At 42.8% G+C, this 60,948-nt stretch overlaps 15 non-coding genes across 15 annotated transcripts; all 15 read left to right on the top strand.

Annotated features, from left to right (window-relative positions):
• The first annotated feature begins 638 nt into the window (after positions 1–638).
• On the top strand, positions 639–720 carry TRNAL-UAG (transfer RNA leucine (anticodon UAG)). The gene has a single exon. It is a non-coding gene; the product is annotated as a tRNA-Leu (tRNA).
• A 4,120-nt stretch (positions 721–4,840) lies between these two features.
• TRNAL-UAG (transfer RNA leucine (anticodon UAG)) lies at positions 4,841–4,922 on the top strand. Its single transcript has one exon. It is a non-coding gene; the product is annotated as a tRNA-Leu (tRNA).
• Positions 4,923–9,044: 4,122 nt separating this feature from the next.
• TRNAL-UAG (transfer RNA leucine (anticodon UAG)) lies at positions 9,045–9,126 on the top strand. Its single transcript has one exon. It is a non-coding gene; the product is annotated as a tRNA-Leu (tRNA).
• Positions 9,127–13,246: 4,120 nt separating this feature from the next.
• Positions 13,247–13,328, top strand: TRNAL-UAG (transfer RNA leucine (anticodon UAG)). The gene has a single exon. It is a non-coding gene; the product is annotated as a tRNA-Leu (tRNA).
• A 4,122-nt stretch (positions 13,329–17,450) lies between these two features.
• TRNAL-UAG (transfer RNA leucine (anticodon UAG)) lies at positions 17,451–17,532 on the top strand. Its single transcript has one exon. It is a non-coding gene; the product is annotated as a tRNA-Leu (tRNA).
• A 4,120-nt stretch (positions 17,533–21,652) lies between these two features.
• TRNAL-UAG (transfer RNA leucine (anticodon UAG)) lies at positions 21,653–21,734 on the top strand. Its single transcript has one exon. It is a non-coding gene; the product is annotated as a tRNA-Leu (tRNA).
• Positions 21,735–25,856: 4,122 nt separating this feature from the next.
• Positions 25,857–25,938, top strand: TRNAL-UAG (transfer RNA leucine (anticodon UAG)). Its single transcript has one exon. It is a non-coding gene; the product is annotated as a tRNA-Leu (tRNA).
• Positions 25,939–30,059: 4,121 nt separating this feature from the next.
• Positions 30,060–30,141, top strand: TRNAL-UAG (transfer RNA leucine (anticodon UAG)). The gene has a single exon. It is a non-coding gene; the product is annotated as a tRNA-Leu (tRNA).
• A 4,121-nt stretch (positions 30,142–34,262) lies between these two features.
• On the top strand, positions 34,263–34,344 carry TRNAL-UAG (transfer RNA leucine (anticodon UAG)). The gene has a single exon. It is a non-coding gene; the product is annotated as a tRNA-Leu (tRNA).
• A 4,122-nt stretch (positions 34,345–38,466) lies between these two features.
• TRNAL-UAG (transfer RNA leucine (anticodon UAG)) lies at positions 38,467–38,548 on the top strand. Its single transcript has one exon. It is a non-coding gene; the product is annotated as a tRNA-Leu (tRNA).
• A 4,121-nt stretch (positions 38,549–42,669) lies between these two features.
• Positions 42,670–42,751, top strand: TRNAL-UAG (transfer RNA leucine (anticodon UAG)). The gene has a single exon. It is a non-coding gene; the product is annotated as a tRNA-Leu (tRNA).
• Positions 42,752–46,873: 4,122 nt separating this feature from the next.
• TRNAL-UAG (transfer RNA leucine (anticodon UAG)) lies at positions 46,874–46,955 on the top strand. Its single transcript has one exon. It is a non-coding gene; the product is annotated as a tRNA-Leu (tRNA).
• Positions 46,956–51,077: 4,122 nt separating this feature from the next.
• Positions 51,078–51,159, top strand: TRNAL-UAG (transfer RNA leucine (anticodon UAG)). The gene has a single exon. It is a non-coding gene; the product is annotated as a tRNA-Leu (tRNA).
• A 4,122-nt stretch (positions 51,160–55,281) lies between these two features.
• Positions 55,282–55,363, top strand: TRNAL-UAG (transfer RNA leucine (anticodon UAG)). The gene has a single exon. It is a non-coding gene; the product is annotated as a tRNA-Leu (tRNA).
• Positions 55,364–59,484: 4,121 nt separating this feature from the next.
• On the top strand, positions 59,485–59,566 carry TRNAL-UAG (transfer RNA leucine (anticodon UAG)). Its single transcript has one exon. It is a non-coding gene; the product is annotated as a tRNA-Leu (tRNA).
• The last annotated feature ends 1,382 nt before the right edge of the window (positions 59,567–60,948 follow it).

Below are 60,948 nucleotides of genomic sequence, written 5' to 3'. Positions count from 1 at the left end.
AAAGGCAGTCAGAGCATCCAGGTGGGCCCCATGTCACCTGGGGCACCGCCCACCAGTGCTGGAGTTTTAAACAGCACCCGGTTGCATTTTGGGACTTGTGCCTTTTCAATGTGAGCTCAAAGACCGGGAAGTGTGGAATTCTGTTGGCTAAAAAATATTAACAGCGGAATGTGAATAGGCCACACAAGACATGACGTCACTGGAAAGCTAAACAGTATGTTGGGGAGACTGGGTGCGGCAATAGCGCTGATGTCATGAATACGTGCAACTCCTCGGTTATTTTTGAATGAACTGCTCATTCATTAGATCCCACCCTAAGAAATGAGCCCACCAGTATGAACACTTGTTTCATTAGAAAATGATGGAGTCACATTGCCTATGTAGAGCAGGTGCTTATACCTTGGTTGGAAGTCATTGCTCGGAGAGTGTTGTCTTTTAAGGTGATTGCACTAGGTCCGAGCAGGTGGGAGAAGACTTGTGCAGTGACTGAGTAAGAGAGATAACCTTCAATTACCACATCACCCTCCCGACATTGTAATCATGTCCTTTAAACGGTTTATCGACTCGACTTTCCACACTGAGTGCCAAGACGCAGGGTTTCGGTGCTCATGAAGTGCACAGACACACAGAAAGCTGAAGGTAGCGTGGCCGAGCGGTCTAAGGCGCTGGATTTAGGCTCCAGTCTCTTTGGAGGCGTGGGTTCGAATCCCACCGCTGCCAGAGATGGATTTTAACAGATCTTAATGACGCATCTCCCTCCTGCCCCTTCAATTTGCATGCACAGTGACTCTACCAATAGGTCCCTAATTTTAAAACTCTTTTACAGTCTCCTTCTAAGTAAACTCCTAAACCGTGGACTCCCAAGAAATCGGCTGATGGGCGCTGCTGTTGTTTTCCTTCATTCTGCTTAGATCACCTTCAAATGGAAGGTTTAACAAATAATTTGTTCTCCCCACGCGGTCACCCCGCTCTTCTCTCTGCAAAATAAAATCGAACCTCTGTTAAATAAAGATTTAAAGCAAATTATCTATCTTCCCAAATAAAGTTGGTAAATGTGTTCTTCACAGTTATTTTAAATATCAGGTTTAAAATAAACAAGTGACGTACTCGGCAGGATTCGAACCTGCGCAAGGAACCCCCAATGAATTTCAAGCTCATCACCTTAGCCACTCGGCCATAACTACGAACTCTCAATAACCCATACCGAAACTTTATATCACAACAGAATTGTGCACAATGGCCGTGCACACCTATATATAACTCCATGTAGTTGTATCTCTAACTGTGTGCAAAGGGCACATTGCTATGTTTCTGTCTAAGCTTTGCTTTAGGTCTGAGGTCTTAAGAACCAAAGCAGGCTCCACGAATACTTGTCTGCACAAAAAAACAAGCATTTGCAATGCGAAAGGTCTCACATTTGGGAGAGTTAGAGCTATTGGCGTTGCAAATGACAATGTCTTTTACATAGGTTTTGGTTTTCCTTGGGAAAATTGTATGTGTCCACGTTGTGTTTTGGGGCACTTCCTGTCGCAGGCGCTAGGCCTACCCACACAAGTGCGGTACCATTTTTATCGGGAGACTTGAGGAAACATAGAATAGCAAAACAAGTGATACTGCCCCTTGTCTTTATCTACATTTTTTCCTTCCAAATATAAGACAGTGTGTAAAAAAGACGTCTACATGAGAAATGCCCTTTAATTCGCATGCTAGTGTGGGCACCCCAGAATTCAGAGATGTGCAAATAACCACTGCTCCTCAACACCTTATCTTGTGCCCATTTTGGAAATAGAAAGGTTTTCTTGATACCTATTTTTCACTCTTTATACTTCGGCAAATTAATTGCTGTATACCCGGTATAGAAAGAAAACCCACTGCAAGGTGCAGCTCATTTATTTTCTCTGGATACCTAGGGTTCTTGATGAACCTACAAGCCCAATATATCCCCGCAACCAGAAGAGTCCAGCAGACGTAACGGTATATTGCTTTCAAAATTCTGACATTGCAGAAAAAAGTTACAGAGTAAAACGTAGAGAAAAATGGCTGTTTTTTTCACCTCAATTTCAATATTTTTTTTTAGTTCAGTTGTTATTTTCTGTAGGAAACCGTTGTAAGATCTACACAAGTTACCCATTGCTGAATTCAGAATGTTGTCTTCTTTTCACAAATGTTTAGGTTACTGGGATCCAGCATTGGTTTCACACCCATTTCTGTCACTGACTGGAAGGAGGCTAAAAGCACACAAAATCGTAAAAATGGGGTATGTCCCAGTAAAATGCCAAAATTGAGTTGAAAAATTGGGTTTTCTGATTCAAGTCTGCCTGTCCCTGAAAGCTGGGATGCTGGTGATTTTAGCACTGCAAACCCTTTGTGGATGCCAATTTCAGGGACAAAAACCACAAGCCTTCTTCTCCAGCCCTTTTTTCCATTTATTTTTTTAAAAATACATTTTTACTGTATTTTGGCTAATTTCTTGGTCTCCTTCAGGGGAACCCACAAAGTCTGGGTACCTCTAGAATCCCTAGGATGTTGCAAAAAAAGGACACAAATTTGGCGTGGGTAGCTTATGTGGACAAAAATGTATGATGGCCTAAGCGCGTCCTGCCCCAAATAGCCAAAAAAATGCCTGGCACCTGAGGGGGAAAAGGCCTGGCAGCGAAGGGGTTAAAATGCACTATTTTATTCCAATTTCTTCACTTAGCTTCAGATTAACTATTGTTCCCTCCCACCCCCTCCTTTCAAAGTGCACCAGCCACCATTGCCTGGGGTGGGACAGATTGTTTTCGATTGCAGTATGGCAGATTGTTTTGGATTGCAGTGTGGTAGTTTGTTTTGGATTGGAGTGCAGAAGATTGCAGTGGGGTAGATTGTTTTGAATTGGAGTAGGGGAGATTGTTTTGAAGTGGAGTCGGGCAGATTGGAGTGGGTCAGATTGTTTTGGATCGGAGTAGGACAGATTGTTTTGGAGTGGTGCAGATTGTTTTTTATTAGAGTGGGGCAAATTGGAGTGAGACAGATTTGATAGGGGTGGCTGGAGAGGGTTGGAGTGGGATGAGTTAGAGTGGATTGGATTCGGGTGAGTGATTTGGACTGGAGTGAGGTGGATTAGTGTGGGTGAAGTGGTCTGGATGGGGGTGGATTGTAGTGGGGCAGATTGGAGTGGGGTGGATTGAAGTATTCCGCAGGATTATGTGTCAAAGCATAATTTCAGAATTTACACATAATAAAGAAACACTGTTGTTTTGCAATATCTTAAACAAGCTAATCGTCATCTTTTGAGAAGAGCGCCCACGAACAAAAACAAAAGAAAACATGCGTGGAACGTGGGAAAAGACGATTTGGCAAAATAAAAGAAAGTTCGATTTAAATTTAAAACTTATCAGTTTTGGTTGACCTGCTGGTCATGTTTTTGCCAGTCACAAGCCTTCTGTTTGCAGGGCACTAGAAGGTAAAAGGAAAAAATAGTACCTTGATCAGGTGGGGAGCAGCGGTCAGGCACTGATTAAGCTGAATCAATCAACGCTTGGTCGCTGCTCTACAGAGAGGAACGGAAATGATGCAAGACATGCCTTGATGAATTAAGAAACTGTAAAGAAGAGTGCCACATAAATAAAAAAATGGTGAGAGACATGCGGGCTCCAAGCACTTTACTGAATACTACAGAGTCTATCAAGCGAGACCCTAAAAAGGTCAGTAAGTTAAAATAAACAAACATTGTTACTTCTAAATATCAATATTCCAAGGACGCCTACATGGTCGTCAAGCAAAAAGTTCCTAGTGCATGGAGGGCCTTATGGTAGTTCTGAAGAGAGGCAAAGGACTTGGTCAGAGGGTGGCCTTGTTGGTGTGGTAGGGAGGTAATACCTCAAACGTTATTACTGGGGTAGGGGAGCTTCCAATTCGGAGTAATGAAAATTATCACAAAGCAATCAAGTAATTCCACATCAAAATAACAAGCGTGCGGGCTGACAACCATGCTCTCAGCATCAACGAGCGCAGAGTGAAGTGAATTTTACCATCCTCTGTGCATTTTTATTGCGAGGCTCATTTACATTTGACTTGGCGCGCAGAACGAGTGAGAACCCGGTCAATAGAAACAAAAATCATCTATTTAAAAAGTTTAGTTTCACGTGGGCCTGTTGTGCTTACTTCTTTCAGAATAGCTTTTGAACCTCTGTCCTGTGTGTGTCTGTGACTGTCACGTGAAAGGCAGTCAGAGCATCCAGGTGGGCCCCATGTCACCTGGGGCACCGCCCACCAGTGCTGGAGTTTTAAACAGCACCCGGTTGCATTTTGGGACTTGTGCCTTTTCAATGTGAGCTCAAAGACCGGGAAGTGTGGAATTCTGTTGGCTAAAAAATATTAACAGCGGAATGTGAATAGGCCACACAAGACATGACGTCACTGGAAAGCTAAACAGTATGTTGGGGATACTGGGTGCGGCAATAGGGCTAATGTCATGAATACGTGCAACTCCTCGGTTATTTTTGAATGAACTGCTCATTCATTAGATCCCACCCAAAGAAATGACCCCACCAGTATAAACACTTGTTTCATTAGAAAATGATGGAGTCACATTGCCTATGTAGAGCAGGTGCTTATACCTTGGTTGGAAGTCATTGCTCGGAGAGTGTTGTCTTTTAAGGTGATTGCACTAGGTCCGAGCAGGTGGGAGAAGACTTGTGCAGTGACTGAGTAAGAGAGATAACCTTCAATTACCACATCACCCTCCCGACATTGTAATCATGTCCTTTAAACGGTTTATCGACTCGACTTTCCACACTGAGTGCCAAGACGCAGGGTTTCGGTGCTCATGAAGTGCACAGACACACAGAAAGCTGAAGGTAGCGTGGCCGAGCGGTCTAAGGCGCTGGATTTAGGCTCCAGTCTCTTTGGAGGCGTGGGTTCGAATCCCACCGCTGCCAGAGATGGATTTTAACAGATCTTAATGACGCATCTCCCTCCTGCCCCTTCAATTTGCATGCACAGTGACTCTACCAATAGGTCCCTAATTTTAAAACTCTTTTACAGTCTCCTTCTAAGTAAACTCCTAAACCGTGGACTCCCAAGAAATCGGCTGATGGGCGCTGCTGTTGTTTTCCTTCATTCTGCTTAGATCACCTTCAAATGGAAGGTTTAACAAATAATTTGTTCTCCCCACGCGGTCACCCCGCTCTTCTCTCTGCAAAATAAAATCGAACCTCTGTTAAATAAAGATTTAAAGCAAATTATCTATCTTCCCAAATAAAGTTGGTAAATGTGTTCTTCACAGTTATTTTAAATATCAGGTTTAAAATAAACAAGTGACGTACTCGGCAGGATTCGAACCTGCGCAAGGAACCCCCAATGAATTTCAAGCTCATCACCTTAGCCACTCGGCCATAACTACGAACTCTCAATAACCCATACCGAAACTTTATATCACAACAGAATTGTGCACAATGGCCGTGCACACCTCTATATAACTCCATGTAGTTGTATCTCTAACTGTGTGCAAAGGGCACATTGCTATGTTTCTGTCTAAGCTTTGCTTTAGGTCTGAGGTCTTAAGAACCAAAGCAGGCTCCACGAATACTTGTCTGCACAAAAAAACAAGCATTTGCAATGCGAAAGGTCTCACATTTGGGAGAGTTAGAGCTATTGGCGTTGCAAATGACAATGTCTTTTACATAGGTTTTGGTTTTCCTTGGGAAAATTGTATGTGTCCACGTTGTGTTTTGGGGCACTTCCTGTCGCAGGCGCTAGGCCTACCCACACAAGTGCGGTACCATTTTTATCGGGAGACTTGAGGAAACATAGAATAGCAAAACAAGTGATACTGCCCCTTGTCTTTATCTACATTTTTTCCTTCCAAATATAAGACAGTGTGTAAAAAAGACGTCTACATGAGAAATGCCCTTTAATTCGCATGCTAGTGTGGGCACCCCAGAATTCAGAGATGTGCAAATAACCACTGCTCCTCAACACCTTATCTTGTGCCCATTTTGGAAATAGAAAGGTTTTCTTGATACCTATTTTTCACTCTTTATACTTCGGCAAATTAATTGCTGTATACCCGGTATAGAAAGAAAACCCACTGCAAGGTGCAGCTCATTTATTTTCTCTGGATACCTAGGGTTCTTGATGAACCTACAAGCCCAATATATCCCCGCAACCAGAAGAGTCCAGCAGACGTAACAGTATATTGCTTTCAAAATTCTGACATTGCAGAAAAAAGTTACAGAGTAAAACGTAGAGAAAAATGGCTGTTTTTTTCACCTCAATTTCAATATTTTTTTTTAGTTCAGTTGTTATTTTCTGTAGGAAACCCTTGTAAGATCTACACAAGTTACCCATTGCTGAATTCAGAATGTTGTCTTCTTTTCACAAATGTTTAGGTTACTGGGATCCAGCATTGGTTTCACACCCATTTCTGTCACTGACTGGAAGGAGGCTAAAAGCACACAAAATCGTAAAAATGGGGTATGTCCCAGTAAAATGCCAAAATTGAGTTGAAAAATTGGGTTTTCTGATTCAAGTCTGCCTGTCCCTGAAAGCTGGGAAGCTGGTGATTTTAGCACTGCAAACCCTTTGTGGATGCCAATTTCAGGGACAAAAACCACAAGCCTTCTTCTCCAGCCCTTTTTTCCATTTATTTTTAAAAAAATAAATTTTTACTGTATTTTGGCTAATTTCTTGGTCTCCTTCAGGGGAACCCACAAAGTCTGGGTACCTCTAGAATCCCTAGGATGTTGCAAAAAAAAGGACACAAATTTGGCGTGGGTAGCTTATGTGGACAAAAATGTATGATGGCCTAAGCGCGTCCTGCCCCAAATAGCCAACAAAAATGCCTGGCACCTGAGGGGGAAAAGGCCTGGCAGCGAAGGGGTTAAAATGCACTATTTTATTCCAATTTCTTCACTTAGCTTCAGATGAACTATTGTTCCCTCCCACCCCCTCCTTTCAAAGTGCACCAGCCACCACTGCCTGGGGTGTGACAGATTGTTTTCGATTGCAGTATGGCAGATTTTTTTACATTGCAGTGTGGTAGTTTGTTTTGGATTGGAGTGCAGAAGATTGCAGTGGGGTAGATTGTTTTGAATTGGAGTAGGGGAGATTGTTTTGAAGTGGAGTCGGGCAGATTGGAGTGGGTCAGATTGTTTTGGATCGGAGTAGGACAGATTGTTTTGGAGTGGTGCAGATTGTTTTTTATTAGAGTGGGGCAAATTGGAGTGAGACAGATTTGATAGGGGTGGCTGGAGAGGGTTGGAGTGGGATGAGTTAGAGTGGATTGGATTCGGGTGAGTGATTTGGACTGGAGTGAGGTGGATTAGTGTGGGTGAAGTGGTCTGGATGGGGGTGGATTGTAGTGGGGCAGATTGGAGTGGGGTGGATTGAAGTGTACCGCAGGATTATGTGTCAAAGCATAATTTCAGAATTTACACATAATAAAGAAACACTGTTGTTTTGCAATATTTTAAACAAGCTAATCGTCATCTTTTGAGAAGAGCGCCCACGAACAAAAACAAAAGAAAACATGCGTGGAACGTGGGAAAAGACGATTTGGCAAAATAAAAGAAAGTTCGATTTAAATTTAAAACTTAACAGTTTTGGTTGACCTGCTGGTCATGTTTTTGCCAGTCACAAGCCTTCTGTTTGCAGGGCACTAGAAGGTAAAAGGAAAAAATAGTACCTTGATCAGGTGGGGAGCAGCGGTCAGGCACTGATTAAGCTGAATCAATCAACGCTTGGTCGCTGCTCTACAGAGAGGAACGGAAATTATGCAAGACATGCCTTGATGAATTAGGAAACTGTAAAGAAGAGTGCCACATAAATAAAAAAATGGTGAGAGACATGCGGGCTCCAAGCCCTTTACTGAATACTACAGAGTCTATCAAGCGAGACCCTAAAAAGGTCAGTTAGTTAAAATAAACAAACATTGTTACTTCTAAATATCAATATTCCAAGGACGCTTACATGGTCGTCAAGCAAAAAGTTCCTAGTGCATGGAGGGCCTTATGGTAGTTCTGAAGAGAGGCAAAGGACTTGGTCAGAGGGTGGCCTTGTTGGTGTGGTAGGGAGGAAATACCTCAAACGTTATTACTGGGGTAGGGGAGCTTCCAATTCGGAGTAATGAAAATTATCACAAAGCAATCAAGTAATTCCACATCAAAATAACAAGCGTGCGGGCTGACAACCATGCTCTCAGCATCAACGAGCGCAGAGTGAAGTGAATTTTACCATCCTCTGTGCATTTTTATTGCGAGGCTCATTTACATTTGACTTGGCGCGCAGAACGAGTGAGAACCCGGTCAATAGAAACAAAAATCATCTATTTAAAAAGTTTAGTTTCACGTGGGCCTGTTGTCCTTACTTCTTTCAGAATAGCTTTTGAACCTCTGTCCTGTGTGTGTCTGTGACTGTCACGTGAAAGGCAGTCAGAGCATCCAGGTGGGCCCCATGTCACCTGGGGCACCGCCCACCAGTGCTGGAGTTTTAAACAGCACCCGGTTGCATTTTGGGACTTGTGCCTTTTCAATGTGAGCTCAAAGACCGGGAAGTGTGGAATTCTGTTGGCTAAAAAATATTAACAGCGGAATGTGAATAGGCCACACAAGACATGACGTCACTGGAAAGCTAAACAGTATGTTGGGGAGACTGGGTGCGGCAATAGCGCTGATGTCATGAATACGTGCAACTCCTCGGTTATTTTTGAATGAACTGCTCATTCATTAGATCCCACCCTAAGAAATGAGCCCACCAGTATGAACACTTGTTTCATTAGAAAATGATGGAGTCACATTGCCTATGTAGAGCAGGTGCTTATACCTTGGTTGGAAGTCATTGCTCGGAGAGTGTTGTCTTTTAAGGTGATTGCACTAGGTCCGAGCAGGTGGGAGAAGACTTGTGCAGTGACTGAGTAAGAGAGATAACCTTCAATTACCACATCACCCTCCCGACATTGTAATCATGTCCTTTAAACGGTTTATCGACTCGACTTTCCACACTGAGTGCCAAGACGCAGGGTTTCGGTGCTCATGAAGTGCACAGACACACAGAAAGCTGAAGGTAGCGTGGCCGAGCGGTCTAAGGCGCTGGATTTAGGCTCCAGTCTCTTTGGAGGCGTGGGTTCGAATCCCACCGCTGCCAGAGATGGATTTTAACAGATCTTAATGACGCATCTCCCTCCTGCCCCTTCAATTTGCATGCACAGTGACTCTACCAATAGGTCCCTAATTTTAAAACTCATTTACAGTCTCCTTCTAAGTAAACTCCTAAACCGTGGACTCCCAAGAAATCGGCTGATGGGCGCTGCTGTTGTTTTCCTTCATTCTGCTTAGATCACCTTCAAATGGAAGGTTTAACAAATAATTTGTTCTCCCCACGCGGTCACCCCGCTCTTCTCTCTGCAAAATAAAATCGAACCTCTGTTAAATAAAGATTTAAAGCAAATTATCTATCTTCCCAAATAAAGTTGGTAAATGTGTTCTTCACAGTTATTTTAAATATCAGGTTTAAAATAAACAAGTGACGTACTCGGCAGGATTCGAACCTGCGCAAGGAACCCCCAATGAATTTCAAGCTCATCACCTTAGCCACTCGGCCATAACTACGAACTCTCAATAACCCATACCGAAACTTTATATCACAACAGAATTGTGCACAATGGCCGTGCACACCTATATATAACTCCATGTAGTTGTATCTCTAACTGTGTGCAAAGGGCACATTGCTATGTTTCTGTCTAAGCTTTGCTTTAGGTCTGAGGTCTTAAGAACCAAAGCAGGCTCCACGAATACTTGTCTGCACAAAAAAACAAGCATTTGCAATGCGAAAGGTCTCACATTTGGGAGAGTTAGAGCTATTGGCGTTGCAAATGACAATGTCTTTTACATAGGTTTTGGTTTTCCTTGGGAAAATTGTATGTGTCCACGTTGTGTTTTGGGGCACTTCCTGTCGCAGGCGCTAGGCCTACCCACACAAGTGCGGTACCATTTTTATCGGGAGACTTGAGGAAACATAGAATAGCAAAACAAGTGATACTGCCCCTTGTCTTTATCTACATTTTTTCCTTCCAAATATAAGACAGTGTGTAAAAAAGACGTCTACATGAGAAATGCCCTTTAATTCGCATGCTAGTGTGGGCACCCCAGAATTCAGAGATGTGCAAATAACCACTGCTCCTCAACACCTTATCTTGTGCCCATTTTGGAAATAGAAAGGTTTTCTTGATACCTATTTTTCACTCTTTATACTTCGGCAAATTAATTGCTGTATACCCGGTATAGAAAGAAAACCCACTGCAAGGTGCAGCTCATTTATTTTCTCTGGATACCTAGGGTTCTTGATGAACCTACAAGCCCAATATATCCCCGCAACCAGAAGAGTCCAGCAGACGTAACGGTATATTGCTTTCAAAATTCTGACATTGCAGAAAAAAGTTACAGAGTAAAACGTAGAGAAAAATGGCTGTTTTTTTCACCTCAATTTCAATATTTTTTTTTAGTTCAGTTGTTATTTTCTGTAGGAAACCGTTGTAAGATCTACACAAGTTACCCATTGCTGAATTCAGAATGTTGTCTTCTTTTCACAAATGTTTAGGTTACTGGGATCCAGCATTGGTTTCACACCCATTTCTGTCACTGACTGGAAGGAGGCTAAAAGCACACAAAATCGTAAAAATGGGGTATGTCCCAGTAAAATGCCAAAATTGAGTTGAAAAATTGGGTTTTCTGATTCAAGTCTGCCTGTCCCTGAAAGCTGGGATGCTGGTGATTTTAGCACTGCAAACCCTTTGTGGATGCCAATTTCAGGGACAAAAACCACAAGCCTTCTTCTCCAGCCCTTTTTTCCATTTATTTTTTTAAAAATACATTTTTACTGTATTTTGGCTAATTTCTTGGTCTCCTTCAGGGGAACCCACAAAGTCTGGGTACCTCTAGAATCCCTAGGATGTTGCAAAAAAAGGACACAAATTTGGCGTGGGTAGCTTATGTGGACAAAAATGTATGATGGCCTAAGCGCGTCCTGCCCCAAATAGCCAAAAAAATGCCTGGCACCTGAGGGGGAAAAGGCCTGGCAGCGAAGGGGTTAAAATGCACTATTTTATTCCAATTTCTTCACTTAGCTTCAGATTAACTATTGTTCCCTCCCACCCCCTCCTTTCAAAGTGCACCAGCCACCATTGCCTGGGGTGGGACAGATTGTTTTCGATTGCAGTATGGCAGATTGTTTTGGATTGCAGTGTGGTAGTTTGTTTTGGATTGGAGTGCAGAAGATTGCAGTGGGGTAGATTGTTTTGAATTGGAGTAGGGGAGATTGTTTTGAAGTGGAGTCGGGCAGATTGGAGTGGGTCAGATTGTTTTGGATCGGAGTAGGACAGATTGTTTTGGAGTGGTGCAGATTGTTTTTTATTAGAGTGGGGCAAATTGGAGTGAGACAGATTTGATAGGGGTGGCTGGAGAGGGTTGGAGTGGGATGAGTTAGAGTGGATTGGATTCGGGTGAGTGATTTGGACTGGAGTGAGGTGGATTAGTGTGGGTGAAGTGGTCTGGATGGGGGTGGATTGTAGTGGGGCAGATTGGAGTGGGGTGGATTGAAGTATTCCGCAGGATTATGTGTCAAAGCATAATTTCAGAATTTACACATAATAAAGAAACACTGTTGTTTTGCAATATCTTAAACAAGCTAATCGTCATCTTTTGAGAAGAGCGCCCACGAACAAAAACAAAAGAAAACATGCGTGGAACGTGGGAAAAGACGATTTGGCAAAATAAAAGAAAGTTCGATTTAAATTTAAAACTTAACAGTTTTGGTTGACCTGCTGGTCATGTTTTTGCCAGTCACAAGCCTTCTGTTTGCAGGGCACTAGAAGGTAAAAGGAAAAAATAGTACCTTGATCAGGTGGGGAGCAGCGGTCAGGCACTGATTAAGCTGAATCAATCAACGCTTGGTCGCTGCTCTACAGAGAGGAACGGAAATGATGCAAGACATGCCTTGATGAATTAAGAAACTGTAAAGAAGAGTGCCACATAAATAAAAAAATGGTGAGAGACATGCGGGCTCCAAGCACTTTACTGAATACTACAGAGTCTATCAAGCGAGACCCTAAAAAGGTCAGTAAGTTAAAATAAACAAACATTGTTACTTCTAAATATCAATATTCCAAGGACGCCTACATGGTCGTCAAGCAAAAAGTTCCTAGTGCATGGAGGGCCTTATGGTAGTTCTGAAGAGAGGCAAAGGACTTGGTCAGAGGGTGGCCTTGTTGGTGTGGTAGGGAGGTAATACCTCAAACGTTATTACTGGGGTAGGGGAGCTTCCAATTCGGAGTAATGAAAATTATCACAAAGCAATCAAGTAATTCCACATCAAAATAACAAGCGTGCGGGCTGACAACCATGCTCTCAGCATCAACGAGCGCAGAGTGAAGTGAATTTTACCATCCTCTGTGCATTTTTATTGCGAGGCTCATTTACATTTGACTTGGCGCGCAGAACGAGTGAGAACCCGGTCAATAGAAACAAAAATCATCTATTTAAAAAGTTTAGTTTCACGTGGGCCTGTTGTGCTTACTTCTTTCAGAATAGCTTTTGAACCTCTGTCCTGTGTGTGTCTGTGACTGTCACGTGAAAGGCAGTCAGAGCATCCAGGTGGGCCCCATGTCACCTGGGGCACCGCCCACCAGTGCTGGAGTTTTAAACAGCACCCGGTTGCATTTTGGGACTTGTGCCTTTTCAATGTGAGCTCAAAGACCGGGAAGTGTGGAATTCTGTTGGCTAAAAAATATTAACAGCGGAATGTGAATAGGCCACACAAGACATGACGTCACTGGAAAGCTAAACAGTATGTTGGGGATACTGGGTGCGGCAATAGGGCTAATGTCATGAATACGTGCAACTCCTCGGTTATTTTTGAATGAACTGCTCATTCATTAGATCCCACCCAAAGAAATGACCCCACCAGTATAAACACTTGTTTCATTAGAAAATGATGGAGTCACATTGCCTATGTAGAGCAGGTGCTTATACCTTGGTTGGAAGTCATTGCTCGGAGAGTGTTGTCTTTTAAGGTGATTGCACTAGGTCCGAGCAGGTGGGAGAAGACTTGTGCAGTGACTGAGTAAGAGAGATAACCTTCAATTACCACATCACCCTCCCGACATTGTAATCATGTCCTTTAAACGGTTTATCGACTCGACTTTCCACACTGAGTGCCAAGACGCAGGGTTTCGGTGCTCATGAAGTGCACAGACACACAGAAAGCTGAAGGTAGCGTGGCCGAGCGGTCTAAGGCGCTGGATTTAGGCTCCAGTCTCTTTGGAGGCGTGGGTTCGAATCCCACCGCTGCCAGAGATGGATTTTAACAGATCTTAATGACGCATCTCCCTCCTGCCCCTTCAATTTGCATGCACAGTGACTCTACCAATAGGTCCCTAATTTTAAAACTCTTTTACAGTCTCCTTCTAAGTAAACTCCTAAACCGTGGACTCCCAAGAAATCGGCTGATGGGCGCTGCTGTTGTTTTCCTTCATTCTGCTTAGATCACCTTCAAATGGAAGGTTTAACAAATAATTTGTTCTCCCCACGCGGTCACCCCGCTCTTCTCTCTGCAAAATAAAATCGAACCTCTGTTAAATAAAGATTTAAAGCAAATTATCTATCTTCCCAAATAAAGTTGGTAAATGTGTTCTTCACAGTTATTTTAAATATCAGGTTTAAAATAAACAAGTGACGTACTCGGCAGGATTCGAACCTGCGCAAGGAACCCCCAATGAATTTCAAGCTCATCACCGTAGCCACTCGGCCATAACTACGAACTCTCAATAACCCATACCGAAACTTTATATCACAACAGAATTGTGCACAATGGCCGTGCACACCTATATATAACTCCATGTAGTTGTATCTCTAACTGTGTGCAAAGGGCACATTGCTATGTTTCTGTCTAAGCTTTGCTTTAGGTCTGAGGTCTTAAGAACCAAAGCAGGCTCCACGAATACTTGTCTGCACAAAAAAACAAGCATTTGCAATGCGAAAGGTCTCACATTTGGGAGAGTTAGAGCTATTGGCGTTGCAAATGACAATGTCTTTTACATAGGTTTTGGTTTTCCTTGGGAAAATTGTATGTGTCCACGTTGTGTTTTGGGGCACTTCCTGTCGCAGGCGCTAGGCCTACCCACACAAGTGCGGTACCATTTTTATCGGGAGACTTGAGGAAACATAGAATAGCAAAACAAGTGATACTGCCCCTTGTCTTTATCTACATTTTTTCCTTCCAAATATAAGACAGTGTGTAAAAAAGACGTCTACATGAGAAATGCCCTTTAATTCGCATGCTAGTGTGGGCACCCCAGAATTCAGAGATGTGCAAATAACCACTGCTCCTCAACACCTTATCTTGTGCCCATTTTGGAAATAGAAAGGTTTTCTTGATACCTATTTTTCACTCTTTATACTTCGGCAAATTAATTGCTGTATACCCGGTATAGAAAGAAAACCCACTGCAAGGTGCAGCTCATTTATTTTCTCTGGATACCTAGGGTTCTTGATGAACCTACAAGCCCAATATATCCCCGCAACCAGAAGAGTCCAGCAGACGTAACAGTATATTGCTTTCAAAATTCTGACATTGCAGAAAAAAGTTACAGAGTAAAACGTAGAGAAAAATGGCTGTTTTTTTCACCTCAATTTCAATATTTTTTTTTAGTTCAGTTGTTATTTTCTGTAGGAAACACTTGTAAGATCTACACAAGTTACCCATTGCTGAATTCAGAATGTTGTCTTCTTTTCACAAATGTTTAGGTTACTGGGATCCAGCATTGGTTTCACACCCATTTCTGTCACTGACTGGAAGGAGGCTAAAAGCACACAAAATCGTAAAAATGGGGTATGTCCCAGTAAAATGCCAAAATTGAGTTGAAAAATTGGGTTTTCTGATTCAAGTCTGCCTGTCCCTGAAAGCTGGGAAGCTGGTGATTTTAGCACTGCAAACCCTTTGTGGATGCCAATTTCAGGGACAAAAACCACAAGCCTTCTTCTCCAGCCCTTTTTTCCATTTATTTTTAAAAAAATAAATTTTTACTGTATTTTGGCTAATTTCTTGGTCTCCTTCAGGGGAACCCACAAAGTCTGGGTACCTCTAGAATCCCTAGGATGTTGCAAAAAAAAGGACACAAATTTGGCGTGGGTAGCTTATGTGGACAAAAATGTATGATGGCCTAAGCGCGTCCTGCCCCAAATAGCCAACAAAAATGCCTGGCACCTGAGGGGGAAAAGGCCTGGCAGCGAAGGGGTTAAAATGCACTATTTTATTCCAATTTCTTCACTTAGCTTCAGATGAACTATTGTTCCCTCCCACCCCCTCCTTTCAAAGTGCACCAGCCACCACTGCCTGGGGTGTGACAGATTGTTTTCGATTGCAGTATGGCAGATTTTTTTACATTGCAGTGTGGTAGTTTGTTTTGGATTGGAGTGCAGAAGATTGCAGTGGGGTAGATTGTTTTGAATTGGAGTAGGGGAGATTGTTTTGAAGTGGAGTCGGGCAGATTGGAGTGGGTCAGATTGTTTTGGATCGGAGTAGGACAGATTGTTTTGGAGTGGTGCAGATTGTTTTTTATTAGAGTGGGGCAAATTGGAGTGAGACAGATTTGATAGGGGTGGCTGGAGAGGGTTGGAGTGGGATGAGTTAGAGTGGATTGGATTCGGGTGAGTGATTTGGACTGGAGTGAGGTGGATTAGTGTGGGTGAAGTGGTCTGGATGGGGGTGGATTGTAGTGGGGCAGATTGGAGTGGGGTGGATTGAAGTGTACCGCAGGATTATGTGTCAAAGCATAATTTCAGAATTTACACATAATAAAGAAACACTGTTGTTTTGCAATATTTTAAACAAGCTAATCGTCATCTTTTGAGAAGAGCGCCCACGAACAAAAACAAAAGAAAACATGCGTGGAACGTGGGAAAAGACGATTTGGCAAAATAAAAGAAAGTTCGATTTAAATTTAAAACTTAACAGTTTTGGTTGACCTGCTGGTCATGTTTTTGCCAGTCACAAGCCTTCTGTTTGCAGGGCACTAGAAGGTAAAAGGAAAAAATAGTACCTTGATCAGGTGGGGAGCAGCGGTCAGGCACTGATTAAGCTGAATCAATCAACGCTTGGTCGCTGCTCTACAGAGAGGAACGGAAATTATGCAAGACATGCCTTGATGAATTAGGAAACTGTAAAGAAGAGTGCCACATAAATAAAAAAATGGTGAGAGACATGCGGGCTCCAAGCCCTTTACTGAATACTACAGAGTCTATCAAGCGAGACCCTAAAAAGGTCAGTTAGTTAAAATAAACAAACATTGTTACTTCTAAATATCAATATTCCAAGGACGCTTACATGGTCGTCAAGCAAAAAGTTCCTAGTGCATGGAGGGCCTTATGGTAGTTCTGAAGAGAGGCAAAGGACTTGGTCAGAGGGTGGCCTTGTTGGTGTGGTAGGGAGGCAATACCTCAAACGTTATTACTGGGGTAGGGGAGCTTCCAATTCGGAGTAATGAAAATTATCACAAAGCAATCAAGTAATTCCACATCAAAATAACAAGCGTGCGGGCTGACAACCATGCTCTCAGCATCAACGAGCGCAGAGTGAAGTGAATTTTACCATCCTCTGTGCATTTTTATTGCGAGGCTCATTTACATTTGACTTGGCGCGCAGAACGAGTGAGAACCCGGTCAATAGAAACAAAAATCATCTATTTAAAAAGTTTAGTTTCACGTGGGCCTGTTGTCCTTACTTCTTTCAGAATAGCTTTTGAACCTCTGTCCTGTGTGTGTCTGTGACTGTCACGTGAAAGGCAGTCAGAGCATCCAGGTGGGCCCCATGTCACCTGGGGCACCGCCCACCAGTGCTGGAGTTTTAAACAGCACCCGGTTGCATTTTGGGACTTGTGCCTTTTCAATGTGAGCTCAAAGACCGGGAAGTGTGGAATTCTGTTGGCTAAAAAATATTAACAGCGGAATGTGAATAGGCCACACAAGACATGACGTCACTGGAAAGCTAAACAGTATGTTGGGGAGACTGGGTGCGGCAATAGCGCTGATGTCATGAATACGTGCAACTCCTCGGTTATTTTTGAATGAACTGCTCATTCATTAGATCCCACCCTAAGAAATGAGCCCACCAGTATGAACACTTGTTTCATTAGAAAATGATGGAGTCACATTGCCTATGTAGAGCAGGTGCTTATACCTTGGTTGGAAGTCATTGCTCGGAGAGTGTTGTCTTTTAAGGTGATTGCACTAGGTCCGAGCAGGTGGGAGAAGACTTGTGCAGTGACTGAGTAAGAGAGATAACCTTCAATTACCACATCACCCTCCCGACATTGTAATCATGTCCTTTAAACGGTTTATCGACTCGACTTTCCACACTGAGTGCCACGACGCAGGGTTTCGGTGCTCATGAAGTGCACAGACACACAGAAAGCTGAAGGTAGCGTGGCCGAGCGGTCTAAGGCGCTGGATTTAGGCTCCAGTCTCTTTGGAGGCGTGGGTTCGAATCCCACCGCTGCCAGAGATGGATTTTAACAGATGTTAATGACGCATCTCCCTCCTGCCCCTTCAATTTGCATGCACAGTGACTCTACCAATAGGTCCCTAATTTTAAAACTCTTTTACAGTCTCCTTCTAAGTAAACTCCTAAACCGTGGACTCCCAAGAAATCGGCTGATGGGCGCTGCTGTTGTTTTCCTTCATTCTGCTTAGATCACCTTCAAATGGAAGGTTTAACAAATAATTTGTTCTCCCCACGCGGTCACCCCGCTCTTCTCTCTGCAAAATAAAATCGAACCTCTGTTAAATAAAGATTTAAAGCAAATTATCTATCTTCCCAAATAAAGTTGGTAAATGTGTTCTTCACAGTTATTTTAAATATCAGGTTTAAAATAAACAAGTGACGTACTCGGCAGGATTCGAACCTGCGCAAGGAACCCCCAATGAATTTCAAGCTCATCACCTTAGCCACTCGGCCATAACTACGAACTCTCAATAACCCATACCGAAACTTTATATCACAACAGAATTGTGCACAATGGCCGTGCACACCTATATATAACTCCATGTAGTTGTATCTCTAACTGTGTGCAAAGGGCACATTGCTATGTTTCTGTCTAAGCTTTGCTTTAGGTCTGAGGTCTTAAGAACCAAAGCAGGCTCCACGAATACTTGTCTGCACAAAAAAACAAGCATTTGCAATGCGAAAGGTCTCACATTTGGGAGAGTTAGAGCTATTGGCGTTGCAAATGACAATGTCTTTTACATAGGTTTTGGTTTTCCTTGGGAAAGTTGTATGTGTCCACGTTGTGTTTTGGGGCACTTCCTGTCGCAGGCGCTAGGCCTACCCACACAAGTGCGGTACCATTTTTATCGGGAGACTTGAGGAAACATAGAATAGCAAAACAAGTGATACTGCCCCTTGTCTTTATCTACATTTTTTCCTTCCAAATATAAGACAGTGTGTAAAAAAGACGTCTACATGAGAAATGCCCTTTAATTCGCATGCTAGTGTGGGCACCCCAGAATTCAGAGATGTGCAAATAACCACTGCTCCTCAACACCTTATCTTGTGCCCATTTTGGAAATAGAAAGGTTTTCTTGATACCTATTTTTCACTCTTTATACTTCGGCAAATTAATTGCTGTATACCCGGTATAGAAAGAAAACCCACTGCAAGGTGCAGCTCATTTATTTTCTCTGGATACCTAGGGTTCTTGATGAACCTACAAGCCCAATATATCCCCGCAACCAGAAGAGTCCAGCAGACGTAACGGTATATTGCTTTCAAAATTCTGACATTGCAGAAAAAAGTTACAGAGTAAAACGTAGAGAAAAATGGCTGTTTTTTTCACCTCAATTTCAATATTTTTTTTTAGTTCAGTTGTTATTTTCTGTAGGAAACCGTTGTAAGATCTACACAAGTTACCCATTGCTGAATTCAGAATGTTGTCTTCTTTTCACAAATGTTTAGGTTACTGGGATCCAGCATTGGTTTCACACCCATTTCTGTCACTGACTGGAAGGAGGCTAAAAGCACACAAAATCGTAAAAATGGGGTATGTCCCAGTAAAATGCCAAAATTGAGTTGAAAAATTGGGTTTTCTGATTCAAGTCTGCCTGTCCCTGAAAGCTGGGATGCTGGTGATTTTAGCACTGCAAACCCTTTGTGGATGCCAATTTCAGGGACAAAAACCACAAGCCTTCTTCTCCAGCCCTTTTTTCCATTTATTTTTTTAAAAATACATTTTTACTGTATTTTGGCTAATTTCTTGGTCTCCTTCAGGGGAACCCACAAAGTCTGGGTACCTCTAGAATCCCTAGGATGTTGCAAAAAAAGGACACAAATTTGGCGTGGGTAGCTTATGTGGACAAAAATGTATGATGGCCTAAGCGCGTCCTGCCCCAAATAGCCAAAAAAATGCCTGGCACCTGAGGGGGAAAAGGCCTGGCAGCGAAGGGGTTAAAATGCACTATTTTATTCCAATTTCTTCACTTAGCTTCAGATTAACTATTGTTCCCTCCCACCCCCTCCTTTCAAAGTGCACCAGCCACCATTGCCTGGGGTGGGACAGATTGTTTTCGATTGCAGTATGGCAGATTGTTTTGGATTGCAGTGTGGTAGTTTGTTTTGGATTGGAGTGCAGAAGATTGCAGTGGGGTAGATTGTTTTGAATTGGAGTAGGGGAGATTGTTTTGAAGTGGAGTCGGGCAGATTGGAGTGGGTCAGATTGTTTTGGATCGGAGTAGGACAGATTGTTTTGGAGTGGTGCAGATTGTTTTTTATTAGAGTGGGGCAAATTGGAGTGAGACAGATTTGATAGGGGTGGCTGGAGAGGGTTGGAGTGGGATGAGTTAGAGTGGATTGGATTCGGGTGAGTGATTTGGACTGGAGTGAGGTGGATTAGTGTGGGTGAAGTGGTCTGGATGGGGGTGGATTGTAGTGGGGCAGATTGGAGTGGGGTGGATTGAAGTATTCCGCAGGATTATGTGTCAAAGCATAATTTCAGAATTTACACATAATAAAGAAACACTGTTGTTTTGCAATATCTTAAACAAGCTAATCGTCATCTTTTGAGAAGAGCGCCCACGAACAAAAACAAAAGAAAACATGCGTGGAACGTGGGAAAAGACGATTTGGCAAAATAAAAGAAAGTTCGATTTAAATTTAAAACTTAACAGTTTTGGTTGACCTGCTGGTCATGTTTTTGCCAGTCACAAGCCTTCTGTTTGCAGGGCACTAGAAGGTAAAAGGAAAAAATAGTACCTTGATCAGGTGGGGAGCAGCGGTCAGGCACTGATTAAGCTGAATCAATCAACGCTTGGTCGCTGCTCTACAGAGAGGAACGGAAATGATGCAAGACATGCCTTGATGAATTAAGAAACTGTAAAGAAGAGTGCCACATAAATAAAAAAATGGTGAGAGACATGCGGGCTCCAAGCACTTTACTGAATACTACAGAGTCTATCAAGCGAGACCCTAAAAAGGTCAGTAAGTTAAAATAAACAAACATTGTTACTTCTAAATATCAATATTCCAAGGACGCCTACATGGTCGTCAAGCAAAAAGTTCCTAGTGCATGGAGGGCCTTATGGTAGTTCTGAAGAGAGGCAAAGGACTTGGTCAGAGGGTGGCCTTGTTGGTGTGGTAGGGAGGTAATACCTCAAACGTTATTACTGGGGTAGGGGAGCTTCCAATTCGGAGTAATGAAAATTATCACAAAGCAATCAAGTAATTCCACATCAAAATAACAAGCGTGCGGGCTGACAACCATGCTCTCAGCATCAACGAGCGCAGAGTGAAGTGAATTTTACCATCCTCTGTGCATTTTTATTGCGAGGCTCATTTACATTTGACTTGGCGCGCAGAACGAGTGAGAACCCGGTCAATAGAAACAAAAATCATCTATTTAAAAAGTTTAGTTTCACGTGGGCCTGTTGTGCTTACTTCTTTCAGAATAGCTTTTGAACCTCTGTCCTGTGTGTGTCTGTGACTGTCACGTGAAAGGCAGTCAGAGCATCCAGGTGGGCCCCATGTCACCTGGGGCACCGCCCACCAGTGCTGGAGTTTTAAACAGCACCCGGTTGCATTTTGGGACTTGTGCCTTTTCAATGTGAGCTCAAAGACCGGGAAGTGTGGAATTCTGTTGGCTAAAAAATATTAACAGCGGAATGTGAATAGGCCACACAAGACATGACGTCACTGGAAAGCTAAACAGTATGTTGGGGATACTGGGTGCGGCAATAGGGCTAATGTCATGAATACGTGCAACTCCTCGGTTATTTTTGAATGAACTGCTCATTCATTAGATCCCACCCAAAGAAATGACCCCACCAGTATAAACACTTGTTTCATTAGAAAATGATGGAGTCACATTGCCTATGTAGAGCAGGTGCTTATACCTTGGTTGGAAGTCATTGCTCGGAGAGTGTTGTCTTTTAAGGTGATTGCACTAGGTCCGAGCAGGTGGGAGAAGACTTGTGCAGTGACTGAGTAAGAGAGATAACCTTCAATTACCACATCACCCTCCCGACATTGTAATCATGTCCTTTAAACGGTTTATCGACTCGACTTTCCACACTGAGTGCCAAGACGCAGGGTTTCGGTGCTCATGAAGTGCACAGACACACAGAAAACTGAAGGTAGCGTGGCCGAGCGGTCTAAGGCGCTGGATTTAGGCTCCAGTCTCTTTGGAGGCGTGGGTTCGAATCCCATCGCTGCCAGAGATGGATTTTAACAGATCTTAATGACGCATCTCCCTCCTGCCCCTTCAATTTGCATGCACAGTGACTCTACCAATAGGTCCCTAATTTTAAAACTCTTTTACAGTCTCCTTCTAAGTAAACTCCTAAACCGTGGACTCCCAAGAAATCGGCTGATGGGCGCTGCTGTTGTTTTCCTTCATTCTGCTTAGATCACCTTCAAATGGAAGGTTTAACAAATAATTTGTTCTCCCCACGCGGTCACCCCGCTCTTCTCTCTGCAAAATAAAATCGAACCTCTGTTAAATAAAGATTTAAAGCAAATTATCTATCTTCCCAAATAAAGTTGGTAAATGTGTTCTTCACAGTTATTTTAAATATCAGGTTTAAAATAAACAAGTGACGTACTCGGCAGGATTCGAACCTGCGCAAGGAACCCCCAATGAATTTCAAGCTCATCACCGTAGCCACTCGGCCATAACTACGAACTCTCAATAACCCATACCGAAACTTTATATCACAACAGAATTGTGCACAATGGCCGTGCACACCTATATATAACTCCATGTAGTTGTATCTCTAACTGTGTGCAAAGGGCACATTGCTATGTTTCTGTCTAAGCTTTGCTTTAGGTCTGAGGTCTTAAGAACCAAAGCAGGCTCCACGAATACTTGTCTGCACAAAAAAACAAGCATTTGCAATGCGAAAGGTCTCACATTTGGGAGAGTTAGAGCTATTGGCGTTGCAAATGACAATGTCTTTTACATAGGTTTTGGTTTTCCTTGGGAAAATTGTATGTGTCCACGTTGTGTTTTGGGGCACTTCCTGTCGCAGGCGCTAGGCCTACCCACACAAGTGCGGTACCATTTTTATCGGGAGACTTGAGGAAACATAGAATAGCAAAACAAGTGATACTGCCCCTTGTCTTTATCTACATTTTTTCCTTCCAAATATAAGACAGTGTGTAAAAAAGACGTCTACATGAGAAATGCCCTTTAATTCGCATGCTAGTGTGGGCACCCCAGAATTCAGAGATGTGCAAATAACCACTGCTCCTCAACACCTTATCTTGTGCCCATTTTGGAAATAGAAAGGTTTTCTTGATACCTATTTTTCACTCTTTATACTTCGGCAAATTAATTGCTGTATACCCGGTATAGAAAGAAAACCCACTGCAAGGTGCAGCTCATTTATTTTCTCTGGATACCTAGGGTTCTTGATGAACCTACAAGCCCAATATATCCCCGCAACCAGAAGAGTCCAGCAGACGTAACAGTATATTGCTTTCAAAATTCTGACATTGCAGAAAAAAGTTTCAGAGTAAAACGTAGAGAAAAATGGCTGTTTTTTTCACCTCAATTTCAATATTTTTTTTTAGTTCAGTTGTTATTTTCTGTAGGAAACACTTGTAAGATCTACACAAGTTACCCATTGCTGAATTCAGAATGTTGTCTTCTTTTCACAAATGTTTAGGTTACTGGGATCCAGCATTGGTTTCACACCCATTTCTGTCACTGACTGGAAGGAGGCTAAAAGCACACAAAATCGTAAAAATGGGGTATGTCCCAGTAAAATGCCAAAATTGAGTTGAAAAATTGGGTTTTCTGATTCAAGTCTGCCTGTCCCTGAAAGCTGGGAAGCTGGTGATTTTAGCACTGCAAACCCTTTGTGGATGCCAATTTCAGGGACAAAAACCACAAGCCTTCTTCTCCAGCCCTTTTTTCCATTTATTTTTAAAAAAATAAATTTTTACTGTATTTTGGCTAATTTCTTGGTCTCCTTCAGGGGAACCCACAAAGTCTGGGTACCTCTAGAATCCCTAGGATGTTGCAAAAAAAAGGACACAAATTTGGCGTGGGTAGCTTATGTGGACAAAAATGTATGATGGCCTAAGCGCGTCCTGCCCCAAATAGCCAACAAAAATGCCTGGCACCTGAGGGGGAAAAGGCCTGGCAGCGAAGGGGTTAAAATGCACTATTTTATTCCAATTTCTTCACTTAGCTTCAGATGAACTATTGTTCCCTCCCACCCCCTCCTTTCAAAGTGCACCAGCCACCACTGCCTGGGGTGTGACAGATTGTTTTCGATTGCAGTATGGCAGATTTTTTTACATTGCAGTGTGGTAGTTTGTTTTGGATTGGAGTGCAGAAGATTGCAGTGGGGTAGATTGTTTTGAATTGGAGTAGGGGAGATTGTTTTGAAGTGGAGTCGGGCAGATTGGAGTGGGTCAGATTGTTTTGGATCGGAGTAGGACAGATTGTTTTGGAGTGGTGCAGATTGTTTTTTATTAGAGTGGGGCAAATTGGAGTGAGACAGATTTGATAGGGGTGGCTGGAGAGGGTTGGAGTGGGATGAGTTAGAGTGGATTGGATTCGGGTGAGTGATTTGGACTGGAGTGAGGTGGATTAGTGTGGGTGAAGTGGTCTGGATGGGGGTGGATTGTAGTGGGGCAGATTGGAGTGGGGTGGATTGAAGTGTACCGCAGGATTATGTGTCAAAGCATAATTTCAGAATTTACACATAATAAAGAAACACTGTTGTTTTGCAATATTTTAAACAAGCTAATCGTCATCTTTTGAGAAGAGCGCCCACGAACAAAAACAAAAGAAAACATGCGTGGAACGTGGGAAAAGACGATTTGGCAAAATAAAAGAAAGTTCGATTTAAATTTAAAACTTAACAGTTTTGGTTGACCTGCTGGTCATGTTTTTGCCAGTCACAAGCCTTCTGTTTGCAGGGCACTAGAAGGTAAAAGGAAAAAATAGTACCTTGATCAGGTGGGGAGCAGCGGTCAGGCACTGATTAAGCTGAATCAATCAACGCTTGGTCGCTGCTCTACAGAGAGGAACGGAAATTATGCAAGACATGCCTTGATGAATTAGGAAACTGTAAAGAAGAGTGCCACATAAATAAAAAAATGGTGAGAGACATGCGGGCTCCAAGCCCTTTACTGAATACTACAGAGTCTATCAAGCGAGACCCTAAAAAGGTCAGTTAGTTAAAATAAACAAACATTGTTACTTCTAAATATCAATATTCCAAGGACGCTTACATGGTCGTCAAGCAAAAAGTTCCTAGTGCATGGAGGGCCTTATGGTAGTTCTGAAGAGAGGCAAAGGACTTGGTCAGAGGGTGGCCTTGTTGGTGTGGTAGGGAGGCAATACCTCAAACGTTATTACTGGGGTAGGGGAGCTTCCAATTCGGAGTAATGAAAATTATCACAAAGCAATCAAGTAATTCCACATCAAAATAACAAGCGTGCGGGCTGACAACCATGCTCTCAGCATCAACGAGCGCAGAGTGAAGTGAATTTTACCATCCTCTGTGCATTTTTATTGCGAGGCTCATTTACATTTGACTTGGCGCGCAGAACGAGTGAGAACCCGGTCAATAGAAACAAAAATCATCTATTTAAAAAGTTTAGTTTCACGTGGGCCTGTTGTCCTTACTTCTTTCAGAATAGCTTTTGAACCTCTGTCCTGTGTGTGTCTGTGACTGTCACGTGAAAGGCAGTCAGAGCATCCAGGTGGGCCCCATGTCACCTGGGGCACCGCCCACCGGTGCTGGAGTTTTAAACAGCACCGGGTTGCATTTTGGGACTTGTGCCTTTTCAATGTGAGCTCAAAGACCGGGAAGTGTGGAATTCTGTTGGCTAAAAAATATTAACAGCGGAATGTGAATAGGCCACACAAGACATGACGTCACTGGAAAGCTAAACAGTATGTTGGGGAGACTGGGTGCGGCAATAGCGCTGATGTCATGAATACGTGCAACTCCTCGGTTATTTTTGAATGAACTGCTCATTCATTAGATCCCACCCTAAGAAATGAGCCCACCAGTATGAACACTTGTTTCATTAGAAAATGATGGAGTCACATTGCCTATGTAGAGCAGGTGCTTATACCTTGGTTGGAAGTCATTGCTCGGAGAGTGTTGTCTTTTAAGGTGATTGCACTAGGTCCGAGCAGGTGGGAGAAGACTTGTGCAGTGACTGAGTAAGAGAGATAACCTTCAATTACCACATCACCCTCCCGACATTGTAATCATGTCCTTTAAACGGTTTATCGACTCGACTTTCCACACTGAGTGCCAAGACGCAGGGTTTCGGTGCTCATGAAGTGCACAGACACACAGAAAGCTGAAGGTAGCGTGGCCGAGCGGTCTAAGGCGCTGGATTTAGGCTCCAGTCTCTTTGGAGGCGTGGGTTCGAATCCCACCGCTGCCAGAGATGGATTTTAACAGATCTTAATGACGCATCTCCCTCCTGCCCCTTCAATTTGCATGCACAGTGACTCTACCAATAGGTCCCTAATTTTAAAACTCTTTTACAGTCTCCTTCTAAGTAAACTCCTAAACCGTGGACTCCCAAGAAATCGGCTGATGGGCGCTGCTGTTGTTTTCCTTCATTCTGCTTAGATCACCTTCAAATGGAAGGTTTAACAAATAATTTGTTCTCCCCACGCGGTCACCCCGCTCTTCTCTCTGCAAAATAAAATCGAACCTCTGTTAAATAAAGATTTAAAGCAAATTATCTATCTTCCCAAATAAAGTTGGTAAATGTGTTCTTCACAGTTATTTTAAATATCAGGTTTAAAATAAACAAGTGACGTACTCGGCAGGATTCGAACCTGCGCAAGGAACCCCCAATGAATTTCAAGCTCATCACCTTAGCCACTCGGCCATAACTACGAACTCTCAATAACCCATACCGAAACTTTATATCACAACAGAATTGTGCACAATGGCCGTGCACACCTATATATAACTCCATGTAGTTGTATCTCTAACTGTGTGCAAAGGGCACATTGCTATGTTTCTGTCTAAGCTTTGCTTTAGGTCTGAGGTCTTAAGAACCAAAGCAGGCTCCACGAATACTTGTCTGCACAAAAAAACAAGCATTTGCAATGCGAAAGGTCTCACATTTGGGAGAGTTAGAGCTATTGGCGTTGCAAATGACAATGTCTTTTACCTAGGTTTTGGTTTTCCTTGGGAAAATTGTATGTGTCCACGTTGTGTTTTGGGGCACTTCCTGTCGCGGGCGGTAGGCCTACCCACACAAGTGCGGTACCATTTTTATCGGGAGACTTGAGGAAACATAGAATAGCAAAACAAGTGTTACTGCCCCTTGTCTTTATCTACATTTTTTCCTTCCAAATATAAGACAGTGTGTAAAAAAGACGTCTACATGAGAAATGCCCTTTAATTCGCATGCTAGTGTGGGCACCCCAGAATTCAGAGATGTGCAAATAACCACTGCTCCTCAACACCTTATCTTGTGCCCATTTTGGAAATAGAAAGGTTTTCTTGATACCTATTTTTCACTCTTTATACTTCGGCAAATTAATTGCTGTATACCCGGTATAGAAAGAAAACCCACTGCAAGGTGCAGCTCATTTATTTTCTCTGGATACCTAGGGTTCTTGATGAACCTACAAGCCCAATATATCCCCGCAACCAGAAGAGTCCAGCAGACGTAACGGTATATTGCTTTCAAAATTCTGACATTGCAGAAAAAAGTTACAGAGTAAAACGTAGAGAAAAATGGCTGTTTTTTTCACCTCAATTTCAATATTTTTTTTTAGTTCAGTTGTTATTTTCTGTAGGAAACCGTTGTAAGATCTACACAAGTTACCCATTGCTGAATTCAGAATGTTGTCTTCTTTTCACAAATGTTTAGGTTACTGGGATCCAGCATTGGTTTCACACCCATTTCTGTCACTGACTGGAAGGAGGCTAAAAGCACACAAAATCGTAAAAATGGGGTATGTCCCAGTAAAATGCCAAAATTGAGTTGAAAAATTGGGTTTTCTGATTCAAGTCTGCCTGTCCCTGAAAGCTGGGATGCTGGTGATTTTAGCACTGCAAACCCTTTGTGGATGCCAATTTCAGGGACAAAAACCACAAGCCTTCTTCTCCAGCCCTTTTTTCCATTTATTTTTTTAAAAATACATTTTTACTGTATTTTGGCTAATTTCTTGGTCTCCTTCAGGGGAACCCACAAAGTCTGGGTACCTCTAGAATCCCTAGGATGTTGCAAAAAAAGGACACAAATTTGGCGTGGGTAGCTTATGTGGACAAAAATGTATGATGGCCTAAGCGCGTCCTGCCCCAAATAGCCAACAAAAATGCCTGGCACCTGAGGGGGAAAAGGCCTGGCAGCGAAGGGGTTAAAATGCACTATTTTATTCCAATTTCTTCACTTAGCTTCAGATTAACTATTGTTCCCTCCCACCCCCTCCTTTCAAAGTGCACCAGCCACCATTGCCTGGGGTGGGACAGATTGTTTTCGATTGCAGTATGGCAGATTGTTTTGGATTGCAGTGTGGTAGTTTGTTTTGGATTGGAGTGCAGAAGATTGCAGTGGGGTAGATTGTTTTGAATTGGAGTAGGGGAGATTGTTTTGAAGTGGAGTCGGGCAGATTGGAGTGGGTCAGATTGTTTTGGATCGGAGTAGGACAGATTGTTTTGGAGTGGTGCAGATTGTTTTTTATTAGAGTGGGGCAAATTGGAGTGAGACAGATTTGATAGGGGTGGCTGGAGAGGGTTGGAGTGGGATGAGTTAGAGTGGATTGGATTCGGGTGAGTGATTTGGACTGGAGTGAGGTGGATTAGTGTGGGTGAAGTGGTCTGGATGGGGGTGGATTGTAGTGGGGCAGATTGGAGTGGGGTGGATTGAAGTATTCCGCAGGATTATGTGTCAAAGCATAATTTCAGAATTTACACATAATAAAGAAACACTGTTGTTTTGCAATATCTTAAACAAGCTAATCGTCATCTTTTGAGAAGAGCGCCCACGAACAAAAACAAAAGAAAACATGCGTGGAACGTGGGAAAAGACGATTTGGCAAAATAAAAGAAAGTTCGATTTAAATTTAAAACTTAACAGTTTTGGTTGACCTGCTGGTCATGTTTTTGCCAGTCACAAGCCTTCTGTTTGCAGGGCACTAGAAGGTAAAAGGAAAAAATAGTACCTTGATCAGGTGGGGAGCAGCGGTCAGGCACTGATTAAGCTGAATCAATCAACGCTTGGTCGCTGCTCTACAGAGAGGAACGGAAATGATGCAAGACATGCCTTGATGAATTAAGAAACTGTAAAGAAGAGTGCCACATAAATAAAAAAATGGTGAGAGACATGCGGGCTCCAAGCACTTTACTGAATACTACAGAGTCTATCAAGCGAGACCCTAAAAAGGTCAGTAAGTTAAAATAAACAAACATTGTTACTTCTAAATATCAATATTCCAAGGACGCCTACATGGTCGTCAAGCAAAAAGTTCCTAGTGCATGGAGGGCCTTATGGTAGTTCTGAAGAGAGGCAAAGGACTTGGTCAGAGGGTGGCCTTGTTGGTGTGGTAGGGAGGTAATACCTCAAACGTTATTACTGGGGTAGGGGAGCTTCCAATTCGGAGTAATGAAAATTATCACAAAGCAATCAAGTAATTCCACATCAAAATAACAAGCGTGCGGGCTGACAACCATGCTCTCAGCATCAACGAGCGCAGAGTGAAGTGAATTTTACCATCCTCTGTGCATTTTTATTGCGAGGCTCATTTACATTTGACTTGGCGCGCAGAACGAGTGAGAACCCGGTCAATAGAAACAAAAATCATCTATTTAAAAAGTTTAGTTTCACGTGGGCCTGTTGTGCTTACTTCTTTCAGAATAGCTTTTGAACCTCTGTCCTGTGTGTGTCTGTGACTGTCACGTGAAAGGCAGTCAGAGCATCCAGGTGGGCCCCATGTCACCTGGGGCACCGCCCACCAGTGCTGGAGTTTTAAACAGCACCCGGTTGCATTTTGGGACTTGTGCCTTTTCAATGTGAGCTCAAAGACCGGGAAGTGTGGAATTCTGTTGGCTAAAAAATATTAACAGCGGAATGTGAATAGGCCACACAAGACATGACGTCACTGGAAAGCTAAACAGTATGTTGGGGATACTGGGTGCGGCAATAGGGCTAATGTCATGAATACGTGCAACTCCTCGGTTATTTTTGAATGAACTGCTCATTCATTAGATCCCACCCAAAGAAATGACCCCACCAGTATAAACACTTGTTTCATTAGAAAATGATGGAGTCACATTGCCTATGTAGAGCAGGTGCTTATACCTTGGTTGGAAGTCATTGCTCGGAGAGTGTTGTCTTTTAAGGTGATTGCACTAGGTCCGAGCAGGTGGGAGAAGACTTGTGCAGTGACTGAGTAAGAGAGATAACCTTCAATTACCACATCACCCTCCCGACATTGTAATCATGTCCTTTAAACGGTTTATCGACTCGACTTTCCACACTGAGTGCCAAGACGCAGGGTTTCGGTGCTCATGAAGTGCACAGACACACAGAAAACTGAAGGTAGCGTGGCCGAGCGGTCTAAGGCGCTGGATTTAGGCTCCAGTCTCTTTGGAGGCGTGGGTTCGAATCCCACCGCTGCCAGAGATGGATTTTAACAGATCTTAATGACGCATCTCCCTCCTGCCCCTTCAATTTGCATGCACAGTGACTCTACCAATAGGTCCCTAATTTTAAAACTCTTTTACAGTCTCCTTCTAAGTAAACTCCTAAACCGTGGACTCCCAAGAAATCGGCTGATGGGCGCTGCTGTTGTTTTCCTTCATTCTGCTTAGATCACCTTCAAATGGAAGGTTTAACAAATAATTTGTTCTCCCCACGCGGTCACCCCGCTCTTCTCTCTGCAAAATAAAATCGAACCTCTGTTAAATAAAGATTTAAAGCAAATTATCTATCTTCCCAAATAAAGTTGGTAAATGTGTTCTTCACAGTTATTTTAAATATCAGGTTTAAAATAAACAAGTGACGTACTCGGCAGGATTCGAACCTGCGCAAGGAACCCCCAATGAATTTCAAGCTCATCACCTTAGCCACTCGGCCATAACTACGAACTCTCAATAACCCATACCGAAACTTTATATCACAACAGAATTGTGCACAATGGCCGTGCACACCTATATATAACTCCATGTAGTTGTATCTCTAACTGTGTGCAAAGGGCACATTGCTATGTTTCTGTCTAAGCTTTGCTTTAGGTCTGAGGTCTTAAGAACCAAAGCAGGCTCCACGAATACTTGTCTGCACAAAAAAACAAGCATTTGCAATGCGAAAGGTCTCACATTTGGGAGAGTTAGAGCTATTGGCGTTGCAAATGACAATGTCTTTTACCTAGGTTTTGGTTTTCCTTGGGAAAATTGTATGTGTCCACGTTGTGTTTTGGGGCACTTCCTGTCGCGGGCGGTAGGCCTACCCACACAAGTGCGGTACCATTTTTATCGGGAGACTTGAGGAAACATAGAATAGCAAAACAAGTGTTACTGCCCCTTGTCTTTATCTACATTTTTTCCTTCCAAATATAAGACAGTGTGTAAAAAAGACGTCTACATGAGAAATGCCCTTTAATTCGCATGCTAGTGTGGGCACCCCAGAATTCAGAGATGTGCAAATAACCACTGCTCCTCAACACCTTATCTTGTGCCCATTTTGGAAATAGAAAGGTTTTCTTGATACCTATTTTTCACTCTTTATACTTCGGCAAATTAATTGCTGTATACCCGGTATAGAAAGAAAACCCACTGCAAGGTGCAGCTCATTTATTTTCTCTGGATACCTAGGGTTCTTGATGAACCTACAAGCCCAATATATCCCCGCAACCAGAAGAGTCCAGCAGACGTAACGGTATATTGCTTTCAAAATTCTGACATTGCAGAAAAAAGTTACAGAGTAAAACGTAGAGAAAAATGGCTGTTTTTTTCACCTCAATTTCAATTTTTTTTTTTAGTTCAGTTGTTATTTTCTGTAGGAAACCGTTGTAAGATCTACACAAGTTACCCATTGCTGAATTCAGAATGTTGTCTTCTTTTCACAAATGTTTAGGTTACTGGGATCCAGCATTGGTTTCACACCCATTTCTGTCACTGACTGGAAGGAGGCTAAAAGCACACAAAATCGTAAAAATGGGGTATGTCCCAGTAAAATGCCAAAATTGAGTTGAAAAATTGGGTTTTCTGATTCAAGTCTGCCTGTCCCTGAAAGCTGGGATGCTGGTGATTTTAGCACTGCAAACCCTTTGTGGATGCCAATTTCAGGGACAAAAACCACAAGCCTTCTTCTCCAGCCCTTTTTTCCATTTATTTTTTTAAAAATACATTTTTACTGTATTTTGGCTAATTTCTTGGTCTCCTTCAGGGGAACCCACAAAGTCTGGGTACCTCTAGAATCCCTAGGATGTTGCAAAAAAAGGACACAAATTTGGCGTGGGTAGCTTATGTGGACAAAAATGTATGATGGCCTAAGCGCGTCCTGCCCCAAATAGCCAACAAAAATGCCTGGCACCTGAGGGGGAAAAGGCCTGGCAGCGAAGGGGTTAAAATGCACTATTTTATTCCAATTTCTTCACTTAGCTTCAGATTAACTATTGTTCCCTCCCACCCCCTCCTTTCAAAGTGCACCAGCCACCATTGCCTGGGGTGGGACAGATTGTTTTCGATTGCAGTATGGCAGATTGTTTTGGATTGCAGTGTGGTAGTTTGTTTTGGATTGGAGTGCAGAAGATTGCAGTGGGGTAGATTGTTTTGAATTGGAGTAGGGGAGATTGTTTTGAAGTGGAGTCGGGCAGATTGGAGTGGGTCAGATTGTTTTGGATCGGAGTAGGACAGATTGTTTTGGAGTGGTGCAGATTGTTTTTTATTAGAGTGGGGCAAATTGGAGTGAGACAGATTTGATAGGGGTGGCTGGAGAGGGTTGGAGTGGGATGAGTTAGAGTGGATTGGATTCGGGTGAGTGATTTGGACTGGAGTGAGGTGGATTAGTGTGGGTGAAGTGGTCTGGATGGGGGTGGATTGTAGTGGGGCAGATTGGAGTGGGGTGGATTGAAGTATTCCGCAGGATTATGTGTCAAAGCATAATTTCAGAATTTACACATAATAAAGAAACACTGTTGTTTTGCAATATCTTAAACAAGCTAATCGTCATCTTTTGAGAAGAGCGCCCACGAACAAAAACAAAAGAAAACATGCGTGGAACGTGGGAAAAGACGATTTGGCAAAATAAAAGAAAGTTCGATTTAAATTTAAAACTTAACAGTTTTGGTTGACCTGCTGGTCATGTTTTTGCCAGTCACAAGCCTTCTGTTTGCAGGGCACTAGAAGGTAAAAGGAAAAAATAGTACCTTGATCAGGTGGGGAGCAGCGGTCAGGCACTGATTAAGCTGAATCAATCAACGCTTGGTCGCTGCTCTACAGAGAGGAACGGAAATGATGCAAGACATGCCTTGATGAATTAAGAAACTGTAAAGAAGAGTGCCACATAAATAAAAAAATGGTGAGAGACATGCGGGCTCCAAGCACTTTACTGAATACTACAGAGTCTATCAAGCGAGACCCTAAAAAGGTCAGTAAGTTAAAATAAACAAACATTGTTACTTCTAAATATCAATATTCCAAGGACGCCTACATGGTCGTCAAGCAAAAAGTTCCTAGTGCATGGAGGGCCTTATGGTAGTTCTGAAGAGAGGCAAAGGACTTGGTCAGAGGGTGGCCTTGTTGGTGTGGTAGGGAGGTAATACCTCAAACGTTATTACTGGGGTAGGGGAGCTTCCAATTCGGAGTAATGAAAATTATCACAAAGCAATCAAGTAATTCCACATCAAAATAACAAGCGTGCGGGCTGACAACCATGCTCTCAGCATCAACGAGCGCAGAGTGAAGTGAATTTTACCATCCTCTGTGCATTTTTATTGCGAGGCTCATTTACATTTGACTTGGCGCGCAGAACGAGTGAGAACCCGGTCAATAGAAACAAAAATCATCTATTTAAAAAGTTTAGTTTCACGTGGGCCTGTTGTGCTTACTTCTTTCAGAATAGCTTTTGAACCTCTGTCCTGTGTGTGTCTGTGACTGTCACGTGAAAGGCAGTCAGAGCATCCAGGTGGGCCCCATGTCACCTGGGGCACCGCCCACCAGTGCTGGAGTTTTAAACAGCACCCGGTTGCATTTTGGGACTTGTGCCTTTTCAATGTGAGCTCAAAGACCGGGAAGTGTGGAATTCTGTTGGCTAAAAAATATTAACAGCGGAATGTGAATAGGCCACACAAGACATGACGTCACTGGAAAGCTAAACAGTATGTTGGGGATACTGGGTGCGGCAATAGGGCTAATGTCATGAATACGTGCAACTCCTCGGTTATTTTTGAATGAACTGCTCATTCATTAGATCCCACCCAAAGAAATGACCCCACCAGTATAAACACTTGTTTCATTAGAAAATGATGGAGTCACATTGCCTATGTAGAGCAGGTGCTTATACCTTGGTTGGAAGTCATTGCTCGGAGAGTGTTGTCTTTTAAGGTGATTGCACTAGGTCCGAGCAGGTGTGAGAAGACTTGTGCAGTGACTGAGTAAGAGAGATAACCTTCAATTACCACATCACCCTCCCGACATTGTAATCATGTCCTTTAAACGGTTTATCGACTCGACTTTCCACACTGAGTGCCAAGACGCAGGGTTTCGGTGCTCATGAAGTGCACAGACACACAGAAAGCTGAAGGTAGCGTGGCCGAGCGGTCTAAGGCGCTGGATTTAGGCTCCAGTCTCTTTGGAGGCGTGGGTTCGAATCCCACCGCTGCCAGAGATGGATTTTAACAGATCTTAATGACGCATCTCCCTCCTGCCCCTTCAATTTGCATGCACAGTGACTCTACCAATAGGTCCCTAATTTTAAAACTCTTTTACAGTCTCCTTCTAAGTAAACTCCTAAACCGTGGACTCCCAAGAAATCGGCTGATGGGCGCTGCTGTTGTTTTCCTTCATTCTGCTTAGATCACCTTCAAATGGAAGGTTTAACAAATAATTTGTTCTCCCCACGCGGTCACCCCGCTCTTCTCTCTGCAAAATAAAATCGAACCTCTGTTAAATAAAGATTTAAAGCAAATTATCTATCTTCCCAAATAAAGTTGGTAAATGTGTTCTTCACAGTTATTTTAAATATCAGGTTTAAAATAAACAAGTGACGTACTCGGCAGGATTCGAACCTGCGCAAGGAACCCCCAATGAATTTCAAGCTCATCACCGTAGCCACTCGGCCATAACTACGAACTCTCAATAACCCATACCGAAACTTTATATCACAACAGAATTGTGCACAATGGCCGTGCACACCTATATATAACTCCATGTAGTTGTATCTCTAACTGTGTGCAAAGGGCACATTGCTATGTTTCTGTCTAAGCTTTGCTTTAGGTCTGAGGTCTTAAGAACCAAAGCAGGCTCCACGAATACTTGTCTGCACAAAAAAACAAGCATTTGCAATGCGAAAGGTCTCACATTTGGGAGAGTTAGAGCTATTGGCGTTGCAAATGACAATGTCTTTTACATAGGTTTTGGTTTTCCTTGGGAAAATTGTATGTGTCCACGTTGTGTTTTGGGGCACTTCCTGTCGCAGGCGCTAGGCCTACCCACACAAGTGCGGTACCATTTTTATCGGGAGACTTGAGGAAACATAGAATAGCAAAACAAGTGATACTGCCCCTTGTCTTTATCTACATTTTTTCCTTCCAAATATAAGACAGTGTGTAAAAAAGACGTCTACATGAGAAATGCCCTTTAATTCGCATGCTAGTGTGGGCACCCCAGAATTCAGAGATGTGCAAATAACCACTGCTCCTCAACACCTTATCTTGTGCCCATTTTGGAAATAGAAAGGTTTTCTTGATACCTATTTTTCACTCTTTATACTTCGGCAAATTAATTGCTGTATACCCGGTATAGAAAGAAAACCCACTGCAAGGTGCAGCTCATTTATTTTCTCTGGATACCTAGGGTTCTTGATGAACCTACAAGCCCAATATATCCCCGCAACCAGAAGAGTCCAGCAGACGTAACAGTATATTGCTTTCAAAATTCTGACATTGCAGAAAAAAGTTACAGAGTAAAACGTAGAGAAAAATGGCTGTTTTTTTCACCTCAATTTCAATATTTTTTTTTAGTTCAGTTGTTATTTTCTGTAGGAAACACTTGTAAGATCTACACAAGTTACCCATTGCTGAATTCAGAATGTTGTCTTCTTTTCACAAATGTTTAGGTTACTGGGATCCAGCATTGGTTTCACACCCATTTCTGTCACTGACTGGAAGGAGGCTAAAAGCACACAAAATCGTAAAAATGGGGTATGTCCCAGTAAAATGCCAAAATTGAGTTGAAAAATTGGGTTTTCTGATTCAAGTCTGCCTGTCCCTGAAAGCTGGGAAGCTGGTGATTTTAGCACTGCAAACCCTTTGTGGATGCCAATTTCAGGGACAAAAACCACAAGCCTTCTTCTCCAGCCCTTTTTTCCATTTATTTTTAAAAAAATAAATTTTTACTGTATTTTGGCTAATTTCTTGGTCTCCTTCAGGGGAACCCACAAAGTCTGGGTACCTCTAGAATCCCTAGGATGTTGCAAAAAAAAGGACACAAATTTGGCGTGGGTAGCTTATGTGGACAAAAATGTATGATGGCCTAAGCGCGTCCTGCCCCAAATAGCCAACAAAAATGCCTGGCACCTGAGGGGGAAAAGGCCTGGCAGCGAAGGGGTTAAAATGCACTATTTTATTCCAATTTCTTCACTTAGCTTCAGATGAACTATTGTTCCCTCCCACCCCCTCCTTTCAAAGTGCACCAGCCACCACTGCCTGGGGTGTGACAGATTGTTTTCGATTGCAGTATGGCAGATTTTTTTACATTGCAGTGTGGTAGTTTGTTTTGGATTGGAGTGCAGAAGATTGCAGTGGGGTAGATTGTTTTGAATTGGAGTAGGGGAGATTGTTTTGAAGTGGAGTCGGGCAGATTGGAGTGGGTCAGATTGTTTTGGATCGGAGTAGGACAGATTGTTTTGGAGTGGTGCAGATTGTTTTTTATTAGAGTGGGGCAAATTGGAGTGAGACAGATTTGATAGGGGTGGCTGGAGAGGGTTGGAGTGGGATGAGTTAGAGTGGATTGGATTCGGGTGAGTGATTTGGACTGGAGTGAGGTGGATTAGTGTGGGTGAAGTGGTCTGGATGGGGGTGGATTGTAGTGGGGCAGATTGGAGTGGGGTGGATTGAAGTGTACCGCAGGATTATGTGTCAAAGCATAATTTCAGAATTTACACATAATAAAGAAACACTGTTGTTTTGCAATATTTTAAACAAGCTAATCGTCATCTTTTGAGAAGAGCGCCCACGAACAAAAACAAAAGAAAACATGCGTGGAACGTGGGAAAAGACGATTTGGCAAAATAAAAGAAAGTTCGATTTAAATTTAAAACTTAACAGTTTTGGTTGACCTGCTGGTCATGTTTTTGCCAGTCACAAGCCTTCTGTTTGCAGGGCACTAGAAGGTAAAAGGAAAAAATAGTACCTTGATCAGGTGGGGAGCAGCGGTCAGGCACTGATTAAGCTGAATCAATCAACGCTTGGTCGCTGCTCTACAGAGAGGAACGGAAATTATGCAAGACATGCCTTGATGAATTAGGAAACTGTAAAGAAGAGTGCCACATAAATAAAAAAATGGTGAGAGACATGCGGGCTCCAAGCCCTTTACTGAATACTACAGAGTCTATCAAGCGAGACCCTAAAAAGGTCAGTTAGTTAAAATAAACAAACATTGTTACTTCTAAATATCAATATTCCAAGGACGCTTACATGGTCGTCAAGCAAAAAGTTCCTAGTGCATGGAGGGCCTTATGGTAGTTCTGAAGAGAGGCAAAGGACTTGGTCAGAGGGTGGCCTTGTTGGTGTGGTAGGGAGGCAATACCTCAAACGTTATTACTGGGGTAGGGGAGCTTCCAATTCGGAGTAATGAAAATTATCACAAAGCAATCAAGTAATTCCACATCAAAATAACAAGCGTGCGGGCTGACAACCATGCTCTCAGCATCAACGAGCGCAGAGTGAAGTGAATTTTACCATCCTCTGTGCATTTTTATTGCGAGGCTCATTTACATTTGACTTGGCGCGCAGAACGAGTGAGAACCCGGTCAATAGAAACAAAAATCATCTATTTAAAAAGTTTAGTTTCACGTGGGCCTGTTGTCCTTACTTCTTTCAGAATAGCTTTTGAACCTCTGTCCTGTGTGTGTCTGTGACTGTCACGTGAAAGGCAGTCAGAGCATCCAGGTGGGCCCCATGTCACCTGGGGCACCGCCCACCGGTGCTGGAGTTTTAAACAGCACCGGGTTGCATTTTGGGACTTGTGCCTTTTCAATGTGAGCTCAAAGACCGGGAAGTGTGGAATTCTGTTGGCTAAAAAATATTAACAGCGGAATGTGAATAGGCCACACAAGACATGACGTCACTGGAAAGCTAAACAGTATGTTGGGGAGACTGGGTGCGGCAATAGCGCTGATGTCATGAATACGTGCAACTCCTCGGTTATTTTTGAATGAACTGCTCATTCATTAGATCCCACCCTAAGAAATGAGCCCACCAGTATGAACACTTGTTTCATTTGAAAATGATGGAGTCACATTGCCTATGTAGAGCAGGTGCTTATACCTTGGTTGGAAGTCATTGCTCGGAGAGTGTTGTCTTTTAAGGTGATTGCACTAGGTCCGAGCAGGTGGGAGAAGACTTGTGCAGTGACTGAGTAAGAGAGATAACCTTCAATTACCACATCACCCTCCCGACATTGTAATCATGTCCTTTAAACGGTTTATCGACTCGACTTTCCACACTGAGTGCCAAGACGCAGGGTTTCGGTGCTCATGAAGTGCACAGACACACAGAAAGCTGAAGGTAGCGTGGCCGAGCGGTCTAAGGCGCTGGATTTAGGCTCCAGTCTCTTTGGAGGCGTGGGTTCGAATCCCACCGCTGCCAGAGATGGATTTTAACAGATCTTAATGACGCATCTCCCTCCTGCCCCTTCAATTTGCATGCACAGTGACTCTACCAATAGGTCCCTAATTTTAAAACTCTTTTACAGTCTCCTTCTAAGTAAACTCCTAAACCGTGGACTCCCAAGAAATCGGCTGATGGGCGCTGCTGTTGTTTTCCTTCATTCTGCTTAGATCACCTTCAAATGGAAGGTTTAACAAATAATTTGTTCTCCCCACGCGGTCACCCCGCTCTTCTCTCTGCAAAATAAAATCGAACCTCTGTTAAATAAAGATTTAAAGCAAATTATCTATCTTCCCAAATAAAGTTGGTAAATGTGTTCTTCACAGTTATTTTAAATATCAGGTTTAAAATAAACAAGTGACGTACTCGGCAGGATTCGAACCTGCGCAAGGAACCCCCAATGAATTTCAAGCTCATCACCTTAGCCACTCGGCCATAACTACGAACTCTCAATAACCCATACCGAAACTTTATATCACAACAGAATTGTGCACAATGGCCGTGCACACCTATATATAACTCCATGTAGTTGTATCTCTAACTGTGTGCAAAGGGCACATTGCTATGTTTCTGTCTAAGCTTTGCTTTAGGTCTGAGGTCTTAAGAACCAAAGCAGGCTCCACGAATACTTGTCTGCACAAAAAAACAAGCATTTGCAATGCGAAAGGTCTCACATTTGGGAGAGTTAGAGCTATTGGCGTTGCAAATGACAATGTCTTTTACCTAGGTTTTGGTTTTCCTTGGGAAAATTGTATGTGTCCACGTTGTGTTTTGGGGCACTTCCTGTCGCGGGCGGTAGGCCTACCCACACAAGTGCGGTACCATTTTTATCGGGAGACTTGAGGAAACATAGAATAGCAAAACAAGTGTTACTGCCCCTTGTCTTTATCTACATTTTTTCCTTCCAAATATAAGACAGTGTGTAAAAAAGACGTCTACATGAGAAATGCCCTTTAATTCGCATGCTAGTGTGGGCACCCCAGAATTCAGAGATGTGCAAATAACCACTGCTCCTCAACACCTTATCTTGTGCCCATTTTGGAAATAGAAAGGTTTTCTTGATACCTATTTTTCACTCTTTATACTTCGGCAAATTAATTGCTGTATACCCGGTATAGAAAGAAAACCCACTGCAAGGTGCAGCTCATTTATTTTCTCTGGATACCTAGGGTTCTTGATGAACCTACAAGCCCAATATATCCCCGCAACCAGAAGAGTCCAGCAGACGTAACGGTATATTGCTTTCAAAATTCTGACATTGCAGAAAAAAGTTACAGAGTAAAACGTAGAGAAAAATGGCTGTTTTTTTCACCTCAATTTCAATTTTTTTTTTTAGTTCAGTTGTTATTTTCTGTAGGAAACCGTTGTAAGATCTACACAAGTTACCCATTGCTGAATTCAGAATGTTGTCTTCTTTTCACAAATGTTTAGGTTACTGGGATCCAGCATTGGTTTCACACCCATTTCTGTCACTGACTGGAAGGAGGCTAAAAGCACACAAAATCGTAAAAATGGGGTATGTCCCAGTAAAATGCCAAAATTGAGTTGAAAAATTGGGTTTTCTGATTCAAGTCTGCCTGTCCCTGAAAGCTGGGATGCTGGTGATTTTAGCACTGCAAACCCTTTGTGGATGCCAATTTCAGGGACAAAAACCACAAGCCTTCTTCTCCAGCCCTTTTTTCCATTTATTTTTTTAAAAATACATTTTTACTGTATTTTGGCTAATTTCTTGGTCTCCTTCAGGGGAACCCACAAAGTCTGGGTACCTCTAGAATCCCTAGGATGTTGCAAAAAAAGGACACAAATTTGGCGTGGGTAGCTTATGTGGACAAAAATGTATGATGGCCTAAGCGCGTCCTGCCCCAAATAGCCAACAAAAATGCCTGGCACCTGAGGGGGAAAAGGCCTGGCAGCGAAGGGGTTAAAATGCACTATTTTATTCCAATTTCTTCACTTAGCTTCAGATTAACTATTGTTCCCTCCCACCCCCTCCTTTCAAAGTGCACCAGCCACCATTGCCTGGGGTGGGACAGATTGTTTTCGATTGCAGTATGGCAGATTGTTTTGGATTGCAGTGTGGTAGTTTGTTTTGGATTGGAGTGCAGAAGATTGCAGTGGGGTAGATTGTTTTGAATTGGAGTAGGGGAGATTGTTTTGAAGTGGAGTCGGGCAGATTGGAGTGGGTCAGATTGTTTTGGATCGGAGTAGGACAGATTGTTTTGGAGTGGTGCAGATTGTTTTTTATTAGAGTGGGGCAAATTGGAGTGAGACAGATTTGATAGGGGTGGCTGGAGAGGGTTGGAGTGGGATGAGTTAGAGTGGATTGGATTCGGGTGAGTGATTTGGACTGGAGTGAGGTGGATTAGTGTGGGTGAAGTGGTCTGGATGGGGGTGGATTGTAGTGGGGCAGATTGGAGTGGGGTGGATTGAAGTATTCCGCAGGATTATGTGTCAAAGCATAATTTCAGAATTTACACATAATAAAGAAACACTGTTGTTTTGCAATATCTTAAACAAGCTAATCGTCATCTTTTGAGAAGAGCGCCCACGAACAAAAACAAAAGAAAACATGCGTGGAACGTGGGAAAAGACGATTTGGCAAAATAAAAGAAAGTTCGATTTAAATTTAAAACTTAACAGTTTTGGTTGACCTGCTGGTCATGTTTTTGCCAGTCACAAGCCTTCTGTTTGCAGGGCACTAGAAGGTAAAAGGAAAAAATAGTACCTTGATCAGGTGGGGAGCAGCGGTCAGGCACTGATTAAGCTGAATCAATCAACGCTTGGTCGCTGCTCTACAGAGAGGAACGGAAATGATGCAAGACATGCCTTGATGAATTAAGAAACTGTAAAGAAGAGTGCCACATAAATAAAAAAATGGTGAGAGACATGCGGGCTCCAAGCACTTTACTGAATACTACAGAGTCTATCAAGCGAGACCCTAAAAAGGTCAGTAAGTTAAAATAAACAAACATTGTTACTTCTAAATATCAATATTCCAAGGACGCCTACATGGTCGTCAAGCAAAAAGTTCCTAGTGCATGGAGGGCCTTATGGTAGTTCTGAAGAGAGGCAAAGGACTTGGTCAGAGGGTGGCCTTGTTGGTGTGGTAGGGAGGTAATACCTCAAACGTTATTACTGGGGTAGGGGAGCTTCCAATTCGGAGTAATGAAAATTATCACAAAGCAATCAAGTAATTCCACATCAAAATAACAAGCGTGCGGGCTGACAACCATGCTCTCAGCATCAACGAGCGCAGAGTGAAGTGAATTTTACCATCCTCTGTGCATTTTTATTGCGAGGCTCATTTACATTTGACTTGGCGCGCAGAACGAGTGAGAACCCGGTCAATAGAAACAAAAATCATCTATTTAAAAAGTTTAGTTTCACGTGGGCCTGTTGTGCTTACTTCTTTCAGAATAGCTTTTGAACCTCTGTCCTGTGTGTGTCTGTGACTGTCACGTGAAAGGCAGTCAGAGCATCCAGGTGGGCCCCATGTCACCTGGGGCACCGCCCACCAGTGCTGGAGTTTTAAACAGCACCAGGTTGCATTTTGGGACTTGTGCCTTTTCAATGTGAGCTCAAAGACCGGGAAGTGTGGAATTCTGTTGGCTAAAAAATATTAACAGCGGAATGTGAATAGGCCACACAAGACATGACGTCACTGGAAAGCTAAACAGTATGTTGGGGAGACTGGGTGCGGCAATAGCGCTGATGTAATGAATACGTGCAACTCCTCGGTTATTTTTGAATGAACTGCTCATTCATTAGATCCCACCCTAAGAAATGAGCCCACCAGTATGAACACTTGTTTCATTAGAAAATGATGGAGTCACATTGCCTATGTAGAGCAGGTGCTTATACCTTGGTTGGAAGTCATTGCTCGGAGAGTGTTGTCTTTTAAGGTGATTGCACTAGGTCCGAGCAGGTGGGAGAAGACTTGTGCAGTGACTGAGTAAGAGAGATAACCTTCAATTACCACATCACCCTCCCGACATTGTAATCATGTCCTTTAAACGGTTTATCGACTCGACTTTCCACACTGAGTGCCAAGACGCAGGGTTTCGGTGCTCATGAAGTGCACAGACACTCAGAAAACTGAAGGTAGCGTGGCCGAGCGGTCTAAGGCGCTGGATTTAGGCTCCAGTCTCTTTGGAGGCGTGGGTTCGAATCCCATCGCTGCCAGAGATGGATTTTAACAGATCTTAATGACGCATCTCCCTCCTGCCCCTTCAATTTGCATGCACAGTGACTCTACCAATAGGTCCCTAATTTTAAAACTCTTTTACAGTCTCCTTCTAAGTAAACTCCTAAACCGTGGACTCCCAAGAAATCGGCTGATGGGCGCTGCTGTTGTTTTCCTTCATTCTGCTTAGATCACCTTCAAATGGAAGGTTTAACAAATAATTTGTTCTCCCCACGCGGTCACCCCGCTCTTCTCTCTGCAAAATAAAATCGAACCTCTGTTAAATAAAGATTTAAAGCAAATTATCTATCTTCCCAAATAAAGTTGGTAAATGTGTTCTTCACAGTTATTTTAAATATCAGGTTTAAAATAAACAAGTGACGTACTCGGCAGGATTCGAACCTGCGCAAGGAACCCCCAATGAATTTCAAGCTCATCACCTTAGCCACTCGGCCATAACTACGAACTCTCAATAACCCATACCGAAACTTTATATCACAACAGAATTGTGCACAATGGCCGTGCACACCTATATATAACTCCATGTAGTTGTATCTCTAACTGTGTGCAAAGGGCACATTGCTATGTTTCTGTCTAAGCTTTGCTTTAGGTCTGAGGTCTTAAGAACCAAAGCAGGCTCCACGAATACTTGTCTGCACAAAAAAACAAGCATTTGCAATGCGAAAGGTCTCACATTTGGGAGAGTTAGAGCTATTGGCGTTGCAAATGACAATGTCTTTTACATAGGTTTTGGTTTTCCTTGGGAAAATTGTATGTGTCCACGTTGTGTTTTGGGGCACTTCCTGTCGCAGGCGCTAGGCCTACCCACACAAGTGCGGTACCATTTTTATCGGGAGACTTGAGGAAACATAGAATAGCAAAACAAGTGATACTGCCCCTTGTCTTTATCTACATTTTTTCCTTCCAAATATAAGACAGTGTGTAAAAAAGACGTCTACATGAGAAATGCCCTTTAATTGGCATGCTAGTGTGGGCACCCCAGAATTCAGAGATGTGCAAATAACCACTGCTCCTCAACACCTTATCTTGTGCCCATTTTGGAAATAGAAAGGTTTTCTTGATACCTATTTTTCACTCTTTATACTTCGGCAAATTAATTGCTGTATACCCGGTATAGAAAGAAAACCCACTGCAAGGTGCAGCTCATTAATTTTCTCTGGATACCTAGGGTTCTTGATGAACCTACAAGCCCAATATATCCCCGCAACCAGAAGAGTCCAGCAGACGTAACAGTATATTGCTTTCAAAATTCTGACATTGCAGAAAAAAGTTACAGAGTAAAACGTAGAGAAAAATGGCTGTTTTTTTCACCTCAATTTCAATATTTTTTTTTAGTTCAGTTGTTATTTTCTGTAGGAAACCCTTGTAAGATCTACACAAGTTACCCATTGCTGAATTCAGAATGTTGTCTTCTTTTCACAAATGTTTAGGTTACTGGGATCCAGCATTGGTTTCACACCCATTTCTGTCACTGACTGGAAGGAGGCTAAAAGCACACAAAATCGTAAAAATGGGGTATGTCCCAGTAAAATGCCAAAATTGAGTTGAAAAATTGGGTTTTCTGATTCAAGTCTGCCTGTCCCTGAAAGCTGGGAAGCTGGTGATTTTAGCACTGCAAACCCTTTGTGGATGCCAATTTCAGGGACAAAAACCACAAGCCTTCTTCTCCAGCCCTTTTTTCCATTTATTTTTAAAAAAATAAATTTTTACTGTATTTTGGCTAATTTCTTGGTCTCCTTCAGGGGAACCCACAAAGTCTGGGTACCTCTAGAATCCCTAGGATGTTGCAAAAAAAAGGACACAAATTTGGCGTGGGTAGCTTATGTGGACAAAAATGTATGATGGCCTAAGCGCGTCCTGCCCCAAATAGCCAACAAAAATGCCTGGCACCTGAGGGGGAAAAGGCCTGGCAGCGAAGGGGTTAAAATGCACTATTTTATTCCAATTTCTTCACTTAGCTTCAGATGAACTATTGTTCCCTCCCACCCCCTCCTTTCAAAGTGCACCAGCCACCACTGCCTGGGGTGTGACAGATTGTTTTCGATTGCAGTATGGCAGATTTTTTTACATTGCAGTGTGGTAGTTTGTTTTGGATTGGAGTGCAGAAGATTGCAGTGGGGTAGATTGTTTTGAATTGGAGTAGGGGAGATTGTTTTGAAGTGGAGTCGGGCAGATTGGAGTGGGTCAGATTGTTTTGGATCGGAGTAGGACAGATTGTTTTGGAGTGGTGCAGATTGTTTTTTATTAGAGTGGGGCAAATTGGAGTGAGACAGATTTGATAGGGGTGGCTGGAGAGGGTTGGAGTGGGATGAGTTAGAGTGGATTGGATTCGGGTGAGTGATTTGGACTGGAGTGAGGTGGATTAGTGTGGGTGAAGTGGTCTGGATGGGGGTGGATTGTAGTGGGGCAGATTGGAGTGGGGTGGATTGAAGTGTACCGCAGGATTATGTGTCAAAGCATAATTTCAGAATTTACACATAATAAAGAAACACTGTTGTTTTGCAATATTTTAAACAAGCTAATCGTCATCTTTTGAGAAGAGCGCCCACGAACAAAAACAAAAGAAAACATGCGTGGAACGTGGGAAAAGACGATTTGGCAAAATAAAAGAAAGTTCGATTTAAATTTAAAACTTAACAGTTTTGGTTGACCTGCTGGTCATGTTTTTGCCAGTCACAAGCCTTCTGTTTGCAGGGCACTAGAAGGTAAAAGGAAAAAATAGTACCTTGATCAGGTGGGGAGCAGCGGTCAGGCACTGATTAAGCTGAATCAATCAACGCTTGGTCGCTGCTCTACAGAGAGGAACGGAAATTATGCAAGACATGCCTTGATGAATTAGGAAACTGTAAAGAAGAGTGCCACATAAATAAAAAAATGGTGAGAGACATGCGGGCTCCAAGCCCTTTACTGAATACTACAGAGTCTATCAAGCGAGACCCTAAAAAGGTCAGTTAGTTAAAATAAACAAACATTGTTACTTCTAAATATCAATATTCCAAGGACGCTTACATGGTCGTCAAGCAAAAAGTTCCTAGTGCATGGAGGGCCTTATGGTAGTTCTGAAGAGAGGCAAAGGACTTGGTCAGAGGGTGGCCTTGTTGGTGTGGTAGGGAGGCAATACCTCAAACGTTATTACTGGGGTAGGGGAGCTTCCAATTCGGAGTAATAAAAATTATCACAAAGCAATCAAGTAATTCCACATCAAAATAACAAGCGTGCGGGCTGACAACCATGCTCTCAGCATCAACGAGCGCAGAGTGAAGTGAATTTTACCATCCTCTGTGCATTTTTATTGCGAGGCTCATTTACATTTGACTTGGCGCGCAGAACGAGTGAGAACCCGGTCAATAGAAACAAAAATCATCTATTTAAAAAGTTTAGTTTCACGTGGGCCTGTTGTGCTTACTTCTTTCAGAATAGCTTTTGAACCTCTGTCCTGTGTGTGTCTGTGACTGTCACGTGAAAGGCAGTCAGAGCATCCAGGTGGGCCCCATGTCACCTGGGGCACCGCCCACCAGTGCTGGAGTTTTAAACAGCACCCGGTTGCATTTTGGGACTTGTGCCTTTTCAATGTGAGCTCAAAGACCGGGAAGTGTGGAATTCTGTTGGCTAAAAAATATTAACAGCGGAATGTGAATAGGCCACACAAGACATGACGTCACTGGAAAGCTAAATTGTATGTTGGGGAGACTGGGTGCGGCAATAGGGCTGATGTCATGAATACGTGCAACTCCTCGGTTATTTTTGAATGAACTGCTCATTCATTAGATCCCACCCTAAGAAATGAGCCCACCAGTATGAACACTTGTTTCATTAGAAAATGATGGAGTCACATTGCCTATGTAGAGCAGGTGCTTATATCTTGGTTGGAAGTCATTGCTCGGAGAGTGTTGTCTTTTAAGGTGATTGCACTAGGTCCGAGCAGGTGGGAGAAGACTTGTGCAGTGACTGAGTAAGAGAGATAACCTTCAATTACCACATCACCCTCCCGACATTGTAATCATGTCCTTTAAACGGTTTATCGACTCGACTTTCCACACTGAGTGCCAAGACGCAGGGTTTCGGTGCTCATGAAGTGCACAGACACACAGCAAGCTGAAGGTAGCGTGGCCGAGCGGTCTAAGGCGCTGGATTTAGGCTCCAGTCTCTTTGGAGGCGTGGGTTCGAATCCCACCGCTGCCAGAGATGGATTTTAACAGATCTTAATGACGCATCTCCCTCCTGCCCCTTCAATTTGCATGCACAGTGACTCTACCAATAGGTCCCTAATTTTAAAACTCTTTTACAGTCTCCTTCTAAGTAAACTCCTAAACCGTGGACTCCCAAGAAATCGGCTGATGGGCGCTGCTGTTGTTTTCCTTCATTCTGCTTAGATCACCTTCAAATGGAAGGTTTAACAAATAATTTGTTCTCCCCACGCGGTCACCCCGCTCTTCTCTCTGCAAAATAAAATCGAACCTCTGTTAAATAAAGATTTAAAGCAAATTATCTATCTTCCCAAATAAAGTTGGTAAATGTGTTCTTCACAGTTATTTTAAATATCAGGTTTAAAATAAACAAGTGACGTACTCGGCAGGATTCGAACCTGCGCAAGGAACCCCCAATGAATTTCAAGCTCATCACCTTAGCCACTCGGCCATAACTACGAGCTCTCAATAACCCATACCGAAACTTTATATCACAACAGAATTGTGCACAATGGCCGTGCACACCTATATATAACTCCATGTAGTTGTATCTCTAACTGTGTGCAAAGGGCACATTGCTATGTTTCTGTCTAAGCTTTGCTTTAGGTCTGAGGTCTTAAGAACCAAAGCAGGCTCCACGAATACTTGTCTGCACAAAAAAACAAGCATTTGCAATGCGAAAGGTCTCACATTTGGGAGAGTTAGAGCTATTGGCGTTGCAAATGACAATGTCTTTTACATAGGTTTTGGTTTTCCTTGGGAAAATTGTATGTGTCCACGTTGTGTTTTGGGGCACTTCCTGTCGCAGGCGCTAGGCCTACCCACACAAGTGCGGTACCATTTTTATCGGGAGACTTGAGGAAACATAGAATAGCAAAACAAGTGATGCTGCCCCTTGTCTTTATCTACATTTTTTCCTTCCAAATATAAGACAGTGTGTAAAAAAGACGTCTACATGAGAAATGCCCTTTAATTGGCATGCTAGTGTGGGCACCCCAGAATTCAGAGATGTGCAAATAACCACTGCTCCTCAACACCTTATCTTGTGCCCATTTTGGAAATAGAAAGGTTTTCTTGATACCTATTTTTCACTCTTTATACTTCGGCAAATTAATTGCTGTATACCCGGTATAGAAAGAAAACCCACTGCAAGGTGCAGCTCATTTATTTTCTCTGGATACCTAGGGTTCTTGATGAACCTACAAGCCCAATATATCCCCGCAACCAGAAGAGTCCAGCAGACGTAACAGTATATTGCTTTCAAAATTCTGACATTGCAGAAAAAAGTTACAGAGTAAAACGTAGAGAAAAATGGCTGTTTTTTTCACCTCAATTTCAATATTTTTTTTTAGTTCAGTTGTTATTTTCTGTAGGAAACCCTTGTAAGATCTACACAAGTTACCCATTGCTGAATTCAGAATGTTGTCTTCTTTTCACAAATGTTTAGGTTACTGGGATCCAGCATTGGTTTCACACCCATTTCTGTCACTGACTGGAAGGAGGCTAAAAGCACACAAAATCGTAAAAATGGGGTATGTCCCAGTAAAATGCCAAAATTGAGTTGAAAAATTGGGTTTTCTGATTCAAGTCTGCCTGTCCCTGAAAGCTGGGAAGCTGGTGATTTTAGCACTGCAAACCCTTTGTGGATGCCAATTTCAGGGACAAAAACCACAAGCCTTCTTCTCCAGCCCTTTTTTCCATTTATTTTTAAAAAAATAAATTTTTACTGTATTTTGGCTAATTTCTTGGTCTCCTTCAGGGGAACCCACAAAGTCTGGGTACCTCTAGAATCCCTAGGATGTTGCAAAAAAAAGGACACAAATTTGGCGTGGGTAGCTTATGTGGACAAAAATGTATGATGGCCTAAGCGCGTCCTGCCCCAAATAGCCAACAAAAATGCCTGGCACCTGAGGGGGAAAAGGCCTGGCAGCGAAGGGGTTAAAATGCACTATTTTATTCCAATTTCTTCACTTAGCTTCAGATGAACTATTGTTCCCTCCCACCCCCTCCTTTCAAAGTGCACCAGCCACCACTGCCTGGGGTGTGACAGATTGTTTTCGATTGCAGTATGGCAGATTTTTTTACATTGCAGTGTGGTAGTTTGTTTTGGATTGGAGTGCAGAAGATTGCAGTGGGGTAGATTGTTTTGAATTGGAGTAGGGGAGATTGTTTTGAAGTGGAGTCGGGCAGATTGGAGTGGGTCAGATTGTTTTGGATCGGAGTAGGACAGATTGTTTTGGAGTGGTGCAGATTGTTTTTTATTAGAGTGGGGCAAATTGGAGTGAGACAGATTTGATAGGGGTGGCTGGAGAGGGTTGGAGTGGGATGAGTTAGAGTGGATTGGATTCGGGTGAGTGATTTGGACTGGAGTGAGGTGGATTAGTGTGGGTGAAGTGGTCTGGATGGGGGTGGATTGTAGTGGGGCAGATTGGAGTGGGGTGGATTGAAGTGTACCGCAGGATTATGTGTCAAAGCATAATTTCAGAATTTACACATAATAAAGAAACACTGTTGTTTTGCAATATTTTAAACAAGCTAATCGTCATCTTTTGAGAAGAGCGCCCACGAACAAAAACAAAAGAAAACATGCGTGGAACGTGGGAAAAGACGATTTGGCAAAATAAAAGAAAGTTCGATTTAAATTTAAAACTTAACAGTTTTGGTTGACCTGCTGGTCATGTTTTTGCCAGTCACAAGCCTTCTGTTTGCAGGGCACTAGAAGGTAAAAGGAAAAAATAGTACCTTGATCAGGTGGGGAGCAGCGGTCAGGCACTGATTAAGCTGAATCAATCAACGCTTGGTCGCTGCTCTACAGAGAGGAACGGAAATTATGCAAGACATGCCTTGATGAATTAGGAAACTGTAAAGAAGAGTGCCACATAAATAAAAAAATGGTGAGAGACATGCGGGCTCCAAGCCCTTTACTGAATACTACAGAGTCTATCAAGCGAGACCCTAAAAAGGTCAGTTAGTTAAAATAAACAAACATTGTTACTTCTAAATATCAATATTCCAAGGACGCTTACATGGTCGTCAAGCAAAAAGTTCCTAGTGCATGGAGGGCCTTATGGTAGTTCTGAAGAGAGGCAAAGGACTTGGTCAGAGGGTGGCCTTGTTGGTGTGGTAGGGAGGCAATACCTCAAACATTATTACTGGGGTAGGGGAGCTTCCAATTCGGAGTAATGAAAATTATCACAAAGCAATCAAGTAATTCCTCATCAAAATAACAAGCGTGCGGGCTGACAACCATGCTCTCAGCATCAACGAGCGCAGAGTGAAGTGAATTTTACCATCCTCTGTGCATTTTTATTGCGAGGCTCATTTACATTTGACTTGGCGCGCAGAACGAGTGAGAACCCGGTCAATAGAAACAAAAATCATCTATTTAAAAAGTTTAGTTTCACGTGGGCCTGTTGTCCTTACTTCTTTCAGAATAGCTTTTGAACCTCTGTCCTGTGTGTGTCTGTGACTGTCACGTGAAAGGCAGTCAGAGCATCCAGGTGGGCCCCATGTCACCTGGGGCACCGCCCACCAGTGCTGGAGTTTTAAACAGCACCCGGTTGCATTTTGGGACTTGTGCCTTTTCAATGTGAGCTCAAAGACCGGGAAGTGTGGAATTCTGTTGGCTAAAAAATATTAACAGCGGAATGTGAATAGGCCACACAAGACATGACGTCACTGGAAAGCTAAACAGTATGTTGGGGAGACTGGGTGCGGCAATAGGGCTGATGTCATGAATACGTGCAACTCCTCGGTTATTTTTGAATGAACTGCTCATTCATTAGATCCCACCCTAAGAAATGAGCCCACCAGTATGAACACTTGTTTCATTAGAAAATGATGGAGTCACATTGCCTATGTAGAGCAGGTGCTTATACCTTGGTTGGAAGTCATTGCTCGGAGAGTGTTGTCTTTTAAGGTGATTGCACTAGGTCCGAGCAGGTGGGAGAAGACTTGTGCAGTGACTGAGTAAGAGAGATAACCTTCAATTACCACATCACCCTCCCGACATTGTAATCATGTCCTTTAAACGGTTTATCGACTCGACTTTCCACACAGAGTGCCAAGACGCAGGGTTTCGGTGCTCATGAAGTGCACAGACACACAGAAAACTGAAGGTAGCGTGGCCGAGCGGTCTAAGGCGCTGGATTTAGGCTCCAGTCTCTTTGGAGGCGTGGGTTCGAATCCCACCGCTGCCAGAAATGGATTTTAACAGATCTTAATGACGCATCTCCCTCCTGCCCCTTCAATTTGCATGCACAGTGACTCTACCAATAGGTCCCTAATTTTAAAACTCTTTTACAGTCTCCTTCTAAGTAAACTCCTAAACCGTGGACTCCCAAGAAATCGGCTGATGGGCGCTGCTGTTGTTTTCCTTCATTCTGCTTAGATCACCTTCAAATGGAAGGTTTAACAAATAATTTGTTCTCCCCACGCGGTCACCCCGCTCTTCTCTCTGCAAAATAAAATCGAACCTCTGTTAAATAAAGATTTAAAGCAAATTATCTATCTTCCCAAATAAAGTTGGTAAATGTGTTCTTCACAGTTATTTTAAATATCAGGTTTAAAATAAACAAGTGACGTACTCGGCAGGATTCGAACCTGCGCAAGGAACCCCCAATGAATTTCAAGCTCATCACCGTAGCCACTCGGCCATAACTACGAACTCTCAATAACCCATACCGAAACTTTATATCACAACAGAATTGTGCACAATGGCCGTGCACACCTATATATAACTCCATGTAGTTGTATCTCTAACTGTGTGCAAAGGGCACATTGCTATGTTTCTGTCTAAGCTTTGCTTTAGGTCTGAGGTCTTAAGAACCAAAGCAGGCTCCACGAATACTTGTCTGCACAAAAAAACAAGCATTTGCAATGCGAAAGGTCTCACATTTGGGAGAGTTAGAGCTATTGGCGTTGCAAATGACAATGTCTTTTACATAGGTTTTGGTTTTCCTTGGGAAAATTGTATGTGTCCACGTTGTGTTTTGGGGCACTTCCTGTCGCAGGCGCTAGGCCTACCCACACAAGTGCGGTACCATTTTTATCGGGAGACTTGAGGAAACATAGAATAGCAAAACAAGTGATACTGCCCCTTGTCTTTATCTACATTTTTTCCTTCCAAATATAAGACAGTGTGTAAAAAAGACGTCTACATGAGAAATGCCCTTTAATTCGCATGCTAGTGTGGGCACCCCAGAATTCAGAGATGTGCAAATAACCACTGCTCCTCAACACCTTATCTTGTGCCCATTTTGGAAATAGAAAGGTTTTCTTGATACCTATTTTTCACTCTTTATACTTCGGCAAATTAATTGCTGTATACCCGGTATAGAAAGAAAACCCACTGCAAGGTGCAGCTCATTTATTTTCTCTGGATACCTAGGGTTCTTGATGAACCTACAAGCCCAATATATCCCCGCAACCAGAAGAGTCCAGCAGACGTAACAGTATATTGCTTTCAAAATTCTGACATTGCAGAAAAAAGTTACAGAGTAAAACGTAGAGAAAAATGGCTGTTTTTTTCACCTCAATTTCAATATTTTTTTTTAGTTCAGTTGTTATTTTCTGTAGGAAACCCTTGTAAGATCTACACAAGTTACCCATTGCTGAATTCAGAATGTTGTCTTCTTTTCACAAATGTTTAGGTTACTGGGATCCAGCATTGGTTTCACACCCATTTCTGTCACTGACTGGAAGGAGGCTAAAAGCACACAAAATCGTAAAAATGGGGTATGTCCCAGTAAAATGCCAAAATTGAGTTGAAAAATTGGGTTTTCTGATTCAAGTCTGCCTGTCCCTGAAAGCTGGGAAGCTGGTGATTTTAGCACTGCAAACCCTTTGTGGATGCCAATTTCAGGGACAAAAACCACAAGCCTTCTTCTCCAGCCCTTTTTTCCATTTATTTTTAAAAAAATAAATTTTTACTGTATTTTGGCTAATTTCTTGGTCTCCTTCAGGGGAACCCACAAAGTCTGGGTACCTCTAGAATCCCTAGGATGTTGCAAAAAAAAGGACACAAATTTGGCGTGGGTAGCTTATGTGGACAAAAATGTATGATGGCCTAAGCGCGTCCTGCCCCAAATAGCCAACAAAAATGCCTGGCACCTGAGGGGGAAAAGGCCTGGCAGCGAAGGGGTTAAAATGCACTATTTTATTCCAATTTCTTCACTTAGCTTCAGATGAACTATTGTTCCCTCCCACCCCCTCCTTTCAAAGTGCACCAGCCACCACTGCCTGGGGTGTGACAGATTGTTTTCGATTGCAGTATGGCAGATTTTTTTACATTGCAGTGTGGTAGTTTGTTTTGGATTGGAGTGCAGAAGATTGCAGTGGGGTAGATTGTTTTGAATTGGAGTAGGGGAGATTGTTTTGAAGTGGAGTCGGGCAGATTGGAGTGGGTCAGATTGTTTTGGATCGGAGTAGGACAGATTGTTTTGGAGTGGTGCAGATTGTTTTTTATTAGAGTGGGGCAAATTGGAGTGAGACAGATTTGATAGGGGTGGCTGGAGAGGGTTGGAGTGGGATGAGTTAGAGTGGATTGGATTCGGGTGAGTGATTTGGACTGGAGTGAGGTGGATTAGTGTGGGTGAAGTGGTCTGGATGGGGGTGGATTGTAGTGGGGCAGATTGGAGTGGGGTGGATTGAAGTGTACCGCAGGATTATGTGTCAAAGCATAATTTCAGAATTTACACATAATAAAGAAACACTGTTGTTTTGCAATATTTTAAACAAGCTAATCGTCATCTTTTGAGAAGAGCGCCCACGAACAAAAACAAAAGAAAACATGCGTGGAACGTGGGAAAAGACGATTTGGCAAAATAAAAGAAAGTTCGATTTAAATTTAAAACTTAACAGTTTTGGTTGACCTGCTGGTCATGTTTTTGCCAGTCACAAGCCTTCTGTTTGCAGGGCACTAGAAGGTAAAAGGAAAAAATAGTACCTTGATCAGGTGGGGAGCAGCGGTCAGGCACTGATTAAGCTGAATCAATCAACGCTTGGTCGCTGCTCTACAGAGAGGAACGGAAATTATGCAAGACATGCCTTGATGAATTAGGAAACTGTAAAGAAGAGTGCCACATAAATAAAAAAATGGTGAGAGACATGCGGGCTCCAAGCCCTTTACTGAATACTACAGAGTCTATCAAGCGAGACCCTAAAAAGGTCAGTTAGTTAAAATAAACAAACATTGTTACTTCTAAATATCAATATTCCAAGGACGCTTACATGGTCGTCAAGCAAAAAGTTCCTAGTGCATGGAGGGCCTTATGGTAGTTCTGAAGAGAGGCAAAGGACTTGGTCAGAGGGTGGCCTTGTTGGTGTGGTAGGGAGGCAATACCTCAAACGTTATTACTGGGGTAGGGGAGCTTCCAATTCGGAGTAATGAAAATTATCACAAAGCAATCAAGTAATTCCACATCAAAATAACAAGCGTGCGGGCTGACAACCATGCTCTCAGCATCAACGAGCGCAGAGTGAAGTGAATTTTACCATCCTCTGTGCATTTTTATTGCGAGGCTCATTTACATTTGACTTGGCGCGCAGAACGAGTGAGAACCCGGTCAATAGAAACAAAAATCATCTATTTAAAAAGTTTAGTTTCACGTGGGCCTGTTGTCCTTACTTCTTTCAGAATAGCTTTTGAACCTCTGTCCTGTGTGTGTCTGTGACTGTCACGTGAAAGGCAGTCAGAGCATCCAGGTGGGCCCCATGTCACCTGGGGCACCGCCCACCGGTGCTGGAGTTTTAAACAGCACCGGGTTGCATTTTGGGACTTGTGCCTTTTCAATGTGAGCTCAAAGACCGGGAAGTGTGGAATTCTGTTGGCTAAAAAATATTAACAGCGGAATGTGAATAGGCCACACAAGACATGACGTCACTGGAAAGCTAAACAGTATGTTGGGGAGACTGGGTGCGGCAATAGCGCTGATGTCATGAATACGTGCAACTCCTCGGTTATTTTTGAATGAACTGCTCATTCATTAGATCCCACCCTAAGAAATGAGCCCACCAGTATGAACACTTGTTTCATTTGAAAATGATGGAGTCACATTGCCTATGTAGAGCAGGTGCTTATACCTTGGTTGGAAGTCATTGCTCGGAGAGTGTTGTCTTTTAAGGTGATTGCACTAGGTCCGAGCAGGTGGGAGAAGACTTGTGCAGTGACTGAGTAAGAGAGATAACCTTCAATTACCACATCACCCTCCCGACATTGTAATCATGTCCTTTAAACGGTTTATCGACTCGACTTTCCACACTGAGTGCCAAGACGCAGGGTTTCGGTGCTCATGAAGTGCACAGACACACAGAAAGCTGAAGGTAGCGTGGCCGAGCGGTCTAAGGCGCTGGATTTAGGCTCCAGTCTCTTTGGAGGCGTGGGTTCGAATCCCACCGCTGCCAGAGATGGATTTTAACAGATCTTAATGACGCATCTCCCTCCTGCCCCTTCAATTTGCATGCACAGTGACTCTACCAATAGGTCCCTAATTTTAAAACTCTTTTACAGTCTCCTTCTAAGTAAACTCCTAAACCGTGGACTCCCAAGAAATCGGCTGATGGGCGCTGCTGTTGTTTTCCTTCATTCTGCTTAGATCACCTTCAAATGGAAGGTTTAACAAATAATTTGTTCTCCCCACGCGGTCACCCCGCTCTTCTCTCTGCAAAATAAAATCGAACCTCTGTTAAATAAAGATTTAAAGCAAATTATCTATCTTCCCAAATAAAGTTGGTAAATGTGTTCTTCACAGTTATTTTAAATATCAGGTTTAAAATAAACAAGTGACGTACTCGGCAGGATTCGAACCTGCGCAAGGAACCCCCAATGAATTTCAAGCTCATCACCTTAGCCACTCGGCCATAACTACGAACTCTCAATAACCCATACCGAAACTTTATATCACAACAGAATTGTGCACAATGGCCGTGCACACCTATATATAACTCCATGTAGTTGTATCTCTAACTGTGTGCAAAGGGCACATTGCTATGTTTCTGTCTAAGCTTTGCTTTAGGTCTGAGGTCTTAAGAACCAAAGCAGGCTCCACGAATACTTGTCTGCACAAAAAAACAAGCATTTGCAATGCGAAAGGTCTCACATTTGGGAGAGTTAGAGCTATTGGCGTTGCAAATGACAATGTCTTTTACCTAGGTTTTGGTTTTCCTTGGGAAAATTGTATGTGTCCACGTTGTGTTTTGGGGCACTTCCTGTCGCGGGCGGTAGGCCTACCCACACAAGTGCGGTACCATTTTTATCGGGAGACTTGAGGAAACATAGAATAGCAAAACAAGTGTTACTGCCCCTTGTCTTTATCTACATTTTTTCCTTCCAAATATAAGACAGTGTGTAAAAAAGACATCTACATGAGAAATGCCCTTTAATTCGCATGCTAGTGTGGGCACCCCAGAATTCAGAGATGTGCAAATAACCACTGCTCCTCAACACCTTATCTTGTGCCCATTTTGGAAATAGAAAGGTTTTCTTGATACCTATTTTTCACTCTTTATACTTCGGCAAATTAATTGCTGTATACCCGGTATAGAAAGAAAACCCACTGCAAGGTGCAGCTCATTTATTTTCTCTGGATACCTAGGGTTCTTGATGAACCTACAAGCCCAATATATCCCCGCAACCAGAAGAGTCCAGCAGACGTAACGGTATATTGCTTTCAAAATTCTGACATTGCAGAAAAAAGTTACAGAGTAAAACGTAGAGAAAAATGGCTGTTTTTTTCACCTCAATTTCAATTTTTTTTTTTAGTTCAGTTGTTATTTTCTGTAGGAAACCGTTGTAAGATCTACACAAGTTACCCATTGCTGAATTCAGAATGTTGTCTTCTTTTCACAAATGTTTAGGTTACTGGGATCCAGCATTGGTTTCACACCCATTTCTGTCACTGACTGGAAGGAGGCTAAAAGCACACAAAATCGTAAAAATGGGGTATGTCCCAGTAAAATGCCAAAATTGAGTTGAAAAATTGGGTTTTCTGATTCAAGTCTGCCTGTCCCTGAAAGCTGGGATGCTGGTGATTTTAGCACTGCAAACCCTTTGTGGATGCCAATTTCAGGGACAAAAACCACAAGCCTTCTTCTCCAGCCCTTTTTTCCATTTATTTTTTTAAAAATACATTTTTACTGTATTTTGGCTAATTTCTTGGTCTCCTTCAGGGGAACCCACAAAGTCTGGGTACCTCTAGAATCCCTAGGATGTTGCAAAAAAAGGACACAAATTTGGCGTGGGTAGCTTATGTGGACAAAAATGTATGATGGCCTAAGCGCGTCCTGCCCCAAATAGCCAACAAAAATGCCTGGCACCTGAGGGGGAAAAGGCCTGGCAGCGAAGGGGTTAAAATGCACTATTTTATTCCAATTTCTTCACTTAGCTTCAGATTAACTATTGTTCCCTCCCACCCCCTCCTTTCAAAGTGCACCAGCCACCATTGCCTGGGGTGGGACAGATTGTTTTCGATTGCAGTATGGCAGATTGTTTTGGATTGCAGTGTGGTAGTTTGTTTTGGATTGGAGTGCAGAAGATTGCAGTGGGGTAGATTGTTTTGAATTGGAGTAGGGGAGATTGTTTTGAAGTGGAGTCGGGCAGATTGGAGTGGGTCAGATTGTTTTGGATCGGAGTAGGACAGATTGTTTTGGAGTGGTGCAGATTGTTTTTTATTAGAGTGGGGCAAATTGGAGTGAGACAGATTTGATAGGGGTGGCTGGAGAGGGTTGGAGTGGGATGAGTTAGAGTGGATTGGATTCGGGTGAGTGATTTGGACTGGAGTGAGGTGGATTAGTGTGGGTGAAGTGGTCTGGATGGGGGTGGATTGTAGTGGGGCAGATTGGAGTGGGGTGGATTGAAGTATTCCGCAGGATTATGTGTCAAAGCATAATTTCAGAATTTACACATAATAAAGAAACACTGTTGTTTTGCAATATCTTAAACAAGCTAATCGTCATCTTTTGAGAAGAGCGCCCACGAACAAAAACAAAAGAAAACATGCGTGGAACGTGGGAAAAGACGATTTGGCAAAATAAAAGAAAGTTCGATTTAAATTTAAAACTTAACAGTTTTGGTTGACCTGCTGGTCATGTTTTTGCCAGTCACAAGCCTTCTGTTTGCAGGGCACTAGAAGGTAAAAGGAAAAAATAGTACCTTGATCAGGTGGGGAGCAGCGGTCAGGCACTGATTAAGCTGAATCAATCAACGCTTGGTCGCTGCTCTACAGAGAGGAACGGAAATGATGCAAGACATGCCTTGATGAATTAAGAAACTGTAAAGAAGAGTGCCACATAAATAAAAAAATGGTGAGAGACATGCGGGCTCCAAGCACTTTACTGAATACTACAGAGTCTATCAAGCGAGACCCTAAAAAGGTCAGTAAGTTAAAATAAACAAACATTGTTACTTCTAAATATCAATATTCCAAGGACGCCTACATGGTCGTCAAGCAAAAAGTTCCTAGTGCATGGAGGGCCTTATGGTAGTTCTGAAGAGAGGCAAAGGACTTGGTCAGAGGGTGGCCTTGTTGGTGTGGTAGGGAGGTAATACCTCAAACGTTATTACTGGGGTAGGGGAGCTTCCAATTCGGAGTAATGAAAATTATCACAAAGCAATCAAGTAATTCCACATCAAAATAACAAGCGTGCGGGCTGACAACCATGCTCTCAGCATCAACGAGCGCAGAGTGAAGTGAATTTTACCATCCTCTGTGCATTTTTATTGCGAGGCTCATTTACATTTGACTTGGCGCGCAGAACGAGTGAGAACCCGGTCAATAGAAACAAAAATCATCTATTTAAAAAGTTTAGTTTCACGTGGGCCTGTTGTGCTTACTTCTTTCAGAATAGCTTTTGAACCTCTGTCCTGTGTGTGTCTGTGACTGTCACGTGAAAGGCAGTCAGAGCATCCAGGTGGGCCCCATGTCACCTGGGGCACCGCCCACCAGTGCTGGAGTTTTAAACAGCACCAGGTTGCATTTTGGGACTTGTGCCTTTTCAATGTGAGCTCAAAGACCGGGAAGTGTGGAATTCTGTTGGCTAAAAAATATTAACAGCGGAATGTGAATAGGCCACACAAGACATGACGTCACTGGAAAGCTAAACAGTATGTTGGGGAGACTGGGTGCGGCAATAGCGCTGATGTCATGAATACGTGCAACTCCTCGGTTATTTTTGAATGAACTGCTCATTCATTAGATCCCACCCTAAGAAATGAGCCCACCAGTATGAACACTTGTTTCATTAGAAAATGATGGAGTCACATTGCCTATGTAGAGCAGGTGCTTATACCTTGGTTGGAAGTCATTGCTCGGAGAGTGTTGTCTTTTAAGGTGATTGCACTAGGTCCGAGCAGGTGGGAGAAGACTTGTGCAGTGACTGAGTAAGAGAGATAACCTTCAATTACCACATCACCCTCCCGACATTGTAATCATGTCCTTTAAACGGTTTATCGACTCGACTTTCCACACTGAGTGCCAAGACGCAGGGTTTCGGTGCTCATGAAGTGCACAGACACTCAGAAAACTGAAGGTAGCGTGGCCGAGCGGTCTAAGGCGCTGGATTTAGGCTCCAGTCTCTTTGGAGGCGTGGGTTCGAATCCCATCGCTGCCAGAGATGGATTTTAACAGATCTTAATGACGCATCTCCCTCCTGCCCCTTCAATTTGCATGCACAGTGACTCTACCAATAGGTCCCTAATTTTAAAACTCTTTTACAGTCTCCTTCTAAGTAAACTCCTAAACCGTGGACTCCCAAGAAATCGGCTGATGGGCGCTGCTGTTGTTTTCCTTCATTCTGCTTAGATCACCTTCAAATGGAAGGTTTAACAAATAATTTGTTCTCCCCACGCGGTCACCCCGCTCTTCTCTCTGCAAAATAAAATCGAACCTCTGTTAAATAAAGATTTAAAGCAAATTATCTATCTTCCCAAATAAAGTTGGTAAATGTGTTCTTCACAGTTATTTTAAATATCAGGTTTAAAATAAACAAGTGACGTACTCGGCAGGATTCGAACCTGCGCAAGGAACCCCCAATGAATTTCAAGCTCATCACCTTAGCCACTCGGCCATAACTACGAACTCTCAATAACCCATACCGAAACTTTATATCACAACAGAATTGTGCACAATGGCCGTGCACACCTATATATAACTCCATGTAGTTGTATCTCTAACTGTGTGCAAAGGGCACATTGCTATGTTTCTGTCTAAGCTTTGCTTTAGGTCTGAGGTCTTAAGAACCAAAGCAGGCTCCACGAATACTTGTCTGCACAAAAAAACAAGCATTTGCAATGCGAAAGGTCTCACATTTGGGAGAGTTAGAGCTATTGGCGTTGCAAATGACAATGTCTTTTACATAGGTTTTGGTTTTCCTTGGGAAAATTGTATGTGTCCACGTTGTGTTTTGGGGCACTTCCTGTCGCAGGCGCTAGGCCTACCCACACAAGTGCGGTACCATTTTTATCGGGAGACTTGAGGAAACATAGAATAGCAAAACAAGTGATACTGCCCCTTGTCTTTATCTACATTTTTTCCTTCCAAATATAAGACAGTGTGTAAAAAAGACGTCTACATGAGAAATGCCCTTTAATTGGCATGCTAGTGTGGGCACCCCAGAATTCAGAGATGTGCAAATAACCACTGCTCCTCAACACCTTATCTTGTGCCCATTTTGGAAATAGAAAGGTTTTCTTGATACCTATTTTTCACTCTTTATACTTCGGCAAATTAATTGCTGTATACCCGGTATAGAAAGAAAACCCACTGCAAGGTGCAGCTCATTAATTTTCTCTGGATACCTAGGGTTCTTGATGAACCTACAAGCCCAATATATCCCCGCAACCAGAAGAGTCCAGCAGACGTAACAGTATATTGCTTTCAAAATTCTGACATTGCAGAAAAAAGTTACAGAGTAAAACGTAGAGAAAAATGGCTGTTTTTTTCACCTCAATTTCAATATTTTTTTTTAGTTCAGTTGTTATTTTCTGTAGGAAA

This window comes from Pleurodeles waltl, chromosome 12 (genome assembly GCF_031143425.1).
Source record: "Pleurodeles waltl isolate 20211129_DDA chromosome 12, aPleWal1.hap1.20221129, whole genome shotgun sequence".
Taxonomy (NCBI): Eukaryota; Metazoa; Chordata; class Amphibia; order Caudata; family Salamandridae; genus Pleurodeles; species Pleurodeles waltl.
Note: the sequence above shows the minus strand (reverse complement) of the source record. Positions and strands in the feature narration are given on the sequence as shown.